Source organism: Paramormyrops kingsleyae, chromosome 24, assembly GCF_048594095.1.
Source record: "Paramormyrops kingsleyae isolate MSU_618 chromosome 24, PKINGS_0.4, whole genome shotgun sequence".
Lineage (NCBI taxonomy): Eukaryota > Metazoa > Chordata > Actinopteri > Osteoglossiformes > Mormyridae > Paramormyrops > Paramormyrops kingsleyae.
Window position 1 is genome coordinate 14220777 of NC_132820.1, and position 60948 is coordinate 14281724.

General features: G+C 44.7%; 2 protein-coding genes across 2 annotated transcripts; both read left to right on the forward strand.

The window, feature by feature from the left end:
• Nucleotides 1-9089: 9089 nt before the first annotated feature.
• On the forward strand, nucleotides 9090-11668 carry LOC140582484 (interferon-induced protein 44-like). The gene is made up of 3 exons (XM_072706902.1): nucleotides 9090-9305; nucleotides 10926-11102; nucleotides 11393-11668. The coding sequence occupies exons 1-3, from the start codon at nucleotides 9090-9092 to the stop codon at nucleotides 11567-11569; spliced, it is 570 nt and encodes a 189-aa protein (XP_072563003.1). The 3' UTR covers nucleotides 11570-11668.
• Nucleotides 11669-21874: 10206 nt separating this feature from the next.
• On the forward strand, nucleotides 21875-57341 carry LOC111843433 (interferon-induced protein 44-like). Its single transcript, XM_072706676.1, has 8 exons — nucleotides 21875-22319; nucleotides 30922-30994; nucleotides 50687-50785; nucleotides 51398-51593; nucleotides 52410-52562; nucleotides 52855-53026; nucleotides 53600-53700; nucleotides 56867-57341. Exons 2-8 carry the CDS (start codon nucleotides 30945-30947, stop codon nucleotides 57029-57031), a joined length of 936 nt encoding a protein of 311 aa, XP_072562777.1. The 5' UTR covers nucleotides 21875-22319; nucleotides 30922-30944; the 3' UTR covers nucleotides 57032-57341.
• Nucleotides 57342-60948: the final 3607 nt, after the last annotated feature.

The window sequence follows — 60948 nt, forward strand, 5'->3', positions numbered from 1 at the left end:
TAACTGCTGGTGCTGCAACGATCCACCTGTCAATCTCCAGCTCCAATCCTCCCTCACTCGTAAACAGGACCCTGAGACATAAACTCAATAACCTTGAGGCAGTAACTGTTCCCTACCCTGGAGGGGGAAATCCACCCTTTTCTGATGGAAAACTATGACTTCAGAGGTGCTGATCATCATCCCGGTTGTTTCATATTCAATTTTTTTACTTAAGTAAAAGTGCAGATACCACAACAAAATGTTACTCAATTAAAAGTAAAACTCATCCAGTAAAATACTACAAGTAAAATTATAAAAAATACCTGGTTTGACCTATAACTCGATCTGAATATCAGAAGTCGAACCGTGAACGCTGACCTAATATAAATTGTACGTGCCAGGAAATGAGTCATACTACAATGCAATTCTTACTTGAATGCCTTCTTCACAGACTGGACGATTAACCAAATAAAGCAGCGCAACATTACAGTAACTAACAATAAATAAACCACTAACTTACGTGTACTATTAGAGCATTTATGTAATTTATTTTGTAGGGGCTCCTACCATTTAAACAGAATTCATTCTCTTACCTTTTGCTCATGCGTGCAGTGTGTAGTGGTTGGTGACGTATGCCCAGGCGGGTGCGCGGGTTCTCTCTGGTGTTTAGATACGTTAAAATAAACTCACTTGTTTTTTGGCTCTCAGCCTGTCTTGACTGCCTCTTTCCTTTTTGCTGCTGCACCGCAGCTCTACAGTGGTGACCCCGATGTTTCGGTGCGTTTGTTTTTGCTCCGACCATACTCGCTAATGCAGTTGCGCTCAAGCTCCCGGAGTTCTGGTGCGGCCAGGCGGTGGTCTGGTTCGTGCAGGCGGAGGCTCAGTTCGCCTTGCGCGGGATCACGGAGGACGCAACGAAATATTACTACGTCATTGCAGCGCTTAACAGCTCCACGGCGGCTAGAGTGGTGAGTTTGCTGCAGAACCCTCCAGAGGCAGACAAGTATGGTGCCATAAAGTCTCTGTTGCTGGGCACTTACAAGCTTTCCGAGACAGAGCGCGCGCGCCGCTTGCTCGCGCTGCCCGGGCTGGGTGAATCACGGCCCTCGGAGCTGATGGATCACATGCTAGCTCTCCTCGCTGACCATCAGCCCTGCTTTATTTTCAGAGAGCTTTTCATGCAACAGCTGCCCGCAGACGTGCGGGGGGCGTTAGCTAACCTCCCGCCTAAGGACTGTAGGGAGCTTGCTAGGGAGGCTGACAAAGTACACACCGCCAGGCTGGCAGCTTGTGCAGCCGTGTGTGCTCGGAGCTCGGATAGCTCCCCGCCGCTCGCCGAAGCTACTGTTTCTGCCGCGCAGCGGAGCGGTATACCAGGTCTCTGCTTCTACCATGCACGTTTCGGTGACAAAGCAAAAAAATGCACCCCCCCTTGCCGTTTTAAGGGGACGGGAAATGCACGGGCCGGCGCTCGTTAGCGGCAGCGAGCGTCGGCAGTTCCGGCAGCCTGCTCTTCGTCACGGATGCTGTGTCTGGCTGCCGTTTCCTCTGCGACACGGGCGCGCAGGCCAGTGTTTTGCCTGCGTGGGTGGCGGATACGCGCTCTGGGACGAAGGGGCCAATGCTGGAGCCTGCTAATGGCAGCAGTATCTTAACTTATGGCACTCGTGTCGAGGCAGTCTGTGTTGGTGGCCAGCGGTTCCGGTGGCGTTTTGTGGTGGCGAAGGTGTCCACCCCCCTGCTGGGCGCTGATTTTTTTATATGCCAACAACCTGCTGGTGGACATAAAACACTGGCGCCTGGTTGATGCCAGGACTTTCCATTCGGTGCGGTGCTCGCAAAGCAGGGCTGGTTCGTCTCAGCTGTCTAGCGCCTTGGCGGCAAATGACACTTTCGCCCGCCTGCTGGTGGAGTTCCCAGACCTCACCCGGCCCACCTTTACATCAGTCACGGCCAAGCACGGTGTCGAACACCACATTGTTACAACAGGGCCGGCGGTCCATGCCCGAGCCCGACGCCTTGATACCGGTAAATTGGCCATCACTAAGGCGGAGTTTGCTGCATTGGAGAGCCTTGGTATTGTTCGCCGTTCCAGCAGCGCATGGGTCTCCCCTCTACACATGGTACCCAAGCCAGGTTGGGGTTGGCGCCCGTGTGGCAATTAACGCCGGCTTAATGACGCCACAACCCCGGATCGCTACCCGATCCCACACATCCAGGAATTTCCTCCCGGTTGGCGGGGGCATCCATTTTTTCAAAGGTTGACTTGGTGCGTGGCTACCACCAGGTCCCAGTACATCCAGGGGACATTGCAAAGACTGTGGTCATCACCCCGTTTAGACTTTTTGAGTTTCTTCGGATGCCCTTTGGGCTTAAAAACGCTGCCCAGTCTTTCCAGCGGCTCATGGACAGTGTCCTGAAGGACCTTCCGTTCTTCCCAGGCAACACATCCATGTGGGGCCCGCATGGGATGCACTTGGGCTGACATGGGAAACCCAAGTGGGGCCCAGTCAATTTTATCCGCAGTTTCCATGGTGGCCCCACATGGGTTAGCCCACATGGGCTAATGATGAGCCCTTGATGGGCTCCATATACACTGAAAAAAAGAACATGTTGGATTTACTTAATTCAATATTGGACAGTGGTTGCACAGATGTTTTGCTTTGGCAGCAACTTGAACAATTGAGTTAAAGTACTAATCTTTATTAACTCTAATAGTGTTTAATTTACATTATAGGGTAAGTCAAGTCAATGAGTCTCCACCTCCAAACATCTGCCCCATTTTAATATGCGCACAAGTCATGAGGATCAGAAGAGCCAGCCCAGATTTACCCACCATCATGAGAAAGACTCTGACCAAAAAGGACCTCACAGCTTTTTCTTGTTTTATTTTGAAGCTTTTTTGGTTCAGTTCTGATTGTTTTTGGAAATTACAAAGCTGTGGTCCTGGTGATTTCTTTTTTCCATAAGTGTGGTTTTATCGCATATTGATGGTAAGTCAGAGGAAAAACTTTAGGAAACGTACTGAGCATGTCTCCTGAGTGGTATATAGTTTAAAGGGATAGGTGTGTATTTGGTTGCTGGTCCTGTCCTTAGATGATTAACATATGCAGAAAGGTGTCAGGCATTTGTAATACCCTTCCTGTAGAGTTCCTGGAACCGTCTACTCCCCTGTAGACCAATGGTGCTGGGTGTATATTTGCATAGCATGATACAGTACTATCTTTGAGTGAATAGAGTTTTTTTTTTTTTGACCCACCACGATTGCGATGAATAGGGCAAGAGAATAAAAACCACAGAAATGGCTCGTGGGTGCTACCTGGTGACTAGATTAAATGTTTTTTGCCTCTATGATTTAACTAGAGAATGCGTGTTACTACAAAAAAATCAGTTATTTTGTTTGTAGGCTCTCTAGAAAGGACATTTGTATCTCTACAATTGAGGTTTCTGGGGGGATGCACATAGATAAAACAAATTAGCAGACACAGAACAACATAATAAAATGTGGTAAAGACTAAATATCAGTGCCATACCATCCTCAATCGTGGTGGGTTTCTAAAAATGAAGCTTAATGAAGATCTGAATATTAAATGAGCAAAGTGATTAGATTTGTTCTTCTATCCCAAGCTGTGGTCTAAAAGCAATAAGGCCACCACACATTATACACTCACCTAAAGGATTATTAGGAACACCATACTAATACGGTGTTTGACCCCCTTTCGCCTTCAGAACTGCCTTAATTCTACGTGGCATTGATTCAACAAGGTGCTGAAAGCATTCTTTAGAAATGTTGGCCCATATTGATAGGATAGCATCTTGTAGTTGATGGAGATTTGTGGGATGCACATCCAGGGCACGAAGCTCCCGTTCCACCACATCCCAAAGATGCTCTATTGGGTTGAGATCTGGTGACTGTGGGGGCCATTTTAGTACAGTGAACTCATTGTCATGTTCAAGAAACCAATTTGAAATGATTCGAGCTTTGTGACATGGTGCATTATCCTGCTGGAAGTAGCCATCAGAGGATGGGTACATGGTGGTCATAAAGGGATGGACATGGTCAGAAACAATGCTCAGGTAGGCCGTGGCATTTAAACGATGCCAAATTGGCACTAAGGGGCCTAAAGTATGCCAAGAAAACATCCCCCACACCATTACACCACCACCACCAGTCTGCACAGTGGTAACAAGGCATGATGGATCCATGTTCTCATTCTGTTTACGCCAAATTCTCACTCTACCATTTGAATATCTCAACAGAAATCGAGACTCATCAGACCAGGCAACATTTTTCCAGTCTTCAACTGTCCAATTTTGGTGAGCTCGTGCAAATTGTAGCCTCTTTTTCCTATTTGTAGTGGAGATGAGTGGTACCCGGTGGGGTCTTCTGCTGTTGTAGCCCATCCGTCTCAAGGTTGTGCGTGTTGTGGCTTCACAAATGCTTTGCTGCATACCTCAGTTGTAACGAGTGGTTATTTCAGTCAAAGTTGCTCTTCTATCAGCTTGAATCAGTCGGCCCATTCTCCTCTGACCTCTAGCATCAACAAGGCATTTTCGCCCACAGAACTGCCGCATACTGGATGTGTTTCCCTTTGCACACCATTCTTTGTAAACCCTAGAAATGGTTGTGCGTGAAAATCCCAGTAACTGAGCAGATTGTGAAATACCCGTCTGGCACCAACAACCATGCCACGCTCAAAATTGCTTAAATCACCATTCTTTCCCATTCTGACATTCAGTTTGGAGTTCAGGAGATTGTCTTGACCAGGACCACACCCCTAAATGCATTGAAGCAACTGCCATGTGATTGGTTGATTAGATAATTGCATTAATAAGAAATTGAACACGTGTTCCTAATAATCCTTTAGGTGAGTGTATATGCTTTAGCAGAAATACACTCCTTCGACCGTTAAGATAGCTCTCACCTTTCCTCAGCCCTTTTATACCAGAGATGGTTCTCAAGAAAGCTGGTTCTTTCATACCCTAACTGAAGACACCTTATTGATGCTTGAATAAATACATTTATAACAACAGCTTTTCAATATACTTCAACTTACATGAGCACAGTTCTTTGGGTATAAAGAGCTGAACTGGGGGGGGGATTTGCATAAAAAGAGAAAAGGCTATGTTGGTCTGAATCTTTCTCATGATGGTGAGTAAATCTGGGCTGGCTCTTCTGATCCTCATGACTTGTGTGCATATTAAAATGGGGCAGATGCTTGGAGGTGGAGACTCATTGACTTACCTTATGGTCTAAATTAAACACTATTAGAGTTAATAAAGATTAATACTTTAACTCAATTGTTCAAGTTGCTGCCAAAGCAAAACATCTGTGTACAACCACTGTACACTATTGAATTAAGTAAATCCAACATGTTCTTTTTTTCAGTGTATATGGAGCCCATCAAGGGTCCATCATTAGCCCATGTGGGCTAACCCATGTGGGGCCAACATGGAAACTGTGGACAAAATTGACTGGGCCCCACTTGGGTTTCCCATGTCAGCCCAAGTGCATCCCATGCGGGCCCCACATGGATGTGTTGGCTGGGAATTGTTTGTCTATTTGGATGACATTTTGGTAGCCAGCAACTCCAGGTCTGAACATATAGCTCCCTTTGCACCCTTTTTGAGCGTCTGAGTAGTCATGGGTTAATTATCAACCCACAAAAGTGTCAGTTTGGTTTGTCCTCCATTGATTTCCTCAGCCACCGCATCACGGGTGATGGGGCAGTTCCTCTGCCTGCCAAAGTGGAGGCCATCTCTGTGTTTCCGCAGCCTGCTACAGCCAGGGCCCTTCAGGAGTTCCTGTGCATGGTTACTTTTTACCATCGGTTTATTCCACGGGCCGCCCAGCTGATGCGGCCGCTGTTTGAGGCTCTCAGGGGTAGGACGGCCAAGCGGGTTCTTGAGTGGACTGCTGAGCAGACCCAGGCTTGTTGACCACAAGCCCCTGACGTTTGCGATGGCTAAGACATCGGAGCCTTGTTCTGCTCGTCAGCAGCGGCAGCTCTCCTTTATATCGGAGTTCACTACTGACATCTGGCACGTGGCAGGGAAGCATAACCATGTTGTGGACTGCCTCTCCCGCTCGGTGGCAAGTGCTGTGCACTTAGGAGTGGATTATGCTCTATTAGCAGCAGATCAGCGGGTTGATCTAGGGGTGCAGGCATATAGGACTGCAGTCACCAGTCTGCAGCTGGCTGATGTTCCCTTCCTTGACTGTGGTGCCACCCTCCTGTGTGATATCTCAACCGGTCTGGCTAGGCCTATCGTGCCTGCTGGTTGGCGTCGTCACATTTTCGAGGTGGTGCACGGGCTTTCACACCCAGGCAGACGAGTGTCTCAGCGTCTGCTGGCCGCCAATTTTGTCTGGCATGGGCTGCGGAAGGATGTCCGTAGTTGGGCCGCCTCCTGTGTTCCGAGTCAGCGTGCTAAGGTGCACCAACATACCAAGGCAGCATTGGCGCCTTTTGTGGTGCCTGAGCGCTGTTTTGACCATGTTCATGTGGACCTGGTCGGGCCTCTTCCCCCTTCCTTGGGCTTTACTCACTTGCTAACGGTAGTGGACAGGTCTACTCGGTGGCCAGAGGCCATACCTTTGTCATCCACCACCACGGCAGACGTGGCCAGGGCTTTCATCGGTGGTTGGGTGTCCCGTTTCGGGGTTCCATCTGATGTGTCTTCGGACCGTGAAACCCAGTTCACCTCTGAGCTCTGGGCTGCAGTGGCCCAGGTTTTGGGGGTTTCCCTCCATCGTACCACAGCCTACCATCCGCAGGCCAATGGGCTATGCGAACGTTTTCACCGCTCCCTGAAAGCCGCTCTTCGGGCCAGCCTCAGGGACGGCGGCTGGGTGGACAGGATTCCCTGGGTTTTGTTGGGCCTCCGGACCGCTCTCAAGTCAGACCTGCAATCCTCATCGGCCGAGTTAGTCTACGGGCAGACTCTACGTGTGCCAGGGGATTTCCTGCCCACCACCACAGCCCCTTGGTGCGCTGAACACCAGCGTTCCGCTCTGCGGGACTTGGCTGGGGCTTTCGTTCCAGTACCCACGACTCCACATGGGGTGCCCCAGTCACATGTTCATGGGGATTTATTAATGAATTTAAAATCCTTTGTCCGCCATGATGCTCATCGGGGCCCGCTGCGGCCGCCCTATGATGGACCCTCCCGTGTCCTACAATCAGGGGACAAGTTTTTCACACTGGACATTAGGGGCAAGCCGGACCAGGTTTCGGTGGACCGTCTGAAACCTGCTCATTTGGACATGGACACCCCAGCAGCCCCCACCCCTGCTGCTGTGCGTGTGCGGGGGCCTGCTCCGGCAACGGCTGGGCACCCAGCCTCCCAGCCTGTTGTGACTCGTTCCGGTCAGGTAGCCCGACCTCCCCGCAAGTTGGACTTGTCTGTGTTTGTGAATTCTGGGGGGGCGTGTGTAGGGGCTCCTACCGTTTAAACAGAATTCATTCTCTTACCTTTTGCTCATGCGTGCAGGGTGTGGTGGTTGGTGACGTATGCCCAGGCGGGTGCGCGGGTTCTCTCTGGTGTTTAGGTACGTTAAAATAAACTCACTTGTTTTTTGGCGCTCAGCCTGTCTTGACTGCCTCTTTACTTTTTGCTGCTGCACCGCAGCTCTACAATTTAAACTTTATTTTACCAGGTAAATTAACTGAAAACCAGTTCTCACTGCTTTACGTGATATTCGGGAGAAATAGCAGATTACGCATCGGAACTGCCTGGGATACAAACGTCATGCATGTAACTAAACTCTTCAGCCAATAAGGGCAAAGGTGTGTCGTCATGGAGGCGATTCCAGTTTGTTCAGCCAGGTGAGAGGTCGCAATGCATCTAACCGTAATGCCCTGCGTCAGGATCAGAATGCCTTGCTTTAAGCCAGCGCTGTAAGCAAGTCGAACGCACTCAATGACCGGACTGGGGAAACAAAATGAAATGCCGACTTAATACAGAGAACTAATGACAACAACCAGAAATAGCTGATCACATGGGGATCCCACACGAGATTAACGAGGGGGCGTGGCACACGGAAGGAGCGGACGATCGGGGCAGGACAGGGGTAATGTTGGGATAATGTCATATCCTGCTCCGTCCGATCCCGATGTGTGCCACGCCCACCTCGTTACCTCGTGTGATTCCCTGATTATTCTCACCTGTGATTCGTTACCCTTAGCCTGTCTCTTGTATTTAGTCCGTGTCTGAGTCAGTAGTCCCCAGTTCTGTCATTGACGTTGCTGTCGTGTTTTCCCCGGTCCAGTCTGCGTGCAATAAAGTCATGTTTACCCTGCTTCCTTGGTCAGCTCGTCTGCTTGCCTGCTCGCCTGCACCACCGATCGTGACAGATAAGATATTTATCGTTTTGGAAGCCATTAAGAACAAAATGCTCTTCTTGTTTTATCCTGTTCATTTTGTGTTTAAATGCTAAAAAAAACAAAAACATCTTTAGGTGTAATTTTGGGGGGCCGGGAACCAATTTATTGGTTTTCCATTATTTCTTATGTGAAAAATTCGATCAGAACTCGAACTTTTTAGGATTTGATCCAGAGTCCGGAACGGATTAAGTTCGAGAACTGAGGTACCACTGTACATTCGAATTTATTGCTCTGACAAGAAGCAACCTAGCTATTCTTTTAAATTCTTCATAAACAAGTTTGAATATAGTATTATAGTATTTTAAGTTACAGTGCAGCACAATAGGAAAACTGAATTGCAAGAGGGTAAGCGGATGTTTTCTTTTTATTCAAAAAAGGCTCTGAAACTTGCTGAACTTTTTGACATTATTGATAGTGGAATGACGATTTAATTCTTCAGTAAACAAAAGATCAATCTAGAGGCCAGATTTATTAATGAATTTAAAATCCTCTCCCTCCACAATGGACAATGGTTGATCGTCCAATGCAATCATCACCATTATTTCAGTATTACCTCTAGCGCTGATATCTTTAAATATTGATAAAGTTTAAACATCAGAAAGCAATTTTGGTAAGTTAAAATATTGCTCAAGAATAGTGAGAGAGTTTTGTGCAACCCTACTCAGGTGTGCTGCATGCAATAGATTTTTTTTATTTTTTAACTGGGTGAGTAATGATGGTCTTATGCTGAATTTATCCTTTAGTACAAGATACAGTCTCAAGGAGTCGGTTCAAGAATACAAACCGACTATTAAGTCAGTACCTCAGGCTCGGATTCTTCTGGTTGGTGATGTTGGTGGTGGAAAATCAAGCTTCTTCAACTCCATCAGCTCTGTCTTCTGTGGCAAGATAACAAGCCAAGCCAATGCAGGACCCAATGACACCAGCCTAACCCTGAAGGTAACGCGATCATCTAAATCTTCCTGTTATGAGGCCTGTATTACAAAGCTGGTTTGAAGGGGTCAAAGATAAGTTTCATTTTGACTAAATCAAATGCAATTGAAGATAATCGGTATCATGATGGTGACTATCAGCAAACTGTATCAAGCCAGGTTCTTAATAAAATCAAGATTATTGCCTGAGTGCATGCAGCTATACTTCAGGTATACTATGCAGGTATACTTCAGTGCTGCTTATGAATTTTCTATGAATGCATAATTACTGTAATTAATTATAAAGGTGCAGTTAATGTAAAGTGCTACTCAATTTTTTACTGCAGCATTTTTCAGATATCCATACTCATGTTGTTGTGTATGTCCCACTTACACACACATTCAACCTTTGCCAAATGTTGTCTAAAATAAGACTCAGATGCTTGTAACAGGAACTGAGTGTAGCTCCATCTTTTCACTTTGTTTCGTTCTGAAAACTATTACCAGTCAGACGTAACTCACGTAACAAAAGATATCAAGGTTCCAGTTCCACTATTGCATTACCCACTATTATTACTATCAGTGCACAATTATAAAATGTGTTAGTAAAGGATAGAACAAAAAAATAGTGCAACAGAACTGCATACATATCACGTCTAAGTGTTAGTTTCCTTTATATTTTGTCCAAATTTTGGATTTAAATTGAGAGTGCTAGAAAAAGTCTCTACGCACACTGCTCATGAATGAATGAATGAATGTTACATTTATATAGCACTTTTTTAGAACCCAAAGTACTTTACAGAACCAATGGGGAGCCACTTCAACCACCCCCACTGTGTAACACCCACCTTGATGATGTGACAGCAGCCATTCTGCACCAGTATGCTCATCACACAACAGCTAAGGTGGTTAAGGGGCACGAGAGAATTCACCAATTAGATACAAGGGATGATTAAAGACGAGATTTGAAAAGGCCATAGTGGGCAATTTTAGCCAGAGAATCGGGGTACCACCCCTACTCTTTCGAAAGATACCCTGGGATGTTTCATGAACTCACAAAGTCAGAACCTCCGTTTTACGTCTCATCTGGAGGACAGTGCCGTATCCCAGTGCTGCACTGGGGGCACTGAGATCCACACAGACCACAGGATGGGCTAACCTGTTGGCCACACCAAAAGTAATCTATATTTAAATCCGTATTGCATCACTAGTGATATCCATTGGACAGCGCAGCAGTATGCTGGACTGATAGCAAATGTAAATAATGTAAAAAGCTCACATTTATTATACATTGTGTTGTTTTTGTGCCGTAGCTAATGTTATGTGTAGTATTAGCGTTACCTTTTGTAAATAGTTGTGTGTGTGTGTGTCCCCACTGGGTGTAGAATGGGTAGTTGAGATGGTCAGTGTGGTGAGCAGTGTGTGTGTGTTTTTAGAATGAATTAAATGCCATTTCTTGCACTTTCCTGCACTGGAGTCTGCCGCAGTGGTGTTCTCCGTACCATGACTAACATTCCACCACAATATTTTTCTCTCAAGACAATCTAAAAATTGCTGCCTCAAAGAATTTGTATCTGAATCATTTTTCCCCACTATCCCTACTGGATAAGCTGTCAGAAGATGAATGACATCATGTGTCTTCTTACAGTATCGCACTTACAAGGTGGAGGTAGGCCGAGGTGGACGGCCTCTGGCATTCCTACTGTGTGACACCATGGGATTGGAAAGACAAAAAGAGGGACCGGAATACAAAAATAAAAATGGAGGGGTGCACACTGAAGATATTGACAGCATCCTGAAGGGCTACATACCAGACAAGTACCAGGTAAGAACTGTGTGTCTAACCAGGCCTCAAAAACACCTGCAATATGAACACATGCAGGTCTGATCACTGTAATGGCTTACAGAAGTCACATGTTTATAAGTTTTCTTTCCAAACTCTTTTCTGACGACAACAAATATCATTCACTGTTTTTCTTGTTTGTTTTTTTAGCATTAATAATGTGCTGTTGTTACACAAATGTCACATGAAATGACTCCCTTAACATTTCGCTGCTGTTTCTCATGATATCAATGTCAGTGTCTGTCTGAATGTACCTCATTTTGTTTGTCTAGTTTAACCCTAAAATACCATGGAGCCAAAATGGCGATCAAAGTCACATTCCACCGCTTAAGGAGAGGATCCACTGTGTGGTGTTTGTGGTGGACGCCTCAACACTTCCACTTAAAAAGTCAAAAGAAGACACAAAAAAATTTATTGAAATCAAGAACAAAGCTAACCTGCTGGGTTAGTGACGGCCATCGCATATGTGATTTGAATGTGTGTTGTGTTGCACTCAACCTGCCTTTCCTGAAACATGAGCAATACTAAATACTCATTCAGTAACATGAAAAATTAACCTTGAATAATGTATTTGGATATTCAGTATAAACCCAAAGAAATTCCGTTTATGGATTGGAAAATGGCAAATTAAATGTTTTCCATAACTTTGGCAGAAACAGTTCTCGTGCTGTAATGGAATGAGCTCCTGGATGCTCCTTCACACAGAGCTACTCCATCTGAAATAAACTCAGGGGCTTTCTGTCACATAGGGCCCATTTAAATGGTTGCGACTGAACATTGTGACATGATTATGAGCTCAGCTGAACACATGTGGATTCAGGAAGGGCAGAGTGATGCTGGCAGGTGCTTCTGAGTAAGACAGACAGTGTGCTGATTGCTATGAGTTTGCTCAAGAAAAAGTGTCACCCGATGACGGCTTATTCCATAGAACATACAATGTGTCACTAGTGAAACTTTTCTATTGATGTTTTTAGATGTCCCTCTAATGGTTCTACTGACCAAAGTGGACAAAGTGTGCCCAGATGTGGAAAAGGACTTGAAGAACGTGTACTGGAGTAACTACTTAAAGGAGCAGGTGAGTATCAGGGTGTAACGCCGGAATTGGTTCTGAAAGCTGCACTGACGTATCAGGACAGTATTGGTGGAAACTTGCAGGAAATGGACCTGAATTTCTGCAGCAAATACTCTATATGCAGCACAATACAGGGCTAGACATAAGGATTTAGGAGGGCACAGCCACTTTGGCCTTGGCTATTCATATTTTTTCTAGGGCACAAGGCCATTAAGCCTGGGCACAAGGCCAAAATCTGGAAAATTCATAGGACACCTCGAGCCTTGTGGAGGAATTTTATTTCCATAAAGGATGCATTTTTTTTTTTTCAAAAAAGGCGAAACTTTCCAAAAAGGCATTGGGTCAATACTGAGTCACTAATTACCAATTACTGTAATTACCAAGTTTAGACAACCTACGCAATACGACCTTCGATTTGAGACAGAATATATATATATATATATATATATATATATATATATATATATATATATATATTATAGATATATATAGCTTTATTTCAAAAAACAAAATCCAACAATAAAGGAGCCGTCAATATTTTTATATTTGTTTGCTCAGAACACCCGTATTCTTTTAGTGTACATGACAATTGACTTGACGTTCGTTTTTTGCACACTGCACGCTACCAGTCCTATATCCTCCCAGCAGAGCTTGGTACTTCTCTGAGTCAAATCTGCTCTGCCTCGGCAAATGTTTTTTTACAACACCATCTGACACTTACCTGAACAAAGTAGATCATTTGCAACATTTTGCGGCAGTAGCCGCGACTTCAGCTTGCTTTCTTTTACGTTCTCAATCTTTGCAAGGCATGGTGACAGCATAAGCAGCAGACGACAACTACACGATGATTACTGAAGAGGACACCTATCTGTTATTCGGAAACCGTCAGATGGCTTTTCCAATCAAAAAACGTAACCCCCGATGATGCACCATTGTCATTGCTGTGGCTTCATAGTAGGCTGGACGATACATACCGTACCAGCCAATCATGCGACGAACACATGATCGTATTAGTCCAGAATTCATTGCGGTTCATTCAGTAGTTGGGAATTACGAGATGTGCGGGTCGACCTCGTTTCTCGTATCGAAGGTTGGGTTCGGGTTCAGTACAGATGCATCGATTGTTGACGAGGTAAAGTGGACCGTGTCGTGCGCAAGTCTTTTGTGTAATGAACGTTACTTTCGGTAAAAAGGGGGCATACGGCCAGACAAACATTAAAGGCAGGCCAATCTTGGCCGTAAGGTACTTCAATTTTGAGGAGGCGTGCGGCCAATTTTGAAAGGCACGACGGCCATTGGCTGCGGTGCCGCGGCTTATGTCTAGCCCTGACAATAAATGAGTGAAAGGTGACCTGCAATGAGCCGGCATCCTGGCCTGGGTGTCTCCTTCCTCAGGTCCTCTGTTTCCTGGGATAGACTCAATGATGGATGGATGACAAATCTGTGTCTTACATTTCATTGCCCTCAAGAGCTTTAGAACTTTAATTGCACATCCATGTTCAGCAGCATCTGCTAAAGACAAATTTATACCATTTCAAAATTAGCTTATTGCAACCCTGTTTGACATTCATTTCTCCATACAGAAGCTGAAGAAAATATGTTTCATGAGGAACAAATATTTTAACTGCATGTCTCTCTGCAGATCGAAAAAGCAAGTCGATTACTGGGCATCCAAGTGTCAAGTGTGTTTCCAGTGAAGAATTACTGCCGCGAGGATAAGCTGGACATGTGCCGTGACATCCTGCTTCTCATCGCAATGCAGAAAATGCTACACTTAGCTGACGATTTCTTTGCTAATTTTGAGGAAGACACAGAGTGAGTCAGGCATACAGTATATGATGTGAGCATAAAGCTGATATAATCAGACCACACACTGTAACCCTACACTAGATTAACAGATTAAATATAAAATTAAAGATAATTAAAGATAAATAAAAGTACCTGATGATTCCAACGTGGGTCAATGTCAGTCTCAATTGTGGTTTGGTTCAATGTTCTATGTCTGTATTTTGAGTTTGCTTGTGTCACTGTCAGTTTGATTACTAGATTGTTGGATTGTAAATGGACAACTATAATAGTCTCACGTTCAAATTCATCATCACTGGAGTTTTAATAAAAGGGTGTGTCACATGGACATTCTTCAGAATATCTTATCAAAGTGTTTAGCTTGCTATTTTAACTGTACTTAGGCCCCTGTACACAGACTGCTAACTGATTGGGGTAATTAAATTATCTTATACAACTTGTCATGTCACCAAGCTAAACACTTATGTACAGACGCAGAAAAAATTAAGAGACGACAGCACAAGTTTTTGTTTCTCAAATTATGGGTGTGTCTCTGAATAATACTTTTTTTTTTGCAAACTGTATGGCATATTCTTTAGCGTTATATAACGCTTAGTGAATGTAATCCTCAGGACAATACTATAAAGATGTAACCTGTAAAATTCTATTTAACCATGTAACCTTTAGAGAATGTAGTCCAGTTATTGCTGCATGATCTAGCCTCAGAATTTCTGTATCTGTATCTTATTTTATCCCTGGTTGTATAATATGTGCTTTATTAGGCTCTGCAGCTTCTCCATGTCGAATTCGCAAGAATATAATTGGCTGTAATATGTGGCCAGTTAAAACTTCCAAAGACTGTTACTGCTCATTATATTAAATACACCTAGTTTCTCACAATACTTCTGGGCGTCTTGTCTGGGTCTTTGTCATAATGCCCTTGGCCTACTCTGGCCCCTCTGACATGAGTATTCCTGTAGTACTGCTGATCTTTGTCAAGATTTCTTGAACACCCTACAGTCCAGTTAGGCCTCATCCCCCTCATCTCCCCGGCTCCTGATGGTGAAGCTGGTCTCCATACCAATGTATATGTCCTCAGCTACATGACAGTGCCACAGCCATGTAGCTCACAGGATTCTCTGCTACCATGGCTATAGTCTGGAATGCTCTGGAGAGAGGTTGTTCTGGTGAGCTCCATCTATCAGCAGAACCATGAAGCTCCTATTTAAATCCCAGAAAGGCAGAACCAGAAAGTCTTCCTACTTATTCCTACTGTGTACAGATACATGGGACAGATGCCCTATTTTATACTGTAAGATTAATAACCATCTTCTGATGGCTTGGGTAGGACACGGAGCAGCTCTGAGGATGACACCTTGTACATAAAGGTCACTCCATGGAAGTGGACTGTGTGTATGTCCATCTCACTGCCCATCGCCAGAAGGTGCCAGTCTGCCTGCTCCCCCTGGTCCAGGGTCAGGTTTTGAATATTGCCATTCAGCTTTATATTGACTGCTGTAAGGTGTGCAGAGGAGATGCCAAGTCCTGGAAGATGGCCACTAAGTAGCCTACAATACCAGGGACCTAATCAACAGGCCCAGCTGGGGAGACACTTACAGGCACCAGTGTTTTGCTGAGGGGGTGCAGTGTCATGGCAGTTGCAATAGAAATGTTACAATACTCAGGAACCAAGTCTATCTCACTGAAAAGTAGAATGCTAGTATCCCACAACTGCAGTCTGCCACAGGCAACATTCAAGAGACCATGGTTAAGGACAACAAAGTCCGGGCCCAGCACTGCTGCTTCTGCAGACCCCCTCAGTACGAAGAAAACATGCTGCTAGGATTCATGGCATAAATGAAAGGTGGAAGTTATGGTGCCTGATATGTCAAGCATCTGGCTGTTCACAGCATGTGCAGCAATCAAGTGAGCATTTAGGGGTCGCTTGTGCAGTGCTGAAGTTAGAGGTGCACCGATCTGATATTCAGATCAGTATCGGCACTGATCCATAACTAATTAGACGGATCGGGTATCGGCCATATGCAACCGATCCATGCCTGATACATAATTTTTGGCAGTCTGTAAAAAGATAGCTCCTATTTCTTGTTAAACCAATTTGTGCAATCAACTGCACAACAGCTCCTTCCCATTATTACAGGGCTCTCAAGCTTCATCAAAAGTTTGGAGTGAGATTACATTAGGGCTGAAACGTGTCTCAAGGTCAATGCGTCACACTTCAGAGCCCTGCCTACCGCAGTCATCAGATCTTCCTCTTCCACGTTGTCTGCACTCCATGTATGTGTGCATCCATGTAATAATGTGCTTGCAGCGGGATCATATTCAAATCATTTTGCAATTTACCCAGAAACAACAAATGCTATTTTCTGATTGGTTGGTAGGTTAGCTATTAACTCTGTTTAACTCATAACGGATATGAACTCGGCTGAAAACTCCACTCCATCTGCCTGCCCCTCGTCCATTAATTCTATAAAAGGGACATCTTGGTGGGCGTTATTCCTTACTTCTCAATGTGAGAAACAAAGTGTGGCATGTCAGCATGTGAACTGGTTGAAATGCATGTGTCTAACAGCCAATGCGTGAGACTTGAGAGCCCTAACTGCATTTTAGTTGTGTTGTTTTGCGGCATTCGAGATGCATGCTAACGCTGCCACTCAGTGGGTGTGAGCGCAGTTATTTCTCAGGTCTAACAGTATTGCCATAAAAAAACACTCATTATTTGTGCTACAGACAGTTTATCTACTAAGAACTGTAAAAGATTTCCTCCAGGTTGGCTGGCCATGTCATTGATGGTCTGATACATTCTTTCATTTAATGTGAACCGCAGCATATGAATAAGTGGGAGTGTCTTTGATCCCGATACTCTGAGTTCCATAGTTGCTACACAGAAAGCAGGCAGCATGTTATGCAGTGTGCTGTGGCCTCATACTGATGAGCTGTTAGTGGGGACAAATCAGTCTGAAGTGCTGAGAGATCTGCAGTCACAGGCTCCCCCTTCTGATACAGACATTGCAGTATATCATGTGTGTCATTCCACTGTGTCTCAGCTTCCATAATTAGCTTCATTACAGGCCAACCCATTTGTTCTTAGGCTTTAGTCGCTCCTTCAATATAGTGCTTGATTTGAAATAAGTGACAATTTTCCTTAATTTTTTTCTAACAGCATTGAGTCCAGGAAAATTATGAATTGTTTTTTTTTTTTTCTAAATGAGATTTAGAGCATGAGCAATACAGACCGCATGTCTTATTTTCAATTTATTTGCAGCAGCTATCATGTTACACACACCGATGTCTAAGTTATTGGTTATGGTACATTCTCAGGGTACCAACTCATAATATTCTCACACTTGGGATCGTTTTCTTGACTGGGCCATGACTGTAACTTTAATGTTCACAAATACACACTGTATCGGCAATATGGAGTGAAAAATGAAACCCATCATCTGTAGTTTCTTTAACTCATATGACTCATATTCACTGACTGACTGAAACAAACTTCTTCAAACATCGTAGATCACGTGTTTTTTTCCTGAATGAACCAAATTTGAAGCAGTCCTTCATTTGGTTTATTCTTGAGGACCTCATGGTCCTTTTTTTCCCCCTGAGTTTAGTTTGTAATAAAAATCCCCTGTTTTCTGCTCAAAGGATTGTCATTGACCATGCCAAAGCATTACACCCCCCAACCACCCCCCCTTCGCTGTTTCCCCCTTACCCATCCCCCAATGCCCCCCATAACTGCAGCATTGAAGATGGCAGAGGTGGTAAGCTTAAAATAAACTTGTCAGCAGCTGCCTGCCCTCTTTTAACCTTCTCTTTCACTCACTGCTCTCCTTGCGCTTCTGAAATCAGGATTTTAGTTTCGGTTTCGGTTTCAAACACTGGGCAGATATGTCATAAAAACACTGGGTTGATGTGTCACACACACACACACACACACACACGCACACACACAAACACACACAGACACACTGGACATTTTAAATGCAGAAGCATCCACATGGTTTAACTCCTGATCTCCGGTCTACATGCATGGTCCTGCACAGAGACTCTCACAGATTCTCACAGCCTCTTAAATAGCCACCCCCATGCAAAAGGCTCCTGTTTGTCAGCCCCTACAAGGCCATGCTGCTCCTGCGCTGTTTCACTCTCCTTCTGGGGGGGCTGGGATTAGATGAAAATGCATCTCGTCTTTGGCTCTAAGAATTGCTGATCATCTAGTGTCTGGTACTTATGGGAAGTCACATGATTTCTCAAAAGGGACAGCAACTCATCTAAGGGTGACTGACCAAGCTGTTCCAATTCAACACTCATTTATTTGAAAAACAAGTCATAAAATGTCAGTTCTTTTCTCTGGATGTTTACAGGACAGCTAAGCTGTTTGTAAGTGGCTCACATCACACCCCAGTGACTATGTACATCCCTCAGTGTGACCTGCACCACACCTGACAGTGTGTCCCTTAGTGTGGCTGTTACGATCCCCTGTCTAGGGTCAGGGACCGCCAGAAAGGTAGAGGAGAGGGAGAGGGGAAGACAAGACAACCAGGGAATAAGGGAACGGGAACAAGGGACACAGGAGGGATCTTTTTTTATGTTTTTTTTATTTTTCACAACACGTTCACAAACAGGAGGTGCAACGAACTTCGGGAGTGACCCACGCCAAAAATAACAATCAAAACAACTAACGAGCACGTCCCAAACTGAGCTAATCCCGAAGTGAAAATAAGTGAACAAAACGACAAAGACTAAACCTGGCTCCCTATCCAAAACACACAGTAAACACCACGGTCGCAAAACAAAATGGCAGTCACTCCTTATGCACCAAAAAGACATGTACAGACAACATACAGGCCGAGACACGGTATCCAAAGGGCGAGCAAAAGAATAGTCAGAAGACAGACGGGAGATCAGAAAACCAGCAAAGAAGTCAAACCAAAGCAAAAGTACCAAGGGCCGAGCAAGAAATCAAAATCCGAAAACCAAAACAGTCATACACGAGTAATCCAAAAACCAAATAAGCAAAACCAATAATCTATATTTATATAGTCACAGTTTTTCATTTTTCATTCCATCTACCAATAAACTGTGAAAGGGATTTTGTTGTTGCTACTTTTCTTGCGTTTGAAACTGCCTTTCCAAAGTGATGGGTGTGGGGTGCAGTGACATTCCAGACTGATGGGCCATTGACAGTATGCAAACTACTACAGGTGTGAGGACACCTATCTCATCAATATTCATTGTGCAGGCCACTGACTTTGACAAAAAGAGTGTCACTCTAAAGTGCTAACACTTTAGTAATCAAACCATATAAAATTTCAGAATGTCACTTTCACCTATGTGTAGCCAACCCCTGTGTCTATAAGCTTTAGAGCTCAAAAGTCTTACCTAGAAATGTCTATAATGTGATTTTTTACAATTTCTCAGCATGTCTGAAAATAGGTTTTTGAAAAGTATATGTTTAAAGTTGATTTTAACAAAAAATAGAATAACATTCTAAGAGATCTCAGATTATTGGTGCTGAGTCCGTGCTGAATAAAAGCAAATGTAACACTTTGGGATAAATCGAAATATTAGATAAGTGAAATATTTTGAAATGTCAAGGTATATCAGACTACCCCAAAAGTGGAAAAGAAGCCTCAGACCCCAGGGGGTTAATTAAGGTAGCTTTCACCTTTTCTCAGCCCTTTTATTTCACATTTATACTACAAGAAGTTCTTAAAAGAACTTGGCTTTGCATAAATTTGCATAAAAAGAGAAAAGGCCATGTTGGTCTGAGTCTTTCCTATTATGGTGGGTTAGTAAAACACAGCAGCTGAATGCCCAAATGAGTTTAAATGAGAGTACATTAAAATGGGGCAGACATGGGCCACCCATTTTGTATTTGTGTGCCACTCATATGGGCTTGCAATCTGAGAAGAGGTGGAGACACATTGACTTACCCTATGGTGTAAATTGAACACTATTAGAGTTAATAAACATTAATACTGTAAAAACAACACTCACTGCACACTGTAAAGTGTTAAAGGTAACACTGAATGGTATGGACCCATATAGACACCATGCAGTGTTAATTTAACACTGGCACATTTACTGTGTACATAAAATATCAAAATTTTGTGAACACATGTGAATTACAATAATAACACATAATGAATGAAAATATTTTGCAGAAAAAAACGTAACTTGGACATTGTCAGTTATTTTCTTCATTAATCATTTTGTATTCAGCTGCTGATTTGAAAATAAATCAACTGTTGTCTGGAACTGAAACCATTGGCTGCCAGGAAAATGGGAGAGTTGTTTTGCTGCTCTAAATTGTAATGATGGGAAAGAAAAATTCCATCCAATATTCAGTTATACTGTTTAGTTGTTTAATATTCACATGCTGTAAAAACTGGTATTTTTGTTTGAAAGGAGTTTTGAAAGAATTTTGTTTATAGCCCAACTGTTATGCACTTTTTAAAATGTGCTGGCTGTTGCTCAGTGGAATTTTGACAACTTGTTAAATCAACATAGTTATGAACATTTCTTGTCATATCTATTCTAAATATGCATTTAGTGCATGTTTCATTTAGAGAAATGGACAAAGAAGTAATTTATATGGTTGCACATAATAAAATCTGAAAACAAAAGATTGTATATTGGTATATTCATTGGTATTTTAAATATATTTAATGTAGTAAATGCAAGTATACAAAAAAGACTTCTTGAAACCATACTATAGGTTGTTATGGTGCAGTATTTTACTTTTCTATAAAGCAAATAACTGTATTATAAAAACTGCAGACTTTAAGTTGACTTGTCTAAAATTTCAGTTGCATTAATAAAAACTATTGATTTGAATGTAATCAGATTATTCAGTACAACTAACTTAAAGCAAATGGGTTAATTAAACTTGTTGACTTGATTTGAAAAAACTTAATTAATTTGTGTGTTACCAATTGAAGCAATTTTTTTAAGTTGGTCCAACAATTCTTTTTTTTTCAGTGTACCTTTTAATAACAAACTTCAGTGTGGGCTTAAGCCAGGTTTCCTTAATGCAAATAACATTTGGTTTCCTTCTGAGATTATTAATAAAGCCTTTAAACTTATCCATTTGCATGCAAAATAATCAGTTTGTCCCATCACTTGATCCATCTGACTTCGATTCTACTTCCAGTTTTCTAGTAACATGTTCCCAGGAAAGGTCTTTTATTGCCAAGAATTTCTCTGCTCCCCTCACAATAATTTAAATTTTCTCCGTTTTATGTTTAACCTGATCGATGCAATTAGTCACGTATGCAATATGCCTGGTGCTGATGGAAAATCACGTGATGTCGCAGCTTGGAAAAGAGACGGTAACCCATCTTTCAGCTGATAGATGGCGCAGTATTACTGTGCAATAGGGTTCGGCAGTATCGCTGATTTTCTTTTCGGTGCCATAACAAGTAATAACAAGACTGGTATCCAGATACATATATTCTTAAGTCTTTTGTGTACAGAAATCCAACCTGTAGTCCAAAACTAGTGCCACAGTCCATATATAGGCGTACATGCATTATTAGGTGTAACTAGAATTAGAAATAACTTTATTGATCCCAGAGGGAAATTCTAGTAGAGCACATACGAACATATATTCAGTGCAAAAGACAAGGTGCAAAGGACACATAGTGCAAACAAAAAAGTAACATAGTGCAAACTACTGTAATTATAAGGCACACGATAGCGTCCCGATGAACAGGATAATACAAAATATTAATGATACGGATAAATATTAAGCTGGGGAGTAACAAACGACTTAACTAGTGGAGGTAATGTGGCATTAAAAAAGCGTTGTGGTGTCTGATGGCAGCAGGCAGTACGGATCCCCTGTGGTGCTTTTTAGCGCTTCGTGTTGAAATGAGCCGGTGGCTAAATGTGTTCTAAGCCCCTGGAGGGAATGGGCAAAATTGTTCTTAATATAGTTCAATTTTGTTAGAAAACTTTTATTTATGGGAGGTAGCCTATTTTCTGCAAAAAATAAAATGAAAACGAAAATTATAAAAAGAAAATACAATCCACACTTTGCCATTTAGTTTCCAAAGTCTGTGCGCTTTTTACGCAAAATGTGTAAAAAGTTTTTTTCTCTTTTTTTAATTATGAGTTTTTTGTGTGTGTAACTGTTCGTTTCTGTTGTTGTCGAATCATGTTATACTCAGGGAATCCATGCAGATGTAACTTCTTGTAAATCAAATTCCCATGGTACTTTCATTTTACATTTAACCACCGTTATCCGTGTGACTATATAAAGCGCTTTTGAACGTACAGTTTCACTTTTATAACTGTCTGTCGAAGGTCGTCTGGAAAAGGTGAGTTTTTCATGCATATTCCAATACCGCGCAAAATAACCCCATAACTCGTTCATTTATTGGTTTTGTGAAAGTCTTTGGATGGAATTGACAGTTATACTGATCTTCTCCGGGGATCTCCCTTGTTACGACCCTGTCTAGGGGTTAGGGTGTAACAGAGGAAGGGAATGGGGAAAGGGGAACACAGGGTGTGGTGTACAAGGGAACACACGTGGACAAAGGGGATATTTTTATAGTTTTTTATATTTTATTCACGCAAGACAGACACAGAACAGCAAACCTGGTGCAAGAGCTTCAGGAGTGATAAAGGCCAAAACAATAAACAAAACCCCAACTACCGAACGAAACCCAAGTCTAACTGAACTACCAAAGAACACAGAAACAACAAAACCTATACCTAACTCCCTATCCAAATCAGTGGACACAAAGTATAACAAAACAAAACGGCAACCACTCCCTACGCACCAGATACATACACAAACACACATACAAGCCAAAGCGTAAAGTCCGAGGGGCGCGCGAAGTCGTAAACCAAAAACCGGGCGAAAGATCGAAAACCAGAAATCAAACAAAACCAGGGCAGAAGTACAGAGAAGGGCAAAGCGAGAAATCGTAATCCGAGAAACCAAAACCGTCATACACAATAATCATTCAAATAAGCAAACCAAAACACAATCCAAAATATGAGCAGAGCTCTCGAGGGTACGTTCTGTCCGGCTTTTCACTTCCGCCGGACGGAAGTGACGGCCGGCTTGCGGGGAAAGGTGGGCGGGGTCCAGACGGGGAGGCGGAGCAAGGGCCGAGCCGAGTGGTCCTGGTGGAGGGGGCGGAGCGAACAGCAGCAGGACGTAACACCCCCCCCCACAAGTGTGAACCTCATAGGTTCCACAAAACACAGTTAATTAGCAACAGGGTATATTACCCCAGTATATACAAAAAGGTCACATACGTGAGAGGGCGTCAGCCACCAAGTCACTGGCACCTTTTTTATGGACAATCCGTAAGTGGAACGCTTGTACAATGAGGGACCAGCGCATTAGTCGTTGGTTGGAATTACACATTTTGTTCAAAAACACAAGGGGGTTGTGATCAGTAAAAACGGTCACAGGTTGGGGACTATCACCTACGTACACTTCGAAGTGCTGCAAAGCGAGTAACATCGCGAGGGCTTCCTTCTCTATCGTGCTGTATCCCAACTGGTGCTTAACGAATTTCTTTGACCAATATGAAATCGGATGGTCTAAACCCGCGGCGTCCTCTTGGAGAAGGACAGCGCCGGCTCCAGTACCACTGGCGTCTACCTCCAATTTGAAAGGCTTTCCAAAGTCAGGGGCAGCTAACACGGGGGAACTAGTAAGCAGGGATTTTACCGAGTCGAAAGCAGATTGGCATTCAGCAGACCAATTCACTTGGGCGTCCTTACGGAGTAAATTGGTTAGGGGTGAAACGACATCCGAAAAATTTCGGCAGAAACAGCGGTAATAACCCGCCATCCCCAGGAAGCGGCGAAGGTCTTTCTTTGTCTTTGGAATGGGGAACGACGTAATAGCTTGGACTTTGGCGTCCACAGGCTTGACTGTTCCGTGTCCCACCAGTTTACCCAAGTAAGTGACAGTGCCCTGTCCGAATTCACACTTCTCCAGGTTTAACACTAACGAAGCCTCCTTTAATCTAGTAAAAACTAGATCTAACACCGTCATATGGTGTTCCCATGAGTCAGAGTAGACAACCACATCATCTAAGTAAGCTTCACAACTTCTAACATCGCCGAGTACTATATTCATTAGTCGCTGAAATGTGGCTGGGGCATTACGTAATCCGAAGGACATAACCGTGTATTGTAGGAAGGTGTCTGGGGTGGCGAAGGCGGAGATCTCCGAAGCACGAGGGGTTAACGGTACCTGCCAATATCCTTTCAGGAGGTCGAGCTTGGTTACGAACCGAGCGGACCCAATGCGGTCCACACAATCTTCCATTCTAGGAAGCGGAAAGGCGTCAGGTTTGGTTACCGCGTTGACTTTCCTATAGTCGGTGCAGAAACGAGACGTACCATCGGGTTTTGGGACAAGCAAACAGGGTGAACTCCAGGGACTGGAACTAGGAACGGCAAGACCCGTTTCCAGCAGGTAATCAGTCTCCTTCTTTAATAGCTCCCGCTTATGAGGACTAACGCGATAGGGGTGCTGTTTAATGGGGATATGATCTCCAACATCAATGTCATGTTCTAACACAGGGGTCTGCGAAGGGGTGTCGGAGAATAGCGACGGAAACTTGCACACTAGGGCCTGGATATCCGATTGGGCGGCTCCGGGTAAGTGAGCAAGCCTTTTCTCGAGGACTTTAAGGGCTTCTGAATTTGGTAGGCGAGCGCATGGTAAACAATTTCTCCCGAGGTGCAGCTCATCGAGTTCGGGCGAGTACTCGCGCACCGGCACAGTAACCACAGCAGAGGGGAGCAAAACAGAAGCGGACGAAGGAACGGGGTCAGCACGATCAACGTAAGGTTTTAGCATATTGATATGACACAGGCGAGTTTTCCGCTTGCGGTTTGGGGTCTCAATGATATAATTTGTGGGACTTACTTTTTCCTGTATACTATAAGGACCTGAAAACCGGGCTTGAAGAGACGAGCCAGGCAAGGGCAAAAGGACTAACACGCGATCTCCCTCTTGGAACGACCGTTCTCTAGCTGTTTTATCGAAACGAGTTTTCATCACCTCCTGTGACGAACCTAACGAGCGCTTGGCCAAGTCCCTGACTGTACCAAGGCGCTCACGCAGAGACTTAACATAGCCTAACACATTCCTAGTCTGAGGAGGTGGACTCGGGGACAACCACTGCTCTTGCAGTACCTTCAAGGGACCACGTAGCGTATGCCCAAAAACAAGCTCAGCTGGACTGAATCCAGTGGATTCCTGTACTGTATCCCGAATTGCGAATAAAAGCAAAGGAACTCCCTCATCCCAATCTTTTCCTGCCTCTGAACAGTAAGTTCGCAACATTGTCTTAAACGTTTGGTGAAAACGCTCGAGGGCACCCTGGGACTCCGGGTGATAAGCACTGGAGACCTGATGTCTAATTTTCAATTCCCGTAATACCTGCGAAAACAACCGGGAAGTAAAGTTTGACCCTTGGTCGGACTGTACATATCTCGGTAAACCAAATGTGGTACAAAATTTTATTAGCGCTTTCACCACCCCTTTTGTTTTTAAGCTCCGCATTGGTATTGCTTCGGGATAACGGGTGGTGGCACACATTAGGGTAAAGAGATAACTATTCCCTGAACGAGTTTTGGGTAATGGACCCACACAATCAATAAAGACATGTTCGAAGGGTTCCCCAATCGCTGGGACTGGGCGCAGGGGAGCGGGGGGAATAATTTGGTTCGGCTTTCCGACTATTTGGCAGGCATGGCACGAACGACAGTATCTTTTTATGTCTGAATTTATTCCTGGCCAATAGAAGCACTTGGTTATGCGGGCGAGCGTCTTCCTAATTCCAAGGTGACCTGAACACGGGTGATCGTGAGCTAAGGCTAATACTTGAGGTCGAAGGGGACATGGAACAACCACCTGAAATACCGTAGCCCATTCCTTGGGAGACTGAGGAGGTGTCCACTTCCTCATTAGCACACTGTGATCCAAGAAGTAAGCTACTGCGTGGTCTGCTAAGTCTGCTTTCTCCACGGCCGAATCAAAGCACTCCTTCAGGGAGGGGTCAGCTTCCTGAGCGGAGATTAACTCTCCCCGTGTACATATGCTACCAGTGGCTTGGGGTGGAACAAGTTCTTCTAGTTCAGGTTCTGGACCAGAGCACGGGGGCAAAATGGTGATCTCCTGATCAGCCATAAAGGTGTCAGCTAGCTCAATGTCTGCAAATTTTCGAGCCTGGGACCGAGTGAGAACACAAGTGGGGAATACAGCAGGATAGTCAACATCCAAATTGTCGGAGCAGCACCCTGGCTCTGACGCTACCTCAGGTAGTGGAACTACCTTACCTCCCGCTATGTCGTTCCCCAAAATGAATGTAACACCCGAAACAGGGAGACGAGGTCGAACAGCCACTTTAACAACACCACAGAAATCATTGGTTTTCAAATACACTTGGTGCAGAGGCACTCTCACAGTTCCTAACTCAATCCCTTGCACAAGAACATCATAACCAGTGTACGTCGAGTCAGTAAAGGGTAACACATCGTCTAGTATAAAGGACTGAGCAGCTCCAGTGTCACGCAAAATGGTTACAGGGGTATTTACATCGGCATCATCGAACGAAACAAAACCAGAAAACACAAATGGTTGGAAGGCAGGTTCAACAGAGTGGGCTGGCGGCGAGACATCAATAACACAATCAGCAACATTTACCTTCCTAACAGCCGAACGGGTATTCTTGCGCCGAAGCGCAGGACAAACAGATATCAGATGACCAACTTCATGGCAATAGAAACATTCCCTGGTTTCTACGCGTGAGGTAGAAACAGCCGTCTCAGGAGTCGGCACCGATCTAGGGTGGAGTTTACGAGGCATAGGGGTAGGGACAAACACGGTTCGATGGGTCAGTATGAATTCATCAGCGAGGGTGGCGGCTTCCGCAAGAGACGTCACCTTTTGCTCATTCAAGTATATAACCACACGATCAGGTACACAGTTTTTAAACTCCTCTAACAAAAGCAGCTCTTTAAGATGATCAAAGTCAGTCACACCACTAGCGGTACACCATTTATCAAAGAGGAGTGACTTCTCCCGAGCGAATTCCACGTGAGTTTGCTGGGCGGATTTACAAAGTTTCCGAAAGTTCTGCCGGTATGCTTCGGGCACTAACTCATAAGCCCTTAAAACAGTGGCCTTCACCACATCATAATCTAGACTCTGTTCTAATCCAAGAGCCGAACATACCTCCTGAGCTTTCCCTACGAGTTTGCATTGAAGCAAAAGCGACCAAAGGTGCCTGGGCCAATTCAAAGTGGTCGCGATGCGCTCGAAGATAGGGAAATATGCATCCACTTCATTTTCTCTAAATATGGGCACGAGTCCAATATGGCGACTCACGTCAAATCCAATGTTCTCCTTTTCAGGAGTTCGAGTTAAACCCAGCGGAGATTGAGGATTAGGACGCACGTTCTCGTCCGGCGAACCAACACCGGCACGAGCGGTGGAGCGAGCAGTTTCAAGGGGCGAGCTTACCTTCCGCGGCGGAGGAACAGGCTGTGGCTGGCCTACCCTCGCCCTTTGCACGGCAGCGTCCCGCTCTGCTTCCATCTCCAAAGCCCTAATTCGTAAGATTTGGGCTTGGCAGTCCTGCTTCTTAATCTCCAATTCGGTTTCTCTCAGCCGAATTGTGAGGAGGATCTCCTCCTTAGACGAGCCGAGATTCTTGGGATCCATGCGAGACCCTGGCACCGGGCCTCCGGCTTCCGCCGTCGTAGGCGACCGGGCTGGGCTAGGTGCAACACCCGAGAGATCTCCAGGCTCTGGCAGGATTCCTTGCATAACCAACTCGTCCTGCAGGACCTGCTTAATCACCTGCTTCGAGGCACCGACAGGGATCACCACGTTGAAGAATCCCGCTATGGCTACCAGGTCAGACTTCCTGCAGCCCTCAAATTGTTCCGCTGTGGGGTTCAGCGTAAACTCAAGCAGGTCGAACGTAGCCATACTAAACCTAGTTACACAAACTATCCCTACCACAGGTAAACCGCCAAGCAAACCCGAAAAACACACAGCAACCGAGTGACAACACAGAGGGATGATGCAAAACAGTGAAATCCCAGACAATGGGATCCCGGATGAGCCCCCAATTCTGTTACGACCCTGTCTAGGGGTTAGGGTGTAACAGAGGAAGGGAATGGGGAAAGGGGAACACAGGGTGTGGTGTACAAGGGAACACACGTGGACAAAGGGGATATTTTTATAGTTTTTTATATTTTATTCACGCAAGACAGACACAGAACAGCAAACCTGGTGCAAGAGCTTCAGGGGTGATAAAGGCCAAAACAATAAACAAAACCCCAACTACCGAACGAAACCCAAGTCTAACTGAACTACCAAAGAACACAGAAACAACAAAACCTATACCTAACTCCCTATCCAAATCAGTGGACACAAAGTATAACAAAACAAAACGGCAACCACTCCCTACGCACCAGATACATACACAAACACACATACAAGCCAAAGCGTAAAGTCCGAGGGGCGCGCAAAGTCGTAAACCAAAAACCGGGCGAAAGATCGAAAACCAGAAATCAAACAAAACCAGGGCAGAAGTACAGAGAAGGGCAAAGCGAGAAATCGTAATCCGAGAAACCAAAACCGTCATACACAATAATCATTCAAATAAGCAAACCAAAACACAATCCAAAATATGAGGATGGGGAACTCGTGTAGACGAAGAAAGATTTCAGCAGCTGTATCACTATAATAACTTATTCTAGAAAGTCTTTGAGAGGATCGTTTTACTTTTACTGTGGGACTACATAAAGTGATATTTTTACTTTCACAATTGTCTGTATAACTGCAACTTTCGAGTGTAGCTTGGAAAAGGTAAGTTTTCCAATAGCTATATGTAGACCTATATTTCAATAGCGTACGGAATGTAGCCTAGTAAACCACATTATTTGTTAATTTTGTGTTTCTATGAAAAGTTAACATGAACGATCGTTTTTAAGATGGGAGTTTCCATTGGTCTCAACCCGTATCATTGCATTTATTATGAATCCGCGTGTTACTGAGGCGAATTAGCGGCGCATGCAGAGCGAGAGTGTCGTGGCAAAAACCAGGAAAGCAGGAGCAGGGAGTCGAGGAACGAGGGATTTATTGCAGGAAAGCACACTCAGGAACATAAAACGTGAGACTCCACAACGTTAATGACCGGACTGGGGAAACATACCTAAACGCAGAATTAAACACACAGGACTAATGACAGCAACTGGAAATAGCTGCATGATGACACTGGGATTCCACGCGTGGTTAATGAGGGCACGTGGCACACAGGAGGAGCGGACGAGCGGGGTGTGACAGTGAAGATGTAACATAGCAAGCGAAGATCCGAGCCCTATATCAGACAAAATTATTTTATCGTGTGGATCAGTGTTTTTAGTGGTTATTTTTAGCTGATATATTTTAGAGTTTGTCTTATTATGATGGCAAAAATCTTTCTTATTAAAAAATATATTTTTAATTCATTCTTACATCGCATCCATTCACGATGTGGCTATTGCATGTATGCCCATTGCGATATTGGGATATACATCACCCGCCCCACCCGGCTCCCTCTCTCGTGACTATGGTGGCTGTGAGTTTTGATTGGTTCTGTTCCAAATATATGCAAAGTGACATTTTTCCTGTGAGATAGTTTAACTCAGGTATATCATCCTTTAACATTTGCCTTATCATGGCATTTCTTTCCAGCTGCAACATCTATCACTCACTAATCTACAAAAAACAAGCCTCTGAAAACTCCATTACAGTGATTGTTCAGATAGTTTACTAAGGTTTCTTATAGTTGCCTTATTCAACACCATCATGGTGGATAAAAAAAACCCCAGAAATCTCTTAAAAGGCTGTACAATATCATGGTATGCAAATAAACATCCAACATCATTGGTTTACAGGGAAGTGGGCGGTACCAGGAGCTGCATAGCAAAGGTGTCACAACTCTCGTAACACATTTCCATATATAAAACCCATCAACCAAGGTTAGAACGGGTATCCAAAATCAGCTTACATCAACAAATACACAACATCCACCATTAAAATAAACACAAATATAGCTTTTTTTAAAAAAAAAAAAATGTAAGAAAAAGCCAGGAAAAGCAAGACTTTGTTTGACATCGTGGCACACAGCTCTCTAATCTTCAAAAAAAAGTCAGCATATAATAAGTAAAGGCTGAGAGGTCCTTCTTGGTCAGAGTCTTTCTCATGATGGATGGTAAATCAGGGTGGCTCTTATGATTCTCATATGAGATCTTGTGTGCACATTAAAATGGGGCAGATAGGGGCCACCCACTATGCACCTGTGTGCCACCTATATGGGGCTTGGAATCTGGGAAGAGGTGGAGTTACAGTAATCTAACACCCTATAGTGTCAGCTGAACACTATAAGAGCTAATAAAATGTAACACTAAAAAAAAAACACTCATTGCACTCTGTAAAGTGTTAAATGTAACACTGATTTGGTGAGAACTATATAAACACCATGCAGTGTTAATTGAACACTGGGAAATTTGCTGTGTATTAATATAATAGGCCTAACTAATTGTAGCAATCACATAACTGTTAAATCCCAAACATCCGTATATTTTATCTTTTATCACCGTTATCTGTGTGATCTGTGTTTGAACTCCTACATTTACTTTCACAATAGTTTGTATAAACTACAGTGGTGGAAGGTTGGTTGGAAAAAGGCGGGGCTGCCATCAGAAATTTCTGGGCTCCATACTAAGTAAAATTCATTGAATGCGTTCATGCACATCACTGCCAACACAGATACTTTTGCCAGGGACTGGCTGACCCTGCTGTTTCATTGCTGTGGATTAAAGCGTCTGCTAGATAAACACATGAAAATGCTTTCAAACAGATAATGAAAACAGTGTTTTATTGAACAGGTCTGCAAATTGAAGTCTAGAAAATGGGAGCTTTGTACAGTCAACCACGGAGGAATGTCGAGTGGAATGATAGGTATGGAGCCTGTTTTATATTTATTTATTTTATTATTTATTTTCACCAGCATCATTTTTATATTTTTAATGCATATACAATATTTTTAAATTATACACAAGTTCTATACCTCTTTTTCTCACACATGCACAAATAAATACAGCTCAGGTAAGGACACTGTGCCCATGATCAGAGGATCACTGGTTCAAATCCTGTGGCTGCCGTATTGGAAAAAAGCACCCAATTCTTATCCATCTATCAACTTTGTGCTGCTCATACAGGTGCAGGTCATGGGGGCAGCAACCTGAGCAGAGATGCCCAGACCTCTCTCTGTCCAGCCCCTTTGGGGGGATACCAAAGCATTCCCAGATATAATACATATAATCTCTCCAGCATGTCCTGTGTCTACCCTGGGATCTCCTCCGAGCTGCACACACTTGAAGCACCTCCCCAGGGAGTCGTCCAGAAGGCATCTGAGCCAGATGTCCAAACCACCTCAGCTGGTCCCTTTTGATGTGTAGGAGCAGCAGCTCTACTTTGAGCTCCTCCTGAATGTTCAAGCACCTTATCTCTAAGGCTGAGCCCAGACACTGCAAAGAAAACTCATTTCCGCTGCTGGTATCTATGATCTCATTCTTTCAGACGCTACCCAAAAGCTCCTGACCATAGGTGAGGGTAAGAACATAAATCGACCGATAAATCGATTCGCTTTCTGGCTCAGCTCATTCAAGACAGACCGGTACAGCATCCACATAACTGCTGGTGCTGCAACGATCCACCTGTCAATCTCCAACTCCAATCCTCCCTCACTCATGAACAGGATCCTCAGACATAAACTCTAACGCTTGAGGCAGTAGCTCTTCCCTACCCTGGAGGGGGAAATCCACCTTGGTTGATTTATATTCAATTTTCATACAGACAAAAGTATGAAAAAGTACAGATACCACAACAGTAATATACTACAAGTAAAATAACAATACCTGGTTTGAAAAAATATTTAAGTGAAAAATACTATACATTCAGATTTATTGTTCTTACAAGAAGCAACCTATTCTTTTAAATTCACCCAAGGCAGGTTTGAATATAGCATTGTAAGTTACAGTGCAGCACAATTAGATCAACTGAATTGCAAGAGGGTAAGCGAATGTTTCCTTTTTATTCAAAAATGGCTCTGAAACTTGTTGAGCTTACCGGCATAGATAGTGGAATGATGATTTAATTCTTTGCTAAACAAAAGCTCAATCTAGACGCCAGATTTATTAATGAATTTAAAACCCTCTCCCTCCACAATTGAAAATGGCTGATCGTCCAATGCAATCATCACCATTATTTCAGTATTACCTCTAGCGCTGATAACTTGGAATACTGATAAAGTTTAAACATCAGACAGCAATTTTGGTAAGTTAAAATATTGGTCAAGGATTGTGAGAGAAAATCGTGATCTCAATTCAGAGTGAAAAAATTGTGATTTTACCTAGAATCGTGGAACCCTACTCAGGTGGGCTGCATTCAATAGATTTTATTTTTATTTTTACTGGGTGAGTAATGATGGTCTTATGCCGAATGTATCCTGTAGCACAAGAGACAGACTCAAGAAGTCAGTGCAAGAATAAACACCCATTATTAAGTCGGTACCTCTGGCTCGGATTCTTCTCGTTGGTGATGTTGGTGCTGGAAAATCAAGCTTCTTCAACTCCACACTGTAAACCCTAATGCTGTAACTAATTGATTGAACTGAGTTGTATTAACTTAAATAATTACAATTAGTTTATATTAATTAAAATTTATGAGTATTTAGAACTTTTTTCTTATTTATGAGTTTGTAAAAATGAAACCTTTCAAGTAAGATGTAAAATTTTGCTGGTTTAATTTAAACAAAATGTCTGTTTAAAGTTTTATTAACTCAAAATCTTTCAGCCTTGTGATTTTGCGTATGACGTCATCCAGGTTCACGTAAAGTCACGTAAATGTAATTTCAATTTTACCTGAATTTACAAACATTGTGCTGGTCAGTAACAGCTCCCAACACTGAACTAACGTTAAAAGTTTATCTTATTGACCCACAAGCTACAGCGCGGGATGAGGAGCTTCCTCGTCTCAAGATTTAAACAGGGCTAAACGCGTACTTTGTAATGCAACACATCTAAACGCATCTACATTACTTTTAAACATTACTGTGATTATATGGATTAAAACACTTGCTTAAGATTCATTGGATTTGTATATTTGGATATTTTACTTACTGTAGTGTGAAGCGAGGCCGATCCGCCATCTTGAAAAAAAACGAACGAGGAATAAGCGCGGGCAAGACAGTTTACGTCAACCTGGATGACGTCATACGCAAAATCACAAGGCTGAAAGATTTTGAGTGCTGCATGGATACACTTAAAAGCAGGTGGATGCATCATGTTGTGCAAATTTGTTAAAAGTTCTGTATTTATATATATACACTCACCTAAAGGATTATTAGGAACACCTGTTCAATTTCTCATTAATGCAATTATCTAATCAACCAATCACATGGCAATTGCTTCAATGCATTTAGGGGTGTGGTCCTGGTCAAGACAATCTCCTGAACTCCAAACTGAATGTCAGAACGGGAAAGAAAGGTGATTTAAGCAATTTTGAGCATGGCATGGTTGTTGGTGCCAGACGGGCCGGTCTGAGTATTTCACAATCTGCTCAGTTACTGGGATTTTCTCGCACAACCATTTCTAGGGTTTACAAAGAATGGTGTGCAAAGGGAAAAACATCCAGTATGCGGCAGTCCTGTGGGCGAAAATGCCTTGTTGATGCTAGAGGTCAGAGGAGAATGGGCCGACTGATTCGAGCTGATAGAAGAGCAACTTTGACTGAAATAACCACTCGTTACAACCGAGGTATGCAGCAAAGCATTTGTGAAGCCACAACACGCACAACCTTGAGGCGGATGGGCTACAACAGCAGAAGACCCCACCGGGTACCACTCATCTCTACTACAAATAGGAAAAAGAGGCTACAATTTGCACGAGCTCAACAAAATTGGACAGTTGAAGACTGGAAAAATGTTGCCTGGTCTGATGAGTCTCGATTTCTGTTGAGACATTCAAATGGTAGTCAGAATTTGGCGTATACAGAATGAGAACATGGATCCATCATGCCTTGTTACCACTGTGCAGGCTGGTGGTGGTGGTGTAATGGTGTGGGGGATGTTTTCTTGGCACACTTTAGGCCCCTTAGTGCCAATTGGGCATCGTTTAAATGCCACGGCCTACCTGAGCATTGTTTCTGACCATGTCCATCCCTTTATGACCACCATGTACCCATCCTCTGTCGTGTCTGTGACTATACAAATACACTGGTTTAGGGGATAAACTGAGAGACTATTTTCTCATTACTAGACTACATAGTGTCATTTTGTAACATTTTTGGTTGGTGGTGTGCAGTGGGATTTTATTCAACTTCATGGAGTGAGCAAACACCCGCAAACAAAAAACGTAATGTTCGTAACAGACCATGTCACAAAGCTCGAATCTTTTCAAATTGGTTTCTTGAACATGACAATGAGTTCACTGTACTAAAATGGCCCCCACAGTCACCAGATCTCAATCCAATAGAGCATCTTTGGGATGTGGTGGAACGGGAGCTTCGTGCCCTGGATGTGCATCCCACAAATCTCCATCAACTGCAAGATGCTATCCTATCAATATGGGCCAACATTTCTAAAGAATGCTTTCAGCATCTTGTTGAATCAATGCCAAGTAGAATTAAGGCAGTTCTGAAGGCGATAGGCGGTCAAACACCGTATTAGTATGGTGTTCCTAATAATCCTTTAGGTGAGTGTATATATATATATATATATATATTTATACATTTAAGTTAATTTATTGTTCAATTTGATGTTCAAATTTGCCATATAAATAAAATAGGCCATTCTTTAATGCTCTGGATTGGTTTAGGCACTGTTTAGTCACCAGCATCTTTATTTCTTCACTCTTATTGTTTATACATTTATTTTAGAGTTAGTGGTAGAGAGGGGGGGCGCTGCTGGTAATGCCTGCCCAGGTCGCCAAATGGGTGAGGACCAGCCCTGAATGTACTATAGCAGCGGTCACTAACAGGCGAACCGCGGTCCGGGTCCGGACCCAGAAGCTGTCCCATAAGGACCCGGACCGACAGCCAAAACATTTAGTTATTATTTAAAACCTGACGGGGCGCTTTTATTTTAACCGGCATAGCGTTTGTAGTCTTTTCGGTAGTGGTTATTCAGTAGAACCGCCGTTTCCCACGCCAATGAACGTCAAACGCCTTTGACCGCCAAGCAAGACGTATAGTTCGGCGTAGGGCTGGGCGATATCATACCGGTATTCTATCACGCATGCGCAGTAATCACTAGGGCTTCAGATGACAGGCGCAACATTTGGCAGTGCGCCAGCTTTTCTGTGCTATACGGACATTTATTTACGCCCACAATTTAAGCAGCTTAGTATGGCTAAATTATTAATGAGGCTTTGTATCAGAGCATGTGAGTGCAGTGGAGCAGTGAGAATTTCCGCTCCTCGCTCACGAGGCTGTTGGCTCCGCCCGCTTCTCCGCTCTAAGGGGCCGTTCACATATCGCGCCTAAAAACGCGAGGAAAACGCTAGGCGCGTCGCTTTCTCCTGCTTTACAAAAGAACCCGGGCGCTTGCGCTCCGGAAGTGTCTGTCGTTGCTAAGCAACCATCCGCCGCACTCTCCATTAATTTAAAAAACGGATTTCCACCAACGAAAAACCCTTGCTGTGACTCTTCTACAAGATTTATTTACGCAGAAAAGAAAAAAACGCCGTAGTGTTTGGATGCACCCCATTCTTCAAAAACGTAAAAAACACAGGGAATTTCACCAGCTGATCCAGGAGCTCCGCCTGGACAACGGGAGGTTCAAAGCCTATTTCAAACTTGACAAGGACCAGTTGGATTATATTTTAGGAAAAGTTGGCCCTAGCATCAGCAAACAGCTTCTGCAGTGAAACCATCTCTCCTGCACAACGGCTCTGCATTTGTAATTACCGTCATAACCGAAATGACCAAAACACAAAATTAAAAAAATATAACTGAAATAATTCTATATAAAATCTATATAAACAATAACAAATTCTATATAAATCAATTCTATAAAAACAATGATGGAATTAACAAGGAATTATTTAATACGCATTAAAATATTTTTAAGTAACTAGTACAGCAATTGTGTGTGTATATATATATGTATGACAAATCATAAAGTTCAGGAAATCCCTGGATCACAATAATGAGCTGCTCCTCAGTTTCTGCTGAGGCGTCAGTGTAATGGAAAAGGCGAGGAAGCTAATTGGTTGAATCTTGTCACATGACTCGCGGTGCGCTTGCGGCATTTTGAAAAGTTGAGATGGTTCCAACTCGTCGCGGCGCGGACGCGCCTGAAAAAACCGGGCTTTCCGCTCCTCACTCCACTAAAATTTCCTCCCGCTTCAGTCAAATCGCTCCACGCTCGCTCCAATTTAAAAGAGGGACAAATAATCTGCATGCCTAACAAATGTCACCTTAAACCGAAGCCTTATATCAAAAAGAAATATGAGTAATGGCAACATTGCCACTCAGAAAATATTTATTTTTAAGTAACATATAGGCAACAACGGACAGGTTTGGCAATGGCATTCCACACAAAAATAGGCTTAACAATAAAGGAATCAGTGGGCTTAATAGCCTAAAGAATATACAGACTAAGCATCCACGTTTTAAATTCCTCAATTTTTTTCTGTTGATGCTGCTGCTGCGTCTCTACAAAATAAAATTTCACTGACAGCGTTACGTGAAATTAAAAAAATCCTATTAGACCTACTTTGAATGACAAAACGAATTTATTTGATTAGCAATATTTACTTTATAGGCTTTTATACTTTAATTTACTTTATAGACTTGATATGCTACAACCATATAAAACTTGCTTTCGCCTGTTCGCGTACACTGTAAAAAAATCTATTGTAAAATGTCAGTCAAAAGTCTGGCAGGTCCTGAAGACCAATAGTGCTGATGTATATTTGCATAGCATGACAGGGTACTGCCTTTATTTTAACTTTTTACCATGATGGTGTTGTATAGGGCAACAGTATAAATTCCCCCAGCCTATTTTTGTGTGGAATGCCATTGCCAAACCTCTCCGTTGTTGCCTATATGTTGCTTTAAAATAAATATTTTCTGAGTGGCAATGTTGCCGTTACTCATATTTCTTTTTGATATAAGGCTTCAGTTTAAGGTAACATTTCTTAGGCATGAAGATTATTTGTTCCTCTTTTAAACTGGAGCGAGCGTGGAGCGATTTGACTGAAGCGGGAGGAAATTTTAGTGGAGCGAGGAGCGGTGTTGAGTGGAGCGGCTTAGTGCGAATTAGAGCAGAGAAGCGGGCGGAGCCAACAGCCTCGTGAGCTCCACTCCGCTCACATGCTCTGATACAAAGCCTCATTAATAATTTAGCCATACTAAGCTGCTTAAATTGTGGGCGTAAATAAATGTCCGTATAGCACAGAAAAGCTGGCGCACGGCCAAATGTTGCGCCTGTCATCTGAAGCCCTAGTGATTACTGCGCATGCGTGATATAATACCGGTATGATATCGCCCAGCCCTAGTTCGGCGTATGCAGCCCTTTGTCTGCGCTAATGTGCCTTTCGTGTTAATAGCAGCAGCGAAGCTAACACCCGCAAACAAAAAGCGTAATGTTCGTAACAGAGTGGCTGCGCTCTCCTGAAATCATAAAGCTGAAAAGTTTTCAAATACAATATGTATTATATAACACGTTGGATAAATAGACATAGTTTATTGTTGATTTCATGTTCGTTGAAGTTTATGCATTTTAACTGTTGGAGTCAGAACTCCGCCGGGTCTGTTGATGAGAAGAGATTCACTGCGCAGTCGAGGAGAAGTTGCAAGTCACCAGTTTATTCTCTGACAGATTGCAATCAGGGAGCAACTATCTGACATACATTCAGCATGTACAGGAAGAAGCTCGAACCATAGGAGTCGGCTCTGGGTCTTTATAGGCCTTTTGGGGTGTGCCCCCCTTTTCTGTACTTTTCCATCTACGTGACTACAACATATTTTGACATTTGCCCTAGTTAGCCAGTGAGTACATGTTCTCCCCCCCCCCCCCCCTTTATGTTATGCCAAAGTTAAAAGAAGCATTGGTTACGTGATGGGTTCCTGCCTCCTTGGCGTCTGGGACGAGGTCATCTTGACCTGTTTTCTTGCCTATCAGTTCCTGTTTTCCCAACTTCATGGAGTGAGATCACCCCATCCTGTAGGCCTAGTCTCAGTTCCCATTTTTCAGTAAGAGTAAAATCTTTCCGTGCCACGGGCATATGCCACTCGACATCTCACCGCTACGTGCGCATGGCAGTGGCAGCTGCCACTCCACATGTCACCGCTGCGTGCGCATGGCAGTGGACATGTCACCGCTACGTGTACATGGCAGTGGCAGCTGCCACTCTACATGTCACTACATGAGCATGGCACTCGATGTTTCACTGTTATATGCGCATGGCAACCGACCCGGCACGGCCATCTGCGCATTTCACGGGACCCGGCACGGCCATAGGAACCTGTCACTCGACCTGGTGTCTTCACATATCGGCTGTCATTCGACCTGTCACCGCTACGTGCGACTGTCACCACTTAAAGCTTGCTTTATACTCGCAGAGGTTTGACATTTGTTTATGTCCTTGAGTATTGTTTGTTTTTGGTCACATTTCAATACATTGTTTTATGTAGTTACACCAACTATTTGCAAATCTGCATAAAGTTTAAATTGTTTCTGAATACCCCTTTATTTTTAATTATCCCTCACCCATTTGTCTGTTCATACCTTAAGCACCAGTGTTTTATCAAATTTTACAAATTCAGAGGCCTATAACGACCCAATTTCCTACACTGTACATTTGTACACTAGTCATTTGATCTGGTATTCTCTGTATGCATCTGTCACAACATTCTCTCAAATTACTATTAAACAACCAAAATAGATCAAGAAAATTAAAATTGTCATTAATATTAAGACTACTGTCAAGGCTAAATTAAGCAATACGTTTCAATCTAAATTATAATACTATGTTGCTTTTAATATATAGTAACAGCAACCTAAAGTGACAGAAATAAAGTGACAAGAAACACGATATATATAATCACACCAACCACTTCTTTAATAAGACCTCTATAATGTTCCCTATTTGCATTTCTATGATCAAAAATAAATGATGAACGCGAAAGTCTTTTTTATTGTACCGTAATATACTTAGACCGCAATCTGTTTCTAGTAATTAGCACTTTTGTGTGCTCATAACTGCCCATCCTGTTTCACAGGTACATCATGAATTATCCAATACATAACTGCACACACATCCGGAGTAATTTACTGAGGGGGTTCAGTCTTGAAACGGCAGCTGGCAGGAGGAAGTGACGTCACAGGCACCCGTCAAGGCAGGTAGCGGCAGCTGCCACTCCGTCACAGGCACCCGTCAAGACAGGTAGCGGCACTATTGTTCTTAGTGGCAGCTGCTACTTCTGTCCGTCGCTAGTGGCGCTAAACAGTGACAGGATCCGTTCGGGAACAGTGCTTGCCGGTAGTGGCAGGTCTAGTGGCAGGTCCCGTGGCAGGTCTAGTGGCAGGTCTAGTGGCAGGTGCCGTTCAGATACAGTAGAGAGGCACCTACCAACCGCTCATGGAAGTAAACCAGATGTAGCGAGTGGTGATGAAATACTCCCGGATGGTACCCACCAATGGTACCAATAGCCACAAGTCAGCTCGACTACGCCACCCCAGGTACTACCCCCGGAGAAAGTTCGGTCACCCTACACCCCGGGCCAACGCACACAGGTCCGTTTACCATAAGAGCGGAGAGATGTTGTTCGAACACAAATTATTAGAACTAAAACCACAAGATAATTAGTCAGTCACAACACCATAGGCCTAAAATACAGCCTGGACACCAGCAGCCACGTCTTGCCGGTCTGAGACTGGGCGCTGAAACCTAAAACAGCACAAGAAAACCCGGAAAATGCATGCAATCATACAAGCAAACAAAAATATATATAACTACAAACCACAACAGTAATCACACAAAACCCAAAGAAAACACTGCAGTCAAGTAAAAAAAAAAAAAAAAATCAACCAAACAAATAAAATACATAGCCACATACCCGAACAAACGATTTACATTGATAACACAAAAACACATTTTTACCCATTCGAAACAGGACACAATATATCAAACAAATAAACGTAATACAATCAAAACAAAAACAAACCTTTGAAAAGTGAGGGACCGATCAGCCCCTCTAACACCGTCGCATGCAGGTAACCAGACTCCCCCCCCCCCCAGCCAAACCGCTCCCCAGCTAAGCACCCGCTGGTGAATCGGCCGGCCACAGGCTGGACGGAACACCACAAATCAAACCGGAAGCGCTCAAAGCGCGACACGGTGCAAACGTCACTAAACAGCAGCAATAAGACCGCCGTAGGCAGAGCGGCAGTAAGGCAGCACAGAGCCGCCGTAGGCAGAGCGGCAGTGGTTCCACGTAAGATGGAGCAGCAGTCACCGCCGCACCACAGCACACGGGACCCTATAGTAATAGAACAGTAAGGTAAGGGACTAATTAATTATAAGGTAACGCCATCTGCCCACCTACAAACCAGGCGAAACATTTAACTCACACCTTAGGAGAAACCCCGCCGTATTATTCCCAGCGTCAGGCGTCCTGTCGCAGCTTGTACCATTTACACCACCCAAGGGCTGAACACCCCGGTACAAGATGTCCCGACCACTAATCCCGGAACAAACCGGGAATCCAACAATTACAATAACCGCCGAGAAGGAGCATAATGCATCTGTGCTGGGGTAACCCTTATAGCCTGAGCGCCCTCTCCTATTGGCTACTCACCCCCCAGGACTTAATAACACACACGTTGTTGTTGTTTCCTCCTCCTACTACAGTCTACCCCCATCTCTTTTCATCGTCGCCCCGACGATGGCACAAGCCAAAGAAAGAAACCACTACATCCATGGCCTAAACAAAGCAATCACAGCATTAGATGCAGAATCTAATGAGCGCACGGCCTCATGCACCCCACCCAATGGCCTAGGCAGGTGATGGATATTGGAATGCCGGCCAGCAGTAGGTCGTACAGTCCGCCAAAGGGTCATCCCCCTAATGTCTACATTACTAGCTAATGGGGCTGCCAAGGGAGCTGACGGTTGGCTGGTTAGAGCCAAGTCCACCGGAGGAGTCTGAACAGGTTCCACCTCACCCGGTATCTGAGACACCTGCGGAGTAGCTGCCGACACCAAAGCTGGAGCTGACGAGGTCACAGTCAACACCTGATCTTCTGACCCTAAACACAACAAGTCACCAGCCACTGAATCCTCATCCTCCAACTGTGGCGGATCTATTGATGGTGGAGAACTAACCGCCACACCTGTAGGAGGGTCACTTCCCACCACTGCCTTCAATAGATTACGGTGGACTCTCCTTACCTTAGCCTGATCAGTCAGGGGTGCCACAGTGTACACAGAGCCACCGGAATCAGGTGCCTGTAAAACTCTATACACTACCGAACCCCACAAATCCTGAATTTTATGCCGACCCCTGGCATTGGTCTCCCGTAACAGCACACACTGACCCTCAGCCAAAGGGACATCCCAAACATGCTGATCATAGTTCCTTTTCCGACGGGCTGCAGCAACCCTTAACCGTTCTCTAGCACCATCAACCGCATCCTGTAATCGGGCTTGATGCTCTTTGACCCACTCATGAACATACCCCCTACCAGGTTCCTGAACTCTACCAAGTAGAAAATCCACCGGGAGCCTAGGCTCCTGGCCAAACATCAAGAAAAAGGGGGACTCACCCGTGGCCTGATGGGGAGTTGTGTTTTAGCAGTACAGTAACTGCGGCAAACAGGAATGCCAATCTCGCTTGCGAGACACCGGCAGCGCATGAAGTAGATTATGAAGCGTCCTGTTGAACCGCTCGCACTGCCCATTCCCAGCCGGGTGGTATGGAGTAGTGCGGGAACGCTCAACGCCATAAAGATCACAAAGCTGGCGAATCAGAGAGCTCTCAAAATTACGGCCCTGGTCGGAATGAATCCGAACGGGGACACCAAATTTGTAAAACCATTCCGAAACCAAAACCTGCGCCACAGTGGCGGCACGTTGATCTCGAGTAGGGATGGCCAGCGTGTACTTACTAAAAATGTCTGTCATAACCAGAACATTCTCTAAGCCATTGCTAGCAGGCTCCAACACCGTATAATCTATCGCCAAGATTTCATTAGGCTTTGATGCTAAAAGATGCCCCATATAGCTATGAGCTACTGGCTGATTGTCCTTCGCTACCTGGCATCTTTCACACATCTGGCACCACCTGGCCACCTCTGAAGACATACTGGGCCAGTAACACCGTGATCGCAGGAGCCCCAAGGTCCTCTCTACCCCCTGGTGGCCATGCTCCTGATGGAGCTGTGTCAAGACCTCCTCCTTCAATGCAGCTGGTAGTAGCAGCTGAAGTTCAGCCTCACCTCCATCGGGATGAAAAACCTGCCGGTACAAAATTCCTTCCCTCTCCACCAACCGACCCCATTGTCGCAACACCACCAACACAGGCCGGGAAAGCTGTTTCCGCTCCTCAAAGTTGGGGTGCTGCTTCCGCCTCCAAAACACCAAAACCTCCTTCAAAATGGGATCAGCCTGCTGAAGCGCACAGATGTCCACCGGGGAATGCCGTGGCAAGACTAATTGCCGCTTGAGTCCCTTCAACCTGATGGAACTGCAAAGCTTGCCGTAAAGGCCCAGGAAGCAAAGTGCCAGGGACTATACCCTCCATCTCCAGGGCACTGGATGGATGCTGCCGAGATAAAGCATCTGCGTTTTTGTTACTCTTCCCTGACCGATATTTAATCTCAAAATTAAAACCCGCAAGCTGAGTAGCCCACCGTTGCTCAGTCGCTCCAAGCTTTGCAGTGGACAAGTAACTCAGTGGGTTATTGTCGGTATACACAATGCACTTATGCCCCAGCAGATACTCCCGAAATTTTTCAGTCATGGCCCACTTCAGTGCCAGAAACTCCAGTTTCATAGAACTGTAATTCTGCATGTTACGCTCAGTCGGCCTCAGACCTCGACTGGCGAAAGCTATTGGCCTGACCCTACTATCCTGCTCCTGCGAAAGTACTGCCCCCAGGCCGCCATAACTGGCGTCCACCTCCAAAATAAATGGCTGTGAGAAATCCGCATAGGCAAGCACCGGCGCAGTAGTCAGCTTGGTCTTGAGAGCTTCAAAACTATCACGACATTCCACAGTCCAGCTCTCAATCAGACCCTGCCCTCCCTTCCCTTTGGTCTTTGAGCCACTAAGCTCTGCAACCCACCTGTGGAGGGGGGCGGCCAGCTTGGCAAAACCCTCTACAAACCGCCTATAGTAGCTAGCAAAACCCAGAAAAGAGCGCAACCCTGATGCAGTGGTGGGAAGTGGCCAATTAGCCACTGCTTCTACCTTGGCTGGGTCCGTAGAGACCCCCTCCTTAGAGATCACATGGCCAAGGTAGCGTACCTCAGACTGGAAAAAAACACATTTGCTCAATTTGACCTTAAGACCCTCCTGCTGGAGTCGGCTCAACACTACTTCCAACCTTTCCAGATGTTGTTCCACGGTGGAGGAGAACACAACAATGTCGTCCAGATATAGCAATAAGGACTGGCCCTGTTGGTCCCCAAAAATCCTCTGCATCAACCGCTGAAACGTGCCCGGGGCATTGCATAACCCAAATGGCATGCGATTAAATTCGAATAGCCCAAAAGGCGTACAAAATGCCGTCTTTGGACGATCCTGCTCTGCCACCATTACCTGATTGTAACCACTGGCCAGGTCTAAAGTAGAAAACCAGTGGGCCCCAGTAAGGGCATCAAGAGACTCCTCAATCCGAGGTAGGGGAAAAGCATCCTTTCTGGTCTTATTATTCAACTGCCTGTAGTCTACGCACAGGCGCAAACTACCATCCTTTTTCTGGACCAGAACAATAGGAGAAGCATAGGGGCTACTGCTTTCCTTAATCACCTGTGCCTCCAAAAGCTGATTAATATGCTCTTTCACCAACTCATATTCTGAAGGTGGTATACGCCTATAGCGCTGTCTAACTGGGGCCTCATCCATTAATGGAATCTCATGCGTAATCAAATCTGTACACCCTAAATCCCCATCATGAACAGAAAACACTGACGCAAATTTCCTCAGCAGGGTTTTGACTCGAGTCTGTGCCTCAGCCGAGAGCGAGGAAAGGTCCAGAACCTCCACTGGATCCAAGGCTGCCATGGTTGCAGACTGAAATGCCGTAGTGGATACACCAGATGACACCTCAGTAACTCCAGTAGGGAGGCTCACCATGCTACCCTCACCCAACGTACCCAGAAGGGTATGGGGGTAGAGAAGCACATCAGTGGCCCCCACATTGGTAACAGAGACATACACAGTGCCCCGCACCACCCTGACTAACGCTGGGGAAGCAAGCAGCCCAGCAGGCAGACCAGTCTCAGGAGGTTCAAACATTACGGTGCCACCAGAAAACTGCTCTGAGCATGTCGCAGCCACCAGCTTCATTGTCCCACCTGGAACGCGACAGGCCCTCCTACCACGAACCTTAACCCTACCAGAGACAACCCGAAGAGCTGACTCCTGATCATAACACTGATGTAATGCCTGCACAACTGGTTCAGGGGCCTGACACAAGCCAGGCTGTTCAAACAATGAGAAGCCATGCTGGGAAAACTGCTCTCTGTAACACCTCTTGATCACGTTCATACCCAATATACCTGGAAATTAGGATGGTAACCCACCAGGGGGGTCCCCAACCACCAGTACTCCACACCCCTTCATCCACTTCCCACACAGATTAATATCTAGCTCGAGATAGCCGATATAGGGAATAGCTAGTCCATTGGCAGCTCGAAGCTCTAACCAGTGGCAATCCCAAAGTCGCTCATGACCCAAAGGCACAAAATACTGCTGGAAGAAGCTCTGAGTGATAGTGGACACCATAGACCCAGTGTCAACCAAACAGGGCACCCTGACGCCACTCATGTCCACCTCCAAATGGGGGCAAGGTGACACTAGCTGGGAGGCATTCCCCAAATTACTTGAGCCCGTAACAGTCCCAACTGAACTTTGGCCCCCCAGTTCAGTGGGCGCTAGTTTTCCGATGGCTGCGCCGGACGAGACTGACTATTAGGCTGTGAGGATACCCGTTGCCGGGGCAAATTACCAGAAGAAACGCACAAACCATCGGACTCCCTGGCGAAGTGACCGGGCTGCCGACAACGCCGACATATTACAGGGTCCTGCCGAAAGGCCCGATCACGCTGACTGGGGTTCTGCAACAGAGCAACACTCTGTGTGAGCTGAGTCAACTGCTCCTGCTGACGCTTCAAGAGCTCTCTCACTTCCTCCAGTGCAACCGACTGAAATGAAATACCAGCACCCTGAGGACCACCACGAACCCCATACTGAATACCGAACACTGCAGGCACGGAACTACTCCGTCCACGTGCACCACGGGGCAGACCCTCACGGTCCCACCTAATAGCCTCCCCTCGGACATCCAACAGCGTAGCCATAGGCTGCCGGTGCACCAATTGTTTCAATTCACGGCGCAAGGTGCCATCTAGCACATGTTCAATGAATTGATCCCGCAGCAACACCTCTGCATTCTCCATGTCAGCCGGTGCACGCTGTTTCACAGCCTCCATAAGGCCCATTAAAGCCAAGGAGAACTCCTGAAGAGATTCCCCATCCTCTTGCCTTCTAGCAAAGAAGGCTTGCTGTAAGGACACATAGGATTCGGTACACCCATACAGTTCCCTTAAGATGGCCATTATCCTTACTGGGTCTGTTCTATCCTGAGGACGGTACTTTCTCCTTCCTTGCTTCCCCCTCCAGATGATCAAACAAGAAGAATGCCCGATCTGCAGTAGACAAATGACGCGCCCTCATACTTGCCTCCACTTCCTCCAACCACTCAGTTAACCCTATACCTGTTCTTCCCCTAAAAATTGGGCATTTCCTATCCCTAGGGACAAGAACCATATGTTCAACAACAGGAGGACCCATACTGGGCATGGTGGATTGAATGGGGTTAACCATACTGGCACTAGGCCCTGGGGCAACAGGAACCGGCTCTCGGCGCAACCTCTCATTCTCAGCTTGTAGCTGAGAGACAAGCTCCCTCAACTCCTGTAACTCCTCAGCCATATCTACAACCCAACTAAAAGCTGAGCTATCCTGTATGGTGGCGGCACTCAAATTACAGCGGCGCGAAACCGTATCTTGGGCAATTCTCAGGAACATCCAAAGAGATTCCCAAGGAACCAGCTGCTGCTCTGCCTCTCCAAACTGAAACTACCCTTTGCAAAACAAAAAAAGAAAACAAAAATTACCCAATCACAAAATTAAAAAGAACAAACCTCCGCTAAAAGATAATCCTGCCGACTGCGCCACAATGTAGCGAGTGGTGATGAAATACTCCCGGATGGTACCCACCAATGGTACCAATAGCCACAAGTCAGCTCGACTACGCCACCCCAGGTACTACCCCTGGAGAAAGTTCGGTCGCCCTACACCCCGGGCCAAGGCACACAGGTCCGTTTACCATAAGAGCGGAGAGATGTTGTTCGAACACAAATTTTATTAGAACTAAAACCACAAGATAATTAGTCAGTCACAACACCATAGGCCTAAAATACAGCCTGGACACCAGCAGCCACGTCTTGCCGGTCTGAGACTGGGCACTGAAACCTAAAACAGCACAAGAAAACCCGGAAAATGCATGCAATCATACAAGCAAACAAAAATATATATAACTACAAACCACAACAGTAATCACACAAAACCCAAAGAAAACACTGCAGTCAAGTAAAAAAAAAAATAAAAAATCAACCAAACAAATAAAATACATAGCCACATACCCGAACAAACGATTTACATTGATAACACAAAAACACATTTTTACCCATTCGAAACAGGACACAATATATCAAACAAATAAACGTAATACAATTAAAACAAAAACAAACCTTTGAAAAGTGAGGGACCGATCAGCCCCTCTAACACCGTCGCACGCAGGTAACCAGACTCCCCCCCCCCAGCCAAACCGCTCCCCAGCTAAGCACCCGCTGGTGAATTGGCCGGCCACAGGCTGGACGGAACACTACAAATCAAACCGGAAGCGCTCAAAGCGCGACACGGTGCAAACGTCACTAAACAGCAGCAATAAGGCAGCACAGAGCCGCCGTAGCCAGAGCGGCAGTAAGGCAGCATAGAGCCGCCGTAGGCAGAGCGGCAGTGGTTCCACGTAAGATGGAGCAGCAGTCACCGCCGCACCACAGCACACGGGACCCTATAGTAATAGAACAGTAAGGTAAGGGACTAATTAATTATAAGGTAACGCCATCTGCCCACCTACAAACCAGGCGAAACATTTAACTCACACCTTAGGAGAAACCCCGCCGTATTATTCCCAGCGTCAGGCGTCCTGTCGCAGCTTGTACCATTTACACCACCCAAGGGCTGAACACCCCGGTACAAGATGTCCCGACCACTAATCCCGGAACAAACCGGGAATCCAACAATTACAATAACCGCCGAGAAGGAGCATAACGCATCTGTGCTGGGGTAACCCTTATAGCCTGAGCGCCCTCTCCTATTGGCTACTCACCCCCCAGGACTTAATAACACACACGTTGTTGTTGTTTCCTCCTCCTACTACACAGAGATTCTGTGAATCGGCTAGGATAAACTGGAATACAGAAATAAATTGAGGACTTGTTTAATCTTTATATGACTACGAATTATATTATTGTTGCTGACTGTACATCTCTTTAAGATAATATTTGAGAAAGCAATGATTGTACTGTCGCTTGTGGCGCTAAACAGTGACAGGAGCCGTTCGGGAACAGTGCCTGCCGGTAGTGGCAGGTCCCGTGACAGGTCCCGTGGCAGGTCTAGTGGCAGTTGCCGTTCAGATACAGTAGAGAGGCACCTACCAACCGCTCATGGAAGTAAACCGAACAGCACCTGCCACTAGACCTGCCACGGGACCTGTCACGGGACCTGCCACTACCGGCAGGCACTGTTCCCGAACGGCTCCTGTCACTGTTTAGCGCCACTAGCGACGGACAGAAGTGGCAGCTGCCGCTACCTGCCTTGACGGGTGCCTGTGACGTCACTTCCCCCTGCCAGCTGCCTTTTTGGGACTCACCCTTACTGGTAATTTATAGTATTTCGTGTGCTCATACCTGCGCAATCTTTTTCGAAGGTAGCGTCATCAGTGTTTACGTGCAAAGCGCATTGCGCCATCTCATAAGAGATTGAGATAGTATTCAGTAGTCTTTTGTGTGCTTGGACTTCATACAGTTTTTACAAATTCTAAGTTGCAAGTTCCATTTTTCTTCATTACTTATAAAAATGCTTTGTCTGTCGGCACATTTATAATGCATATATCGCATTAATGTCATGCCAGGGTAATTTTAACGACATACATTAGTTAATTCGTCTTTTAGCCCTGATCGAACTTTAAAACTGAAAAAGAGATTAACACCGATTGTTACAGACAGTAAGCAAATGCATTTATTTATTCTTTCAAATACTTTCGGGAAACTGAAATCGCAATTGCTGAATCGAGAAATGGGGATTCAATTGTATTTCAAATTCAATTAATTATAATCAGTGCTTGAAGTGGGCCGGAACGCAGCGGAACCGCCACTTTTTTCTGCGTTCCGGTACTTACTGAAACTGATCCGAACTTATCACAAGACCGATAAAAGACTACATTACTCACGAGCCACGACAGTGCCCTATCATATGCATCCACTGAGTCCCAACCAATCGCATCAGCTTTAGCCCTGGTCTATTGTTAGGCCTACAAGTATCACACTGGTCTGGTTCATGTTGTTTTAATGGTTTTTCAGTATTCCATTTGCGAATTAGAAAAAAGTAGCCTATGCCTATAGGTTATTGCTTGGAAGAATGATTAAATTAAAATAGTTTTTGAACCAACACATCCTACAGACTTCATTTTTTTTTCACCGCACAAATGTCAAATGTAGGAAAATTAGAGTTCCTGCACTTATTTTTTCTCACTTCAAGCACTGATTATAATATAGGCTACATGTATTTTACGATTCCTCAGACCACACTGTTAGAAAGACGTTTCTGTGCAGACCCGAGGTTGAAACCGTGAAACTCGCTTTCATTTGTAAAACAATTAGTGGCAGCTGCCAGTGCCATGCACACGTATCGGTGACATGTTGAGTGGCAGCTGCCACTGCCATGCGCACGTAGCGGTGACATGTCGAGTGGCAGCTGCCACTGCCATGCGCACGTAGCGGTGACATGTCGAGTGGCAGCTGCCACTGCCATGCGCACGCAGCGGTGACATGTCGAGTCCCATGCGCACGTAGCGGTGACATGTCAAGTGGCAGCTGCCAGTGCCATGCGCACGTAGCGGTGAGATGTCGAGTGGCATATGCCCGTGGCACGGAAAGATTTTACTCCCTCTGCCATTTTTTGTGTCTGCATTATATTAGACACTGTGTTATTAGACATTCGTAAATTCATATCTGGATTATAGTGAAATTAACCCCTCATTATTGTATGATGCACCCCTCATAACATATGTATGAAGTAATGTTATCTGTTATATAAATAAACTCATGTGAAACAAAAAATGTACGTTTTCACGGTTGCCAAATCTCAAGCATCTGGCATGACACTCACGCTTTCAGACTCATGCTGGAAATCTTACGGCAAATCTATATTATTCCATTATAAAACCTAAAATTAGCTACGTCAAAAGTGTATTTACACGGTTAAATACAAAAGCAAACTATTTACAAGGTTTCTTTACAATGTAAAGAACTGTTACATGTGCAGACATCTCTAATTGAAAATCTCACTCCAGCCAGCTGGCCGAAGTTCTATGTCACGTGACAATAAATAATGTCAAAACGTTTTTGAATTGTACTTAATTAATTTGATTTGACAGTCAGGTACTGATTACATAGAATATTGATGCAACTAATAGGCTACTTAAATATATATCACACTATTAAAAGATTATATATATATATATAGACATTATGATCTTCTGGACCTTTGCTTCAAGAATTTTTCTCTAACTGGACCTCTTTAAATTTTAGTTGAATACCCCTGTACTATAGGTATAATAGGTATAAGTACAAATCCAGTGCTTGAAGTGGGCTGCTCAGAGAGAGGCTGCACTGGCACCTCTTTGTCTTTCTTTTCAGAGAACTGGCAACATTTCTAGCATGTTGGCAACTCTCATGATTTTCTAGTATCAGTAAAAGATAACAAGGCGAGTATCGGCACCTGTTTTTCCTACTCCAAGCACTGTAAAAATCCATTTAACAAACATTTTACTCCAAAGCCACCTGTAGCATAAGATGTCTGGAAAATGTATAAAGTATATTGTTAAAAAGGTTGATGCAAAAGGGTAACGGAGCAGTGTGTGACTCTGTGTCCATAATCAGCAGGTTGCTGGTTCAGATCCTTTGATCGGCCCAGTATTTTTCCTGTTGGGCCCTTGAACAAAGCCCTTAATCCCAATTTCTCCAGGAACTGGTGGACCAGTATTGAAAACACAATGCTTTCATTGAACAGGTCTTGGAAAATGGGAGGTGGGAGCAGTACCCCAGTGACAGTGGAGAAAAAACCAGAACTCCTTGGTAAACCATGGAGGAATGTTGTGTGGGACCATAGGTATGAAGCCTGTTTTTATCGAATATAATCAACAACTTTTATTTATTTTTTACTAGCATCACATAATTCTATGCATGAGTTACATAACCTCCTCCCCCCACACAAGCTCACATATAAACACTGGCCAGTGTGCGGCCCTGCAGGTTAGCTCACCAGCTGGTAACTGTGTTTATCACCTACCTTGCATTTATGTATCTCTGTTGTGTATCTTTTGCCTTATATTAAATCTGTCTGCTTATGCCCTAATTGTTAATTGTCTATTATCATGGTGTCTCCAATTGTAGCAAGCTGTGCCAACGCCAATTTTATGTTGCGATAAAGATTCTGAAGATTCTGATCTTACAGTATGTTCAGCAGAGTGATGTCACAATTGGGTCCTTGAAAAAGACTGTTAAGTCTTGCATAGCTTTGGTTAAAAGCACATGTAAATAATACATTAATAAATAAATAAACACTTTCTAATAAGCATGTATGATACTTCATTAAGTGGTTTCAGTTGCAGATGACTAATGAGATGTAAAGGAAGCTGTAGTAATATGATATTAGATATGGGATTGTTTATATTCCTTATGAATTTTGACTAATTTCCAATTCCAATTTCTGTTCTTTTAGCACACGAACCGATCTCATGCAATACCTGCAAGATTACAAGCCCACTATTGATTCAGTGCCTCAGGCTCGGATTCTTCTAATTGGTCGGATTCAAGCTGGAAAATCAAGCTTCTTCAACTCCATCAACTCTGTCTTCCGTGGCAACATTACAAGCCAAGCTGGAGCTGGAGAAATGACAACCAGCCTGACTTTGAAGGTAATATGATTGTCTAACTCTTCATTTCCTGGTGTATGACTTTTGTATCCAAATATTCTTATATAATGTTTTTACTTGAGAGGAGGGATGATATTCTAGTTTGGTGTTTGATCTACATCTGAGGAATGTTCTTCATATGTTGATTAACGAGTTATCTGTATTTAATTGTTGAAAAATTGACTAGATCCCAGGTGTGTAATTTCTTCAAAACTCTTGCTGGATTGGTAGTCATAGCAACCAGTCCTTAAACTCAAACCTGTTATATCTTTTTTTCAGTATAGTATATATATATATATATATTTCAGTATGTATCACGCTTCATGATATATGACCTAGTCAGTGTCCACAGCAGCATGCAATTTTTCGGATCATTTAATCCAGTTTGGATAATCCAGTTCTCCCACAGCTTTGAGGAACTGAAAAAGCCAGATCATGGTTTCCACGATTAGACACTCTGGGTTGTGTCCTCTGATCTTGGATGTTTCAAACTATGTATGAAGAATACCCCCCTGCTGTTTATAATTTCATTCTGTTGCCCAGTTGCCATTTGTCGTCTTCATTAGGGAGAGACTGAACTGTGAAAAACCCACCCAAGTCGGGGACATCGTATAATCCCCCCCCCCCCCAACACACACACACATTTTAATGATAGCTGTTTAGCGGATTATCTTTATATTATTCAAAAACAAAAAACTTAAGCAGGTCCCTTGAGCTGAACACCTCCTTGTCAGTGGCCCCCAAGTTACATGTGTTTGAGGCACCTGCTGAGCTGGATAAGCTGTCAGAAGGTGAATGACATCATGTGTCTTCTTCCAGTATCGCACTTACAAGGTGAGGGCAGGCCGAGGTGGACAGCCTCTGGCATTCCTACTGTGTGACACCATGGGATTGGAACAAACAGCAAATGGAGGGGTGAACCCTAAAGATATAATGAGCATCCTGAAGGGCTACATACCAGATGAGTACCAGGTAAGAGCTGTGTATCTAACCAGGCATCAAAAGTAGCTGCTAAATGAATGCAGGTCTGATCAATGTAATGGCTTATAAAAGTCACACATTTATAATTACTGGTCTTATACTTTCCACACTATTTTCTGAGGAAACCAAATCTCAATCATTGTTCTGTTTTTAGCATAAATAAGGTACTGTTGTTACGGAAATGTCATATGAAAGGACTCACATTGCATTTTGCTTGAGTTTCTCATGATCTCAAAGTCAATGGATGTCTGTATGTGTCATTCACACCTTTTTGTTTCTTTAGTTCAACCCTTCGCAACCAAAGGCAGCTGATGACTCTCAGCAATGCAGCACACAGACACTTGCAGACAGGATCCACTGTGTGGTGTATGTGATGGACAGCTCATCGCCTGGACTTCTAGGCGAAGGCATGAAGAAGAAAGTTGATGAAATCCGAAAGGAATGTTGCTTGCACGGTTAGTGAGTGGGGGGAACAAGGAGGGAGGTGGCATCTAATCTGGGGTTTAAATTCATAAACAACTAAATCAGCTATTTGTATAGAAATAATAATGTGTGTTATCACCTGGCTTTCTGGAAACATGGACAATGCTGAATAATTAGAAGTAAGCTCATCCCTGAGAAGTAATGACTAATAATTTGGATATTCAGAAAATTACCAAGAGAAATTCGGTTTCCTGGATTGGAAAGTGGCAAACTGAAAGTGTTCCATACCTTTGACATGAACAGTACTCATGCCATAACTGAAAGAGCTCCTGGATGCTCCTCCACAAAGAGCTGCTCCATCTAGGAGAAACTCAAGGGCTTTCTGTCACATAGAGGCCACTTAAGGGGATGGGACTGAAAGTTGGGGCATGAACATGTGGATTCAGGAAGGGCAGAGTGATGCTGGCAGGTGCTTCTGAGTAAGACAGACAGTGTGCTGATTGCTATGAGCTTACTTATGAAACCGTGTCATCTGATAATGGGTTATTCCATACAATATTTCATAATAAGTGTGATTAGGGACACATTTCAATTGATGTGTTTAGATGTCCCTCTACTGGTGCTACTGACCAAAGTGGACAGAGCGTGCCCACGTGTGGAAGAGGACTTGGAGAATGTGTACCGCAGCTGCTACATAAGGGAACTGGTGAGTTTGGTTACAAGCTGACAAGATGCCAACTTGCTGGACAGGTTACCAGTGACAGCAAAACACACCCAGACAAACACAATGACCAAGTGAGAGAGAGCAGCTCACCTGGCTGAATGTTTGTGGACTGTAGGAGGAAACAGAGTGAACAAGCAAACAACAGACATGAAGTTAGAGGCAGGGATCGAGCCCACAGCCCTGGGGGTGTGAACTTCTGTTTATTATATTCCAATGACTCACAAAACTTTATCTTCAATATTTCAGGGCTCCGGGTGGTGACTAAAATGGTCACCAGTGCAACTAGATTTATAATTTTGCGACTCGTTTTTTCATTCTAGACACCAATCCAATGAAAAATAAATAAGGCAAGAAAAGTGGCAGCTTTTAATGACCAATGTCTGCCTTTCCTTCTACATTATCATGTGACTAAACCCTGGCTTGATCCAGAGCAGTGTTAGCAGATTGGGCGGGTTTTGTGAAATCGTTGCTTTGGAAACTCTTCACGCTATCTGGCAACCTGTTGCAGAGAGTTTGGACTCTCGCCAAGGTGGGATGGACTTTTGCAATACTTTTCCGTTACCATTAATAACTGCACTGTGTCCGTTTAAAGTAAAATAGATGGACTGATAAGCATTAACCTAAATAATACAGACATGTCCTGTAAAGTCAGCTTTAAGCATAAAACTATGGGGGAAAATGCACACCATGTAACTTGCATATTATGTGTTTTTATTAGTGCTGTCAAACGATAATTTTTTTAAATCAGATTAATCACAGGGTTGCTGTGGATTAATTTAGATTAATCACGATTACAGTAAATATCATTCATTTTTAATCTATATTAATCACAATTCATTTTGCATGAGCAAACGGACTCAAGAAAAAAGGGAATATATATGCACTTAACATGTTTATTAAACATCTTGAACACGAGTCGGATGCATTCCATCTGCCACAGAACTGCAATACCATGGACCCATATGAAAAAGCAAGATTTTTTGCTTAGCCGGACAACTTGTCGGATTTAAGATACCTCAGTTTAAATGGTCTTTATCTTCGTTCACTTATAATTAGCCCGGACTACCGTAAATCCGACAAATAATCCGACTAATCATGAAATCCAGTTCTAGCCCGGTTAATTGCCATGGTTAGCAATATCAGTTTAACACATTATGCACGGTGTTTTATGTATAAAACTCCGTAGCAACACGTCCACAGATAAGTTGGACGGTATAATGTGTGCGACCGATTTAATGAGCCACAAATGAGAAGTAGTGCTTAAACAGTATAAAACTACAACTTTCCCTTCTGTTGATAAAAGGCGCAGCCATCTTGGATTCTGAACTCGGGATCCTCTGTGCTGCTCCGAGATATTTCTCGGATCTCCGAGAAACGGGAGCGCGCATGCCGTCACTTCAGGCTTCAAAACTTGGAATCCGATTCGGAATACGAGTTCCCAGGGTAAATGGAAAGCACCAAAACTGCCCGAAATGGGTTGACAGAGACATTTCAGGGATTTTGAGTCATTCTGCGCTGCAGATGGGTTAATTGCGTAATTTTTTTTAATCAGATTAATCATGATGATGGATTAATCCGCGTTAACCCGTTAATTTCGACAGCCCTAGTTTTTATGCATAATTATTAATAATTGCACTATGTCCATTCATACTTTATGCAAGACAGCTGGACTACTGAACGTGAAGTGCATACACAACCATAGAAAAATATTACAAACAGTGAAAGATATTACAGCTGGAAAACTGCATATAAAGTTAACTTTACTGTGGTGTTGGGCTTACGGCTCATTCCCACTATGCGCGTTGCGTTGCACTTTTCATCAACGCACGCTTTCTGTGATTTGCTGTAACATTGTACATTGCATAGAAAACAATGTATGATGTTCCCACTAGTGTGCTGCATTTCTCTGTGCTGCGCACTCCCATTGATGAAAATTGAAAAATGGATGCAAACACATTCCCTCTTTTTCCCCAGAAACACTAGCGACAATCATGTAGAATCATAGAAACGGCTAATACAACACAACATTAAAAACATAGAAAGACTCACAAGAACGTGGACAACCGCGAGATGAAAATGCGGAAAAACACATGCTAAAAATTAAAACGCAGTACAATGCTTTGCCCTTTTCATTGCATTTTCTGGCTTCCCTAGTGTGAACATACCCTACATCATCAAGGGAGAATACCAGGGAGGTAAACCTCATCTATGACACCGCGGTACAGTTAGCTTTATATTCAGTCTCCCAATTGTAATATCTTTCAAAAAAAGCATCTCCTCTTGGTTTTCCAGATTTCTTTACGGGCGAGTTTTCACATTTCAATGTTTGTGTGTGCACTTCACATTCAATAATGCAGCTGTCTTGCTTTCATACTGCTTTTTATGTATTGGATATTTCTGTCATTTATTATTATGTTATTATGTATAAGAATGCTGAAGGCATGCAGTAGCAGGCTGATCAGGTAGCTCAGAAAGAAAAGGCAGTGTGAAGTAGACTGGAGACAAAATGTGCCATGCAGGTATTTTTTATTTATTTAATGTAATGATGATTATGGCTCCATAAAAACATTTGGCGCCTGTACTGTACATTTTGGGTTTAGGGGCCAAAGGCTCCTATTTTTTTTATCTGTAGCCCAGTATTATTTTCTAACAAACGTGTTTACTGGCAGCCACATGACTCAGTGAGTAGCACTGTGGACTCACACCTCCAGGGTTGGGGCTTTGAATCCCACCTCCACTCCATGTCTGTGCAGTTTGCATGTTTTCCCTATGACTGTGTTCCCCCCCCAATAGGTGAAAACATGCTTTTGGGGAAGTGGTATCTCTAAATTGCCCACAGTGTGTGACTGTGTGACCTGCAATGAGCCGGCATCCTGGCCTGGGTGTCTCCGTTCTCAGATCCTCTGTTTCCTGGGATAGGCTCACCATCACCCTGTTATGGATGGATGGATGACAAATTTGTGTCTGATATTTTATTGCATGCAAGAGCTTTAGAACTTTAGCTGTATATTGACATTCAGTAGCATCTGCTAAACACAGATTTCTGCTGTTTCAATTGTGACTTATTACAACCCTGTTTGACATTAATCTTGCAACACAGCAACTGAAGAAAATATATTTGAAAAGGAATGTAAATGTCTCTCTGCAGATCAAAAAAGCAAGTGGATGTCTGGGCATTGCGGAGTCAAATGTGCTTCCAGTGAAGAATTACTCCAGTGAGATTGAGCTGAATGACACCTGTGACATCCTGCTCCTCAGTGCTATGAAGCAGATGCTCAACTTTGCTGATAATTACTTAGACAACTTTGATTAGGAGACACAGTAGAGAGACACCATGAATTCATCGTATTTGGGGTCAGTGCCAACAGCTCATTCTGATGGTGTTGAGAGCTGCTGCCCAAGTTTTTGTCTCCTCCAGCCTATAGATATAATCAGACACATTAATAAAATAACTTGGTGATTCCTGCATGGTTCAGTGTCTGTCTCAGTCTTAACTGTGGTTTGGATCAGTTTTCTACGTCTGTATTTCAAGTTTTCTTCAGTGTCTCTGTCAGTTTGATTACTGGCCTGTTGATTTGGAAATGATCAAATAAATTGAAATAAAATGGTCTCATATTCTTTTGCATTACTGGAATTTTTAATCACATGAAGATTTTTTCAGAAGAGCTTATCGAAGTCCATCCATCCATCCATCATCTGCCGCTTTTCCGGGGTTCGGGTCGCGGGGGTAGCAGCTTCAGTAGAGGCACCCAGACCTCCCTCTCCCCAGCTAACCCCACCAGCTCCTCGGGGGGGACACCGAGGCGTTCCCAGGCCAGCCGAGAGATATAATCCCTCCAGCGAGTCCTGGGCCTGCCCCGGGGCCTCCTCCCTGTAGGACATGCACGGAAAACCTCTCCGGGTAGCCGCCCAGGAGGCATCCGCACCAGATGTCCAAACCACCTCAACTGGCTCCTTTCGACGTGAAGAAGCAGCGGTTCTACTCTGAGGCCCTCCCGGATATCCGAACTTCTCACCCTATCCCTAAGGGAGAGCCCAGACACCCTGCGGAGAAACCTCATTACGTTCTTTCGGTCATTACCCATAGCTCATGACCATAGGTGAGGGTAGGGACAAAGATGGACCAATAGATCGAGAGCTTGGCTTTTTAGCTCAGTTCTTTCTTAGCCACGACGGACCGGTTAAGCGCCTGCAGAACTGCAGACGCCGCTCCGATCCGTCTATCCAGCTCCCGATCTCGCCTACCCTCACTCGAGAACAAGACCCCGAGATACTTAAACTCCTCCACTTGAGGCAGTACGTCTTCCCCAACCCGAAGAGGGCAAACCACCCGTTTCTGGCTGAGAACCATGGTCTCGGACTTGGAGGTGCTAATCCTCATCCCTGCCGCTTCGCACTCGGCTGCGAACCGCCCCAGTGCCTGCTGGAGATCCCCAGCAGATGGAGCCAGCAGGACGACATCGTCTGCAAAAAGCAGCGAGGCAATCCTGAGGTCACCAAACTGGACACCCTCAACACCCTGGCTGCGCCTAGAAATCCTGTCCATAAATATGATAAACAGGACCGATGACAAAGGGCAGCCCTGGCGGAGCCCAACACGCACCTGGAACACGTCCGACTTATTGCCGGCAATGCGGACCAAGCTTCTGCTCCGTTCGTACAGGGACCGGATCGCCCACAACAGTGGACCCCGGACCCCATACTCTCGAAGCACCCCCCACAGAGCACCTCGGGGAACCCGGTCATAGGCCTTTTCCAAATCCACAAAACACATGTAGACTGGATAGGCAAACTCCCAGGCCCCCTCCAGTACCCCTGCAAGGGTATAAAGCTGGTCCAGCGTTCCACGACCAGGACGAAAACCGCATTGTTCCTCCTGAATCCGAGATTCGACTATCGATCTCACCCTCCTCTCCAGTACCCCGGAATAGACTTTCCCAGGGAGGCTGAGAAGTGTGATCCCCCTGTAGTTGGAACACACCCTCCGGTCCCCTTTCTTAAATAAGGGGACCACCACCCCGGTCTGCCAATCCAGCGGCACTGTCCCTGACCTCCACGCACTGTTGAGAAGGCGTGTCAGCCACGACAGCCCCACAACATCTAGAGCCTTCAGGTACTCCGGGCGGATCTCGTCCACCCCCGGGGCCCAGCCACCACGGAGTTGTTTAACCACCCCGGCCACCTCAGCCTCAGTGATGGGCAAGCCCCCCCAAGCACCCTCGGGCTCTGTGCGCTCAGATGTCTCAAAGGCAGTATGCGTAGATGTATCTGAGGCAGGGTTGAGGAGGTCCTCAAAGTATTCCTTCCACCTCCGGATGATGTCCCCAGGTGAGGTCAACAGCCCCCCCCCCCCCCCCCACTATAAATAGTAGGAACCAGGAGCTGCTTCCCCCTCCTGATACTCCGTATGGTTTGCCAGAACCTTTTTGAGGCCGACCGAAAGTCGCTTTCCATGGCCTCACCGAACTCCTCCCACGCCCGGGTTTTTGCTTCTGCGACCGCCCGAGCCGCGTTCCGCCTGGCCCGCCGGTACCCGTCAGCTGCCTCCGGAGACCCCCGGGCTAATAATTCCCGGTAAGGCTCCTTCTTCAGCTGCACGGCCCCCCTCACCTCTGGTGTCCGCCATCGGGTACGGGGGTTACCGCCACGACAGGCACCGACCACCCTGCAGCCACAGCTCCGTACGGCCGCTTCCACAATGGAGGTCCGGAACAGTGTCCATTCAGACTCAATGTCCCCTACCTCCCCCGGCATGCAGTCGGAATTCTGCCGGAGGCACGAGTTAAAGCTCCAGCGAACAGGAGCCTCTGCCAGACGTTCCCAGCAGACCCTCACTATGCGCTTGGGCCTACCAGGTCTGACCGGCTTCCTCCCCCGCCACCTGAGCCAACTCATCACCAGGTGGTGATCAGTTGACAGCTCTGCCCCTCTCTTTACCCGAGTGTCCAAGACGGAGGGCCGCAGATCAGTTGATACGATTATAACCTGTAGCCCCGGGCATGTTCGTACCATGTCCACTTATGGACACCCTTATGCTCGAACATGGTGTTCGTTATGGACAAACCATGCATTGCACAGAAGTCCAATAACAGAACACCACTCGGATTCAGATCAGGGAGGCCGTTCCTCCCAATCACCCCCTTCCAGGTCACACTGTCATTGCCCACGTGAGCGTTGAAGTCCCCCAGCAAAACGATGGAATCCCCCCGCGGCACGCCAAATAGCATACCGCTAAGGGAATCCAAGAAGGCCGGGTACTCCGAACTGACATTCGGCGCATAAGCGCAGATGACAGTCAGAGACCTATCCCCAACCCGAAGGCGCAGGGAAACAGCCCTCTCGTTCACCGGGGTAAACTCCGGTGTTAATGCACCGAGCTGTGGGGCCACCAATAGCCCCACCCCAGCCCGGCGTCGCTCACCCGCCGCAACTCCAGAGTAAAAGAGCGTCCAGCCCCTCTCCAGGAGATTGGTTCCAGAACCCAAGCTATGCGTTGAGGTGAGCCCGACTATATCTAGTCGATACCTCTCAACCTCACGCACAAGCTCAGGCTCCTTCCCCACCAGAGAGGTGACATTCCATGTCCCGAAAGCCAGTTTTGTCAGCCGGGGATCGGACCGCCAAAAGGTAGTAAAAGGTAGTAAAAAAAAAAGTCTAAATTAAGGCCCTTGAAAGGTAGTAAAAGGTAACAAATGAAATTTGACCTGGTAGTAAATTTTTCTTCTCCACCTCAATATATTCCATTTGTTCTGAATATTTCTGTTTGCGTGTTTAACTTCATCTCATGAATAAAAAAAAAAAATATATATATACGGTATATACAGTATAGGACCTGAGTGTTGATAGCCTATCAGATTGGAGCTTGTGGGATTGATCCAATCTAACGTGTGTATGACGTTAGCAGAGTCCCCGACACTAGCTAGGTGACACTCGGCTCCGGGAAAATACGAGGAAAATGGGGAAATGCAGGTTTTCACAGACTTGGCTCGATGACCCGTTGTTTAAAGATTGGCTTAAGCCGGTCATGGGCAATGACAGAGAAGCATTCTGCAGTGTGTGCAAAAAAACAATAAATTTAACATGGAACGGCGTTACCGCGGTGAAATCACACAGTGCATCGTCCATTCACCAGCGGAGGATGCGGGTGGGGGGGGAGCAGCTCCCTATTTTGATGTTCAGCCATGCACAGACAAGCATAAACCCCACACAGCCTTCACAGCAAACCAGTAG

What these genes read in the sequence shown, in the direction of transcription:
- LOC140582484 (XM_072706902.1), top strand. Translation starts at nt 9,090, where the DNA reads ATGCTGAATTTATCCTTTAGTACAAGATACAGTCTCAAGGAGTCGGTT. An exon ending in ACACCAGCCTAACCCTGAAG is followed by an intron (nt 9,306 to 10,925) that starts GTAACGCGATCA and finishes GTCTTCTTACAG; the next exon opens with TATCGCACTTACAAGGTGGA. An exon ending in ACATACCAGACAAGTACCAG is followed by an intron (nt 11,103 to 11,392) that starts GTAAGAACTGTG and finishes TTGTTTGTCTAG; the next exon opens with TTTAACCCTAAAATACCATG.
- LOC111843433 (XM_072706676.1), top strand. Translation starts at nt 30,945, where the DNA reads ATGGGAGCTTTGTACAGTCAACCACGGAGGAATGTCGAGTGGAATGAT. An exon ending in AATGTTGTGTGGGACCATAG is followed by an intron (nt 50,786 to 51,397) that starts GTATGAAGCCTG and finishes CTGTTCTTTTAG; the next exon opens with CACACGAACCGATCTCATGC. An exon ending in GCTGCTACATAAGGGAACTG is followed by an intron (nt 53,701 to 56,866) that starts GTGAGTTTGGTT and finishes GTCTCTCTGCAG; the next exon opens with ATCAAAAAAGCAAGTGGATG.